The sequence below is a fragment of the Lissotriton vulgaris genome, chromosome 1_1 (genome assembly GCF_964263255.1).
Source record: "Lissotriton vulgaris chromosome 1_1, aLisVul1.2, whole genome shotgun sequence".
NCBI lineage: Eukaryota > Metazoa > Chordata > Amphibia > Caudata > Salamandridae > Lissotriton > Lissotriton vulgaris.
Window position 1 is genome coordinate 1,339,962,657 of NC_141685.1, and position 72,089 is coordinate 1,340,034,745.

Below are 72,089 nucleotides of genomic sequence, written 5' to 3' on the forward strand. Positions count from 1 at the left end.
GAGTGGCGTTGCGTCGTTGAGTGGCGTTGCGTCGTTGAGTGGCGTTGCGTCGTTGCGTAGTTGCGTGTAGTTGCGTGGCGTTGCGTAGTTGAGTGGCGTTGCGTAGTTGAGTGGCGTTGCGTAGTTGAGTGGCGTTGCATGTGTGAGTGGCGTTGCATGTGTGAGTGGCGTTGCATGTGTGAGTGGCGTTGCATGTGTGAGTGGCGTTGCGTAGATGAGTGGCGTTGCGTAGATGAGTAGCGTTGCGTAGATGAGTGGCGTTGCGTAGATGAGTAGCGTTGCGTGGTTGAGTGGCGTTGCGTGGATGAGTGGCGTTGCATGTGTGAGTGGCGTTGCATGTGTGAGTGGCGTTGCATGTGTGAGTGGCGTTGCATGTGTGAGTGGCGTTGCGTAGTTGCGTGGCGTTGCGTAGTTGCGTGGCGTTGCGTAGTTGCGTGGCGTTGCCTAGTTGCGTGGCGTTGCCTAGTTGCGTGGCGTTGCGTAGTTGCGTGGCGTTGAGTGGCGTTGCGTAGTTGAGTGGCGTTGCGTAGTTGAGTGGCGTTGCGTAGTTGCGTGGCGTTGCGTAGTTGCGTGGCGTTGCGTAGTTGCGTGGCGTTGCGTAGTTGAGTGGCGTTGCATGTGTGAGTGGCGTTGCATGTGTGAGTGGCGTTGCATGTGTGAGTGGCGTTGCATGTGTGAGTGGCGTTGCGTAGATGAGTGGCGTTGCGTAGATGAGTGGCGTTGCGTAGATGAGTGGCGTTGCGTGGTTGAGTGGCGTTGCGTAGATGAGTGGCGTTGCATGTGTGAGTGGCGTTGCATGTGTGAGTGGCGTTGCATGTGTGAGTGGCGTTGCGTAGATGAGTGGCGTTGCGTAGATGAGTGGCGTTGCGTAGATGAGTGGCGTTGCGTGGTTGAGTGGCGTTGCGTAGATGAGTGGCGTTGCATGTGTGAGTGGCGTTGCATGTGTGAGTGGCGTTGCGTAGTTGCGTGGCGTTGCGTAGTTGCGTGGCGTTGCGTAGTTGCGTGGCGTTGCGTAGTTGCGTGGCGTTGCGTGGCATTGCGTAGTTGAGTGGCGTTGCGTAGTTGCGTGGCGTTGCGTAGTTGCGTGGCGTTGCGTAGTTGCGTGGCGTTGCGTAGTTGCGTGGCGTTGCGTAGTTGCGTGGCGTTGCGGCGTTGCGTAGTTGAGTGGCGTTGCGTAGTTGAGTGGCGTTGCGTGGTTGAGTGGCGTTGCATGTGTGAGTGGCGTTGCATGTGTGAGTGGCGTTGCATGTGTGAGTGGCGTTGCATGTGTGAGTGGCGTTGCGTAGATGAGTGGCGTTGCGTAGATGAGTGGCGTTGCGTAGATGAGTGGCGTTGCGTAGATGAGTGGCGTTGCGTGGTTGAGTGGCGTTGCCTAGATGAGTGGCGTTGCATGTGTGAGTGGCGTTGCATGTGTGAGTGGCGTTGCGTAGTTGCGTGGCGTTCTGTAGTTGCGTGGCATTGCGTAGTTGCGTGGCATTGCGTAGTTGCGTGGCGTTGCGTAGTTGCGTGGCATTGCGTAGTTGCGTGGCGTTGCGTAGTTGCGTGGCGTTGCGTAGTTGCGTGGCGTTGTGGCGTTGCGTGGCGTTGTGGCGTTGCGTAGTTGAGTGGCGTTGCGTAGTTGAGTGGCGTTGCGTAGTTGAGTGGCGTTGCGTAGTTGAGTGGCGTTGCGTAGTTGCGTGGCGTTGCGTGGCGTTGCGTGGCGTTGCGTAGTTGAGTGGCGTTGCGTAGTTGAGTGGCGTTGCGTAGTTGAGTGGCGTTGCGTAGTTGCGTGTAGTTGCGTGGCGTTGCGTAGTTGAGTGGCGTTGCGTGGCGTTGCGTAGTTGCGTGTAGTTGCGTAGTTGCGTGTAGTTGCGTGGCGTTGCGTAGTTGAGTGTCGTTGCGTAGTTGAGTGGCGTTGCGTAGTTGAGTGGCGTTGCGTAGTTGCGTGGCGTTGCGTAGTTGCGTGGCGTTGCGTAGTTGCGTGGCGTTGCGTAGTTGCGTGGCGTTGCGTAGTTGCGTGGCGTTGCGTGGCGTTGCGTAGTTGAGTGGCATTGCGTAGTTGAGTGGCATTGCGTAGTTGAGTGGCGTTGCGTAGTTGAGTGGCGTTGCGTAGTTGAGTGGCGTTGCGTCGTTGCATAGTTGCGTGTAGTTGCGTGGCGTTGCATAGTTGAGTGGCGTTGCGTAGTTGAGTGGCGTTGCGTAGTTGCGTGGCGTTGCGTAGTTGCGTGGCGTTGCGGCGTTGCGTAGTTGAGTGGCGTTGCGTAGTTGAGTGGCGTTGCGTGGTTGAGTGGCGTTGCATGTGTGAGTGGCGTTGCATGTGTGAGTGGCGTTGCATGTGTGAGTGGCGTTGCGTAGATGAGTGGCGTTGCGTAGATGAGTGGCGTTGCGTAGATGAGTGGCGTTGCGTAGATGAGTGGCGTTGCGTAGATGAGTGGCGTTGCGTGGTTGAGTGGCGTTGCATGTGTGAGTGGCGTTGCATGTGTGAGTGGCGTTGCGTAGTTGCGTGGCGTTCTGTAGTTGCGTGGCATTGCGTAGTTGCGTGGCATTGCGTAGTTGCGTGGCGTTGCGTAGTTGCGTGGCGTTGCGTAGTTGCGTGGCGTTGCGTAGTTGCGTGGCGTTGCGTAGTTGCGTGGCGTTGTGGCGTTGCGTAGTTGAGTGGCGTTGCGTAGTTGAGTGGCGTTGCGTAGTTGAGTGGCGTTGCGTAGTTGAGTGGCGTTGCGTAGTTGAGTGGCGTTGCGTAGTTGCGTGGCGTTGCGTGGCGTTGCGTAGTTGAGTGGCGTTGCGTAGTTGAGTGGCGTTGCGTAGTTGAGTGGCGTTGCGTAGTTGAGTGGCGTTGCGTAGTTGCGTGTAGTTGCGTGGCGTTGCGTAGTTGAGTGGCGTTGCGTGGCGTTGCGTAGTTGCGTGTAGTTGCGTAGTTGCGTGTAGTTGCGTGGCGTTGCGTAGTTGAGTGTCGTTGCGTAGTTGAGTGGCGTTGCGTAGTTGCGTGGCGTTGCGTAGTTGCGTGGCGTTGCGTAGTTGCGTGGCGTTGCGTAGTTGCGTGGCGTTGCGTGGCGTTGCGTTGCGTAGTTGAGTGGCGTTGCGTAGTTGAGTGGCATTGCGTAGTTGAGTGGCATTGCGTAGTTGAGTGGCATTGCGTAGTTGAGTGGCGTTGCGTAGTTGAGTGGCGTTGCGTAGTTGAGTGGCGTTGCGTAGTTGAGTGGCGTTGCGTAGTTGAGTGGCGTTGCGTAGTTGAGTGTCGTTGCGTCGTTGCATAGTTGCGTGTAGTTGCGTGGCGTTGCATAGTTGAGTGGCGTTGTGTAGTTGAGTGGCGTTGCGTAGTTGCGTGGCGTTGCGTAGTTGCGTGTAGTTGCGTGGCGTTGCGTAGTTGCGTGGCGTTGCGTAGTTGAGTGGCGTTGCGTAGTTGAGTGGCGTTGCGTAGTTGCATGGCGTTGCGTAGTTGAGTGGCGTTGCGTAGTTGCGTGGCGTTGCGTAGTTGCGTGTAGTTGCGTAGTTGCGTGTAGTTGCGTGGCGTTGCGTAGTTGAGTGTCGTTGCGTAGTTGAGTGGCGTTGCGTAGTTGCGTGGCGTTGCGTAGTTGCGTGGCGTTGCGTAGTTGCGTGGCGTTGCGTAGTTGCGTGGCGTTGCGTGGCGTTGCGTTGCGTAGTTGAGTGGCGTTGCGTAGTTGAGTGGCATTGCGTAGTTGAGTGGCATTGCGTAGTTGAGTGGCGTTGCGTAGTTGAGTGGCGTTGCGTAGTTGAGTGGCGTTGCGTAGTTGAGTGGCGTTGCGTCGTTGCATAGTTGCGTGTAGTTGCGTGGCGTTGCATAGTTGAGTGGCGTTGCGTAGTTGAGTGGCGTTGCGTAGTTGCGTGGCGTTGCGTAGTTGCGTGGCGTTGCGTAGTTGCGTGGCGTTGCGTAGTTGCGTGGCGTTGCGTAGTTGCGTGGCGTTGCGTGGCGTTGCGTTGCGTAGTTGAGTGGCGTTGCGTAGTTGAGTGGCGTTGCGTAGTTGCGTGGCGTTGCGTGGCGTTGCGTAGTTGCGTGTAGTTGCGTGGCGTTGCGTAGTTGAGTGGTGTTGCGTAGTTGCGTGGCGTTGCGTAGTTGCGTGTAGTTGCGTGGCGTTGCGTAGTTGAGTGGCGTTGCGTAGTTGCGTGGCGTTGCGTAGTTGCGTGGCGTTGCGTAGTTGCGTGGCGTTGCGTAGTTGCGTGGCGTTGCGTGGCGTTGCGTAGTTGAGTGGCATTGCGTAGTTGAGTGGCGTTGCGTAGTTGAGTGGCGTTGCGTAGTTGAGTGGCGTTGCGTAGTTGAGTGGCGTTGCGTCGTTGCGTAGTTGCGTGTAGTTGCGTGGCGTTGCGTAGTTGAGTGGCGTTGCGTAGTTGAGTGGCGTTGCGTAGTTGAGTGGCGTTGCGTAGTTGAGTGGCGTTGCGTGTCGTTGCGTAGTTGCGTGTAGTTGCGTGGCGTTGCGTAGTGGCGTGGCGTAGTTGCGTGGCGTTGCGTAGTTGAGTGGCGTTGCGTAGTTGAGTGGCGTTGCGTGGTTGAGTGGCGTTGCGTGGTTGAGTGGCGTTGCGTAGTTGAGTGGCGTGCGTAGTTGAGTGGCGTTGCGTAGTTGAGTGGCGTTGCATAGTTGAGTGGCGTTGCGTAGTTGAGTGGCGTTGCGTAGTTGAGTGGCGTTGCGTAGTTGAGTGGCGTTGCGTAGTTGCGTGGCGTTGCGTAGTTGCGTGGTTGAGTGGCGTTGCGTGGTTGAGTGGCGTTGCGTGGTTGAGTGGCGTTGCGTGGTTGAGTGGCGTTGCGTGGTTGAGTGGCGTTGCGTGGTTGCGTGGCGTTGCGTGGTTGCGTGGCGTTGCATGTGTCAGAGGCTAAATGTAGCACAGGGAGACCTCCAGCGGTAAGACAATCAAAAACAACTTTGAAAACATTTCACAGTATGAAGAGATCAAACTCATGAACGAGCGTGATAGACCTCAGCTAAAAATCATGATAAATAACAACACACATTAGAAGTGAAACTGCAAGTACAGAAGGACCAGCTTTGCTTGTTTAAAACTCCCACTTCAGGCAGATGAGTGTAATGTGTAAAGCGTCTTGTGCACATGAGCAGATCGGAGTCTGGAAGCAAATACAAAGAAGAGGAATGACTGAGGCGCATTGGTGTGAAGCACATCAAAGGGCTTCTCCTCCCCTAATTAGGTGAGGAGAAGCCGTTCCGGGAAACTGAAAGTACGGCCGGCCGAATAATTAGGGGAGGAGAAGCCCTTTGATGTGCTGGGCTGGCTGGCCCTGAATGCGCGTGCATGTTATCACGTGGTTCACGTGAACAGCATGAAAACCGCGGGGCTGAAAGCCCTTTGGTTTGAAGCTGTTTTCGCCACATGAATTCTCGCTCCGCTCGATGCGCTTGCGCACATCGATAGGTCGCGAGACCTAAAAATAACAGATGATGATCTGAATGCTGAACAATGCAAACATTCACCGAACTGGGTTTAATCGATTGTTTGTTTGCTCACTGGAGGCCCACGCCAACCACAACAAGCGCGACTCACCTCAGCACACCAGCCAGAGCTGTCTAAACATAGGAAGCCAGCCATTTGTTTTACCTAAAGCTTCATATGGAACTACAATTGCTGACCAAGGTCTCGCATGGAGCATGCTCTCATCAGCATTATAGCTCCGGGATTGCTGCATTTCAGATGCTGCTCCCAGTGCTTAATTTGTAAAATAATATATGCCTGTGTCTAGCTTTTCACAGAAGCCAGCAGCTGGTGCTGAGGAATGCCCAGGTTGCCACAATAGGATGTGTAGCTTTGATTCTATATCTTTTCTCTTTCTACCAACACCATACACTCCCAGCAACTTTATTTTTCTCGTCTAGGTTCTTTTTCACACCTGCTTTCTCTCTTTGTCATTGCTTTTCCATCATTCTCTTCTTCCTTTTGTATTTTTCTCTCTCTTTTGTTCTGGGTCAAAATCCAATAAGGAAAAGTAAGTGCAACCACCCAGCTCAAATCATGCACTGGCTGCTCCAATACATATGCTCACTTGCACGCAGGGATACTACGCGTTCTAATTTTTGAGGAACAGGACTCACTTCTTAGAAAAACGGTCATTTTAAAATTCTTCATTTCGTCTCTTCAATTGAATTCAAACGTGCCATTAAAAATGGCTACTTTGATGGTTACAGTAACAGCCCTATTTCGATAGTAAATAATTTGTTGTCCTATTGAGTTACGCAAATTCTTCAGAGGTTCTTCCTAAAATAGCACTTGCTAGGGCGCGCAGTGCTGGTACTTCCTGGTGCCTTCACAGGTCCTGACACAGCTAGGCCCGCCACTCCTTTTAAGCCCATAGGGCTCGCACAATGCTGCGCAGAGCCTGGGACTTTAGATGTTACCTAAAAATCCATGTACAGGATGAACTTACGCAGTGGTGTCCATTGAAGGACCTGGGGGGTCTAACCCATGCCAGATTTTCAGAAACCTAAAAGGAAATTTTTTACGTAGCCAGAGGTTTTCTGGGAATTATAGCCTAAGTACGGACGTACTTTGGACCATCCTGGCCTTTGGGAGCTGCCTTCTCCGCATGGCAGGTTGGTGCCGAGTCACCAACAATTCACAAACTCCAACGTATCCTACATTGCCAGGCCGGCTGTCTCCTCACTTGCTACTGGCAGCTGCCCTGGCCACAGAAAGTACCTCTTTAATTTCCACAGCACACATTTAATGCAGAAGCCCTTCAGCGCCAAAGACTACATGGTCAGATCAGGAATTTATCATATTCCCCCCTCAGTTGGTTCCCATGAACTATCATTACTAATCAACCGGTAGTTTAGGCACCCCCAAGATATTTAAGAAGGTCCAGTGTCCTGCATCTCAAATTCAGAGGCTGGATGTGGTACTGGTTAACTAGTAAACTAATGAATCTTCGCCAGGCTGATTCCAAAATAGAAACATGAAATGGAGGGATTATCTGAAGATAGTAACGTACCCCAAACTGCATTATCACCAGGAACACTCCCTTTATAGTTCAAAGAAATCCATGAAACGGAGGTGCGATTATGCACGTTCTTGGCAGAAACAAGCTACCTCCAGTCTGATAATCTAGTGGTGGTTTTCTTTTGCTAAATTGTTGCCATCTTATTTCCTCGATTCTATAAATGGGTCTAAATAGGAGCCTGATGTAGCTGCTGGACCATATTTCTGGTACTGGACACTGCATAGTCCTCGCCATAAGATGCTGCACGCGGTGAGCTTGCAAACTAAAGAAGCGTGAAAATACGGTAGACTTAGGTTAAACATTATTAAGAGCATCTACTGCCATTGTTAGGACATCTGTCTGGTTACCGTAATGCTCATTACATATGTGGCAAATATAGGGCCACAGACTTGTTGATTCTATATGTTTGCCCATCTGACTGGGATGAAAGGCAAGAAAAATCTAGAAATACATTATTAAAGGTTCACTCGGTGTTTGCAAACCACGGTTGCGCAATGTTGCTGGTCATTCACCTAATCAATCATAAGCCAAGCAATATATTTTAGAAATATTAGCGACAGTGTAATACATTATATCACAAAAAGAACAATTGATGGACAGAATGCAGAACAATGTCAAACATTCACCCAGGTACAGAGACCTGGGCTTAAATCCATCGCATTGTTTGCTCACCATGCCTTTCCAGTTTAGATCCAGTCATATGCAAATCAGTCTTGACCCTGTTATAAATTATATTACACCCAGATCATTAAAATAAGGCGTTTTAGAAAAATAAATCCACGAAGATTGAAGTTTTCAGCTGTGAAACTGAGAGGAGAGTAATTACATCTAAAGGCAATTGGCCTTTTGTTGTTGACAGTTTTAATTTGGTTGTTTTTTCTGTGGTAAATCCATAAAATCTCACATATTCATTCATCTGTCTGGGCACTGATGGAACGGTTTTACCTGCTGAATGATGTAATTGTCACAACCCACCTTACAAACTTTGCATTCCTGTAGTAGGTCCATAGGGTCACTCGCCTTCCAAAGAGGATTATTACCTTTAAAACGTTAGCCTTTGTCCACGTCTCTAGACAGCGGTATTTCCTTGGCCTGTGGACACCAGAACAATTGATCGAATGCATTTAAAAGGAACCATTAATAAAATGAATGATAGGGCTGGAGAAACTTGTGAATTTTTTTAATCCAAGTTCTCATTTTTTTAATCAAACTTCATAATGTTTGTGAAATTTCCAAATTAAAAAGATGTCCAAAATTAGGTTTTTGCAAAGTATAAACAGAAAGAAATAGATTTGTATCGGAATGTATTTTGTTGGCAGAGGTTTCTCTTGTAAAAACCTGTCTTGCCGGAGAACTTTGCCACTAGTCAAATTTTGGTAAAGTTCACGCAGTATGCAATTTTGCTAAGAGCACAAATTGTGAACTTCGCCCAATTCCACGCGGGTAATTAAAATGTTTGACTCAATTCAGACTTAGAAACCTTCTTTACAAAGGACCAGGACATTTTACAAATCAGCACGAAAAGTATTTGAAAAAAGGAACTATGAAAACATCTGTCTTGCCTTCCCCTAATGCACATACTACGCTCTCTACAGTCATATTAAATTGCGATAATCTTTGAATTCTGAAAAGGGTCGTGTTTTTGCCAGTGATTAAACAAGCTATTCAGAATCTTTACTAACACTCTACAGCAGTTCTAATATTTGAATCAGCTAAAATCTTAGCTCAAGCTGTATGTTGAAAGTTGAACTGAAAGCCTACTGTTATTTCTTAAATGCTCTTTCCAAGTTGGCCTGACAGTGCGGAGTGGACTGTTTATGGTAGAGGGTGCCTGTCTGATTTGCATATGGCAGGTATCCGTCTAGGGTGCCGAAGAGGGTGAAATGACAATGGTCAGGAATCCGGCCCCAATATTTCCCAGAGGCTGAGTTCAATACAAGCATTCCACCCATCACTTTTCTTTGTTTTTCTCTCTGGGTTCTCCTCAGAGGAAAGTCATGTCCCTAAAGGTAACCAAATTAATAGAGACACTGAAGTTGAATACTGCCCGCTACTGCCCGTACTGCCCTACTGTAGAGCTGAACCTTCCACTTGAAGCAAACCGCTACATCATCATCGCTAATGGTGTACTGCGGAGATCCACATGGGTCGCCCCATTATGCATGCTTTTTGGTGTGTGCACATGCCCTCAAACTGTGCTCTTGATCCACTACACAAGGAACCAGCATGGGTGCGCCAACAACACCCAAATCTCTTACAGCTGGAAAACTGTCCAGCAAACTAGGCCATCATCTTCAGATTCCTGGACCACGTACAGCACCAAACTAAGGAATTTTTGTAAGCCATATTCGAAGCTTAACTATCTTTATTTCCCAAGTTAATGCAGTGGTTGAGGGAAACCACTGGCCGCTTTCCCTGCTCCTCTAAAGTCTTCAACTCCTTTGAAATGACAATTAGGCCGAAGTGACCAGAGCCAGATAAAAAATATGTCTGGACTTTTGTATGTGCTTTATACAAGGTTTCCGAATCTCAACAGCAGGCTGCAAAGCCTCCAAAAGCAGACACATTAATGTGTCTGACCATGCAGAGGGTAGACCGCATGGCATCGGCTTTGAAAGCTCTCCACCAAGAGACTAATTGAAGGCCATTTGCACCACACACGAGGCCCGTTATAAAAAAGGTCCTCAATATCCGGAGCCAAGTGGGGTCTTATCCTAAACCACTGCACATCTGATCACCCAAACAGTCATCAAACAAATACAAAATGGATACAGGATTCTGGAAGTCCGGGGACCCAGAGTTTGGAATGCCATGAAGCAAATCTGGTACCCTAAAAAAACCAGGGAAAATTCAGGAAAAGTCTGAAGCTGAACCGTTTCAACTTACTTAAAACTGATCTCCATCCATTCAACAATATTGATTGAAGGATATGACTGTGGACTCCGCTATACTGATCGGACTGTAAACATCTCCTTCTTAATCACGTATTCTCTTGCTCAACCGCAGCGCTCCGCAGCAACAGAAAGCTGGAGTGCTGCATCTCTCAAACCACCCAGGAAACGACAAAACTATAGAAGTCAGTAGCGAACCCAGAAAAAATTACTTTTCCACACATTCTGAGGAGAATTGAGGAATACCTACAACTAATTTTACCATGAGAGTAACTCCAGTTAAATTTAATTTGCTGGAGGCTCCAAAGACTGAACATGGAACTGGCACCTAGAATACAAGAGAAGTTCACATGAACATTGCAGGGCCTCCTTCACCTACTGGTAATGTTCTTCGATATGTAAGTGACATCCCTCTTGAGGGGCCCCCTTGCGTCTCTTATCTATGGCGTTAATGAAGAGCATCTTTTCCTGAGAAGTGGTCAGTCATCATACCCCTCACTTTGGGTACGATGGAAAGGATAATACTACAGACCACAACATGGATTCTCTAATCTTTGCCCTCAGTGAAGAAATGGCTGACAGGTTCCGTACACCTAAAGTACAGGAGAACAGTGCCAGATTAAATCCTGTGGAGGCCCCTAGGCACTCGCAAATTATCTCCTAATACCGAGTGTACCAGATTTTTTTACAAACTGACTGCTGCCAGAAGATGAGCCTTTAAGAGTCAAACTGTTACGTGAATCTGATGTCTCTGGTTTATGTAATTTAAGTTATTAATGGGTACATTACATTAATACAGTATTTTCTGTCGAGTCTTAATGTAATATTTTCATTTCTTTGAGTTGATTCATTTTTTCTGTCTTTTGGAAACAATATTAAGAAAGCTTGATTGTAATTTTCTTTCAAGATCAAATCAGTATTATTTAGATCCGTTGTCGCAGGGCACCTAAAAGGAGTTGGGCCCTTAGGCCGGAGCCTAATTTACCTATTTGGTACTCCTGAACTACAGGAGAAGAATTCATGCACTCCATTACCACTTTTGCCCTAGTCTATCAAGATCGGAGCACAAACCTCTAGAGGAGATTTTCTTGAATGATCTTCATTTCAAGCAAAACACATTCATGGCTTTATGGAGGACCCAGGACCTGCTAGGTCTCACCTGAAACTTATTAGGGGGGTTGATGCTAAATAGTACATTTTAATTCTGAGCTGACCAGAAACCACGATCACCAACTTGACAGTGAATAGTGATGAAAGGGCATCCGGCAGAAGTCCTTGCATCATAGAGATCTGTGTCAGCTATCTGGGAATCTCTGAAATTGGTGGGCAGTCCTCTTCTAAAGTGGGTGTGTTATGTCCGCTGGAGAACCACTGGGCTGCCGGTCCACATGTCAAACAATACAGTAAGCCCTTTGACCTCTCGGATCTCGATACTCATCTCTCAGGGCTTATCTTGCAGTGCTCTATGATTTCAACCAGCTGTACAAGTGGATATCCAAAGTGTTTGACAAACTCATCTCTCTGAAAACAACAAGCAAGAACTCTAGAAGCACGCTTGAAAAATCCACCTCAAGAGACTCAACAGGACCTATGAAGCCTTTGTCAAGAAAGGAATAACAGGACACTATTCAGTCAAGATCTCCCGTCCAAACAGGGAACTCCACAGGATCCTCACAGACCTCCGCACCCTATAGTGTAGATCCACAAAGACTCCTCAGTCTCAAGATTCTGTAACTCCGACACAGGTCCTTTTGTGGCCAAAGCTAACATTCAAGAACTTCTTCTCACCACAAAACGACACCTAACTTATGGTCATCACAGGCCAAACCAAAGAGGACTATGCCACACAGTTGACATCCAACACTTGCATACTTGAAGCAACTCTCAAGTTCCGAATTCAAGAACTTGTAAAGGCCAGTGTACTTGCGAGTTGCCATTCAGACCTCTGTCCCACTGAAAGTTTCACAGATATCCAACAATCAACAATGGTTACAACCCTAGTGATGAGGAACATCAGCAACTCCCTTTTTCTTGCACCTTCCTAAAACAACTCAAGGTCTCACATATACAACCACTGATCAAGAAGAGCAAGTTCGACCGATCGGTTCGGAACAATTTTGACCGGTCTGTGTCATGGAAAACAGCATTCACTCAGTTATTTGTTTTCCGGGGGAATACAATATCCTCTCAGGCCAACAAACCCAGTTCCTCCCTGTTGGAACCTAAATATGTCAGGTCACCTAGGGTAGCCTGGCCTAGGGTAAGACACTATCAATAGAGGCACTTGTGTAAAGGTTGCAAGCCACCCAGCAGTAAACCAACGCAATTTCACTCAAAAAGGACGCTACACCAAAGGTTGGAAAAATACGAGCTTGTTTATAAAAATAATCTTGGCTCTCTTGTCTTTAGAAATCACAGCTTAGTACATTACAGTTTGTCATCAAAAATAATAATAATACTTTTCCAGTTGCTAAATTATATCATTACCCAGCATCAACAGTACATTACATTAGACTTCAAAATTGGTTAGACTCGACTTCTGTGAAGTGCTCTATACTTCTCCCCCTCAGCACCTCTAACCACCAAAAAGGTACACAACCAGTGAGAGGTTTCAGATAAACAAGAATTTTACATATGCACCAGCAGCCTCTATGAGGAACTTATACTCCTACTTAGTCAGCAGGTACTTTCAGCACTACATTGGCAGTTGCTTCTACCCCCAGATTCTACTTCAGTGGCTGCTCTTTCCTGGATCTGAACTTGACGAGGTTTACTTCAATGGGTCAATAAACAGTTACTAGCTCCCAGTCAGGGGGGAAACGAACAGTAGTACTGAATCACGTGCTTATGCACAAAGATTAGCTTTTCCCCACACAGGAAGACTTCCTTTTAAGTACCACTACTCAGTCCCTTGGGGTGATTAGCCTTCCCCTCTTCCCACACACTCCTTACTTTCCGGTAGAGACTTTTAAGGCCGGAGTCTCAGTGGGCTGAGCTGACAGGAGGGCTCCACCGAAGTACTAATCGGCAGCAGTTGAATCCGCTACTTCCCGCCCAGCCAGCTGCTCAAACTCGGTGCTGGCGCGAGGAGGAGCGGTAATGACACTTCCCCTCTTCCAAGGAACGACTGTGGGCTTTCCGCCTACCCAGCCACTTGATCTCCGGGCTGATGCAGGCAGGGCGTGCCTCCGCTGACAGGAGCCGCTCTGTACCGCGTCCTTGATTCCGGCCGACTCCTCCTCTCAGAGCCCGTCGGCTCCACCGGACATTGCGCAGGGGTGCAGTGTCTCCTCACTGGAGATCGCGCTCTCCCGACGGCACCTCCCCTTCCGCTCCTCCCACTCCGGGACCGGGGAAATCACAACAGTGCTGCTCCTGCAATGAAGCAACTTCCTCGCTACACCTCTCCCCTCTTCTCAGTACCGGTGGCCACAGCTCCGATCCTGCGCTGCTCACCACGCGCTGGCTCGAGAGCAGACCGGTTCGACTTCACTCCGCTTCCGCTCCCTCAGTGCTTGCTACTCTCCTCAGCCAGTAATCGGCCACAGCAGGTAGAAGGTGGAACTCTGTGGGATTTTATCACCAGGGGAAACCACGGCAACCAGGGGCAGGATTCAGTTGAGGAGCTGAACAAGGGGGCCACAAAGGTTAACCCTTCTCCTACTGAGCAACACTCGGCAAAAGTCTCTCTCAAGTCTTTCCACTAGGCAGAGGACTGCGCTCCACAGCGCTGCAGTCTCCTTCTCCTTTTCACACCCCGTACTTCTAGACTAGGGGTTGGTCAGGCGCCCAGGGTCTCCAGTAATCCCAAGCAGCGGAGACAAGTCAAGTAACCCAAGGAAGGAAGGGTGGTGAATCAATAGGTCAACCCTTTGACTATCCTACCCCCACCTTCTGCTACAGCCTGTCCTCCAGCTGACTCTCTCTGGTAAGACAAAATGGCTGACCAGCATTCCGCCTTTTATAGGCTGACCCTCAGAGGTCCAGAAGGGACCAGAAGGTTCTGGAATGCCCTACTCTATCCTATGGGACAAGTTCCAGGTATGACAGTTGGGACAGTTGGTAGCCACCATTTTGTGACTCCAAGGGAATTCCTGTCAGGAAAGGCCTCTAGGCCTGAGGTGAAAAATTATGAGGGTGAAAAAGCACCTATCCCCTAGACCAACACCTTGAAAAAGCTAGTGGACACAAAAATAAATAAAGGCATGAGGGGCAAAAAGGGGACAAAATAAATAATAAATTGGAGGGACTACGCAAAAAGTCAGACAGGTCTAACACGCGTCCCCCCCAGCTGAAAGTGGGGAGGGCTACCCAACCCCTTGGGAGTCCTCATCACTAAGGCGGAAATACCTGGAGAGACCGTCTGCATTGGCGTGGTCCACTCCAGGCCGATGTTCCACCCGGAAGTCCATTCCCTGTAGGGAGATGGACCACCTCAACAGCTTGGGATTTTCCCCCTTTATCTGCATTAGCCAACGAAGGGGGCGGTGGTCAGTCTGAACCAGGAAGTGCGAGCCAAACAGGTATGGCCGCAGCTTCTTCAGAGCCCACACCACCGCAAAAGCTTCCCTCTCAATTGCACTCCACTTCTGTTCCCGGGGAAGCAGTCTCCTGGATAAGAAGACTACAGGCTGATCCAGGCCCTCTTCATTCAGTTGCAATAACACTGCCCCAATGCCATGTTCTGATGCATCTGTCTGGACAATGAACTCCTTGGAGAAGTCTGGGGCCCTCAGGACCGGTGCTGCACACAATGCCTGCTTCAGTTTCTCAAAAGCTTGCTGACAAGCTTCCGTCCAAACTACCCGTCGAGGTTGTTTCTTGGAGGTGAGCTCTGTGAGGGGCGCTACAATAGTGCCATACCCCTTCACAAAGCGACGGTAGTAGCCTGTGAGGCCCAGGAAAGCTCGGACCTCAGTCTGGGTCTTGGGGGGTTCCCAGGCCAAGATTGCCTCAATCTTTGCCTGCAGGGGCTGCACTGTCCCCCTACCCACCAAGTGTCCAAAGTACACAACCGACCCCTGCCCAATCTGGCATTTGCTGGCCTTGATTGTCAATCCAGCTTGTTTCAGGGCCTGGAGAACTGCTTGCAAATGTTGCAAATGGTCCTCCCAACTGCTACTGAAGACAGCAATGTCATCCAGGTAAGCAGCAGAGAACCCCTCCATTCCAGAGAGGACCTGATTCACCAGCCGCTGAAATGTGGCAGGGGCATTTTTGAGCCCAAAGGGCATCACACAAAATTGGAAGTGTCCCTCAGGCGTGGAGAAGGCTGACCTTTCCTTTGCTCCATCTGTCAAGGAGATCTGCCAGTACGCTGAAGTGAGGTCAAAGGTACTTAGGTATTGGGCAGCTCCTAGCCGGTCAATTAATTCATCCGCCCTAGTCTTTGTAACTGAATTCAGTCCCCGGTAATCCACACAGAACCTCAGTTCTGGTGTGGTGCCTGGTGGAGCGGCTTTTGGCACTAGCACCACCGGACTGGACCAAGGGCTGTTGGAAGGTTCTATAACTCCCAGCTCTAGCATCTTGGCAACCTCTCAATGGATGCTAGCCTTCACCTTGTCGGACAGCCGGTAGGTCTTTGACTTCACTGGTGGGCTGTCCCCTGTGTCCACATCATGGGTACACAGGTGAGTCCTTCCCGGGACAAGGGAGAACAACGTAGAGTACTGCTCCAGTATCTGGCGGCAGTCCTCCCGCTGTTCAGGAGTTAGAGTGGGAGAGAGAATCACTCCCTCCACTGACCCATCCTTCTCTCGAGACGAGAACAAGTCTGGGAGAGGTTCGCTTTCCGCTTCCTCTTCCCCATCAGTCACCATCATTAAAATGACCTCGGGCCTCTCATGGTGGGGTTTGAGTCGGTTGGCATGCAGCACCCGCAGGGGCTGTCGAGGGGTCTTAAGGTCCACCAGGTATGTGGCCTTACCCTTCTTTTCCAACACTTCAAATGGGCCTGTCCAGCGATCCTGGAGGGCACTAAGCTCTCCAGGTTCCATCACCCACACTTTCTGGCCAGGCTCCAATTCCACCTGGTGAGCATTGTGGTCATACCACTCTTTCATGACTGCCTGGCTGGCCTCCAAGTTGTCAGAAGCTTGCTTCCACAACTTCGCCATTTGGCTCCTGAAGGCCAGCATGTAGCTCACCACATCCTGGGGGGGTTTCCTGGGGGACTTTTCCCAACCATCCTTCACCAGGCTGAGAGGGCTGCGTACAGGGTGCCCATACAGAAGTTCAAAGGGGCTGAAGCCCACTCCCTTCTGTGGCACTTCCCTGTAAGAGAATAGCAAACAGGGTAGGAGGACGTCCCATTTCCTCCGCAGGCTTTCGGGCAGACATCTGATCATGCCCTTCAAGGTTTTGTTGAACCTCTCAACCAGTCAATTTGACTGGGGGTGATAAGGAGTAGTGAACCGGTAGGTCACTCCACACTCCTTCGACATTGCCCACATGTAAGCTGACATAAAGTTGGTCCCCCTGTCAGACACAACTTCTTTGGGGAAACCCACTCGGGTAAAGATCCCCATTAGGGCTCTAGCCACCACAGGTGCAGTGACTGTCCTCAGAGGAATTGCCTCTGGGTACCGTGTGGCATGATCCACCAGAACCAGGATGAACCTGTGACCAGCTGTTGTTGGTGGATCTAAAGGCCCTACAATGTCGATGCCCACCCTTTCAAAGGGGGTGCTAACGACTGGAAGTGGTTCCAGGGGAGCTTTTAGCTTCACCCCTGTTTTACCACTGGCCTGGCAGGATACACATGTCCGACAGTAAGTGTTGGACGCCACTTTCATCTGAGGCCAGTAAAAGTGGATGACAAGCCGAGCCAAGGGTATAGCATGAGCCAATTCCAGCAGAAAGGCTCGGTATTGTTGCGGGACTACCAAGGCCCTTGATGAACCAGGTAAGGGTACCTTGGGTTCACTGTAGAGGAGTCCATCCTCCCAGTAAATATGGTAGTGAGCCGTAACATCACCTGCTGCCTGGGCTTCAGCCTGTCGCCTCAGTCCCTCAAGGGTAGGGCACTCCCTCTGCCCCTTACAGAATTCCTCTCTAGTAGGTCCTCCCTCCACGTGCTACTCAGCAGGGATGGGTAAATCCTCCAGAGAGTCTACTTCCCCCTCCACGGACTCCTGGTCCACCACCGCAGGTGGCCGATCTGTCACATGGGGTGTGGAAGCCGAAGCAGGCTCTTCCTGTCTTCGGGTCTGTCCCTTTTTGGCAGCGGGTTGGGCCATTGTTCCAGGCTCCAACCCCGGCGAACTCCCTCTCCGGGCAGTCGCAGACCGTGTGCTCACACAGGCCCAGTCAGGTGTACCCAGCATCGCAGTGTGCGTCCGGTACTCCACCTCTCTCCAAGCGTTGTGCTCCATATCATTCCCCAGCAGACTATCAACTGGCACGGCAGGGCTTACGGCAACTCGAAGTGAACCTGCAACCCCTTCCCACTCAAAGGGAACCTCAGCCACTGGATAGTGGCCCATTCTGCCGTCAGCCATCGCGGCGGGGTGGAGTACATGGGGAACCACCTGCTCTGGAGACACCAGTTGACTTCTCACCATAGTCATACTGGCTCCTGTATCTCTCAGAGCCTCCCCTCTCTGGCCATTGATGGTGACCCATTGCCGATACTTAGCAGTATTTGGAGGCACCTGGATCTTAGGAGCCATCTCCCGTTCTCCCAGGGACACTAAGGTGACACCCGCCCACTCACCCCCCTTATCTAAGGGCAACCCCTCCCCGAGCGCTACACTAGCTACTCCCGGTGGTTTTCCTCCGGTGGGAGGGGGTGGTCTCATTGGGCATCTGACATCTCCCTTATAATGTCCAACACCACCACACTCAAAACAGTGGAGAACCCTTGGCTGCTGGCTTTGGCCAGGATTAGGGCTTCTGGGCGGGTTTGCCTTAGGGGTGAAACCTGTTCCCTTTCCTTGGAAATTGTTTTGGGGACCTTTAGAGAACTCCCTCTTTTTATCTCCCCCCTCCTTCTTCTGGGGGCGCCCTGTCCGACCTTTTGGGAATCCCCTCCAGTCCCCTTTGAGGACACCCGGGTACTTGCCCAGATGTCCGCCTCCTCTGCAAGCTTCCGGGGATTGGTCAGCTTGCTGTCCACCAGGTGTTGGCGCAGCTCGGGAAAGCATTTCTCGAGGAGGTGCTCTTTCAAAAATAGATCATACAACCCCTCATAATCCTTCACCTCACTGCCCTTGACCCAGCCCTCCAAGGCCTTTCTTGCGTAATCAAGGAAGTCCACCCAGTTCTGGGTGCTTAACTTGTGGCTCCCCCTGAACTTCTGGCGATATTTCTCAGGGGTAAGCCCAAACTTCCTTACCAATGCTAGCTTCATGGTGGGGTAGTTGGTTTGCTCCTCTGGTTCCAGGGCCAGCAAGGTGTCCCGACCAGCAGGAGGCATATACTTATACAAACCACCCCCCCAGTGCTTCTCCTGCACCCCATGGGCTCTTAAGGAGACCTCATAGGCAGCCAACCATTTGGCTATGTCATCCCCCTGACTATAGCTAGCAATAAGGTCTTTTGGCAAATAGGGTCTGGACTCCCTGTCTGTTTCTTTGGATTCGCTGCCACCATTCATTACAGGAGAGGACCCCCGTTGCAGGGTCTTGAGTTCTAACTCTTTCAACCTGAACTCATGAGCCATCCTCCGCTCCTCCTTCTCCTGCTCCAGCTTAGCCAACTCCCATTTTAATTGTCTCATCTCCCTCCTGTCAGTGAGCTCTGCTTCGGTTAAGCTTCCCCCGGAGACGCTACTGCCCCTCCTGGAGTAAGACACTGGTCCTGGGAGTAGGTTTTCCCCCTCTGAGTGGATATAATCCATCTATCTCCACAACCGTGTCCCGGTCTGCCCCTTCATCCTCCTCCTTCCCTTCTTTGTGTGCTTCCATCCAAGCCCTTAGACTGGTTTGGAGTTCCCCCTTCCTGGCACCATGCTTAAAAAATACCCCCATTTGTTGGAAGAAATCTTTCAGCTGAGCCACAGAATAGGTGTCTAGTTTCTCTAGTGCAAACTCCATTTTTCAACAGGCAATACAAAGTTACACACCCAAGGAAATTTGAGTTGCAAGGGCAACCTGAAGCTACCTCCACCCCACCACCAGGAACAAATTTGGAAAAACAAAAGTAAAAATTAGGAGGGCCGCTAGGAGAAAACTCCTGGTGTAGGCTTGTGAATTACGCTCAATTACTCCTGAGTAGCTGCAACCACAGTCAGGATCCCACCGCTAGACACCAACTTGTTGGAACCTAAATATGTCAGGTCACCTAGGGTAGCCTGGCCTAGGGTAAGACACTATCAATAGAGGCACTTGTGTAAAGGTTGCAAGCCACCCAGCAGTAAACCAACGCAATTTCACTAAAAAAGGACGCTACACCAAAGGTTGGAAAAATACGAGCTTGTTTATAAAAATAATCTTGGCTCTCTTGTCTTTAGAAATCACAGCTTAGTACATTACAGTTTGTCATCAAAAATAATAATAATACTTTTCCAGTTGCTAAATTATATCATTGCCCAGCATCAACAGTACATTACATTAGACTTCAAAATTGGTTAGACTCGACTTCTGTGAAGTGCTCTATACTTCTCCCCCTCAGCACCTCTAACCACCAAAATGGTACACAACCAATGAGAGGTTTCAGATAAACAAGAATTTTACATATGCACCAGCAGCCTCTATGAGGAACTTATACTCCTACTTAGTCGGCAGGTACTTTCAGCACTACATTGGCAGTTGCTTTTACCCCCAGATTCTACTTCAGTGGCTGCTCTTTCCTGGATCTGAACTTGACGAGGTTTACTTCAATGGGTCAATAAACAGTTATTAGTTCCCAGTCAGGGGGGAAACGAACAGTAGTACTGAATCACGTGCTTATGCACAAAGATTAGCTTTTCCCCACACAGGAAGACTTCCTTTTAAGTACCACTACTCAGTCCCTTGGGGTAATTAGCCTTCCCCTCTTCCCACATACTCCTTACTTTCCGGTAGAGACTTTTAAGGCCGGAGTCTCAGTGGGCTGAGCTGACAGGAGGGCTCCACCGAAGTACCAATCGGCAGCAGTTGAATCCGCTACTTCCCGCCCAGCCAGCTGCTCAAACTCGGTGCTGGCGCGGGGAGGAGCGGTAATGACACTTCCCCTCTTCCAAGGAACGACTGTGGGCTTTCCGCCTACCCAGCCACTCGATCTCCGGGCTGATGCAGGCAGGGCGCGCCTCCGCTGACAGGAGCCGCTCTGTACCGCGTCCTTGATTCTGGCCGACTCCTCCTCTCAGAGCCCGTCGGCTCCACCGGACATGCGCAGGGGTGCAGTGTCTCCTCACTGGAGATCGCGCTCTCCCGACGGCGCCTCCCCTTCCGCTCCTCCCACTCCGGGACCGGGGAAATCACAACAGGGCTGCTCCTGCAATGAAGCAACTTCCTCGCTACACCTCTCCCCTCTTCTCAGTACCGGTGGCCACAGCTCCGATCCTGCGCTGCTCACCACGCGCTGGCTCGAGAGCAGACCGGTTCGACTTCACTCAGCTTCCGCTCCCTCAGTGCTTGCTACTCTCCTCAGCCAGTAATCGGCCACAGCAGGTAGAAGGTGGAACTCTGTGGGATTTTATCACCAGGGGAAACCACGGCAACCAGGGGCAGGATTCAGTTGAGGAGCTGAACAAGGGGGCCACAAAGGTTAACCCTTCTCCTACTGAGCAACACTCGGCAAAAGTCTCTCTGAAGTCTTTCCACTAGGCAGAGGACTGCGCTCCACAGCGCTGCACTCTCCTTCTCCTTTTCACACCCCCGTACTTCTAGACTAGGGGTTGGTCAGGCGCCCAGGGTCTCCAATAATCCCAAGCAGCGGGGACAAGTCAAGTAACCCAAGGGAGGAAGGGTGGTGAATCAATAGGTCAACCCTTTGACTATCCTACCCCCACCTTCTGCTACAGCCTGTCCTCCAGCTGACTCTCTCTGGTAAGACAAAATGGCTGACCAGCATTCCGCCTTTTATAGGCTGACCCTCAGAGGTCCAGAAGGGACCAGAAGGTTCTGGAATGCCCTACTCTATCCTATGGGACAAGTTCCAGGTATGACAGTTGGGACAGTTGGTAGCCACCATTTTGTGACTCCAAGGGAATTCCTGTCAGGAAAGGCCTCTAGGCCTGAGGTGAAAAACTATGAGGGTGAAAAAGCACCTATCCCCTAGACCAACACCTTGAAAAAGCTAGTGGACACAAAAATAAATAAAGGCATGAGGGGCAAAAAGGGGACAAAATAAATAATAAATTGGAGGGACTACGCAAAAAGTCAGACAGGTCTAACACTCCCTGTAAAATGAATGAAATCACACTTTAATCTCCACAGGGGTTGACTGGAAGACAATGGTAGATAGAAATGGCATTGCTGCAGTTCTGCTACTGGACCCGTTGACTGCATTCGACAGACAGTTCACCACCGCAACACCCTTTGAGAAAGACTGAAAGAGCTTTGCAAAATAGGGATAACCCTGGAGTGAATCTCCTTCCATCCTTCCTGAAGATCAAGCATCATTGTCCTTCACCCACTAACATGGCAGCAGGTCAAGCACCAAGCAAGGTGTACCCCAAGGATTAGTCTCTGCCCCACTCCTCTTCGATGTCTACCTGAGCCCCCTTTCATCTGATTTGCTGCAGTTATACAGATGACACTCAAGTCATCCTAAAACCTGAAACCTACGGATCGAGAAGAACTAGACCATTGTCACATATATTTTATTATACAAGCATAGCAAGTGAGGAGAATCGCTTTCTAGGACATGCATACACATAAATCCATCTTCCTCATATATTAGATCACATCTTGCCTACCCAGATGTCATTTATTGAGAGTCTCACTCAAATAAGTGCATCAGCTACAATGAATCCAAAATTTTGAATAAAGACAAATACTCCTTATTCAGATGTCACTACATTTCACCTGCCCTAGAGGCACTTTATTGGCTACCCATTGCCAGATTTTCAACTTTCATAACTGTGCATTTCTTATAAGGCCATAAGCAGCAAGGATCAAATAAACTCCCTTGCATTTAAAGCTCAAGCGCTATTCATGGAAGCGAACACCCTGCTCCAGGCTAGCACCACATCAGAAAAATCTTGTATATCAAAAGGAATGCTGTGGTAGGACCTCTTTTTCTGTACAAGTGGCTAAACTCTAGAACTCACTTCCAACAAAGAACAGAACCACTGAAGCAACCAAGGTATCAGAAATGCTGTAAAGACCTGGCTCGTCCCAAGGTGGAGGGGTGTGGGGCAGCGTCCAGAGTGGCAGACTCCCGCGCTCGGGGTTCACAGTTCGATTGCCGGCGGCAGTTCAGCTCAGCATCATTTGACTCTGGGCAATAGCTCCCTTAATCTCTCCAATGGCCCCCAACGCCTTGAAACCCTTCTGGAATTATTATTTGTATTAAGATGATGCAAGGATGACTAATCCCTAACCATCACACATGAGGAGAAAAAAGAAATTAGGAAGGCTACGCTGTTTTGTGTATATTTCAGAGCGGGAATTATAGCTACACTATAACTCTTGAAGCCCAGAGCTCATTTTAGATGTTGTCCAGTCCCTGCCAGCATAGTCAAATGTCAAGTTTTTATCTCAATAAAATCTCAAAGAGGAGTGCGGATGGAAGCCTTTGACTCCATCATAGCCCGAGACAGGTATGTGCCTGTCTGAATTTAAAAAGCATTAGTTCAATCACCTGCCCTGTCCATGCAACTAAACCCTGGCTCAATCTTTCAACAAAGATAATAACTATTGAAAATCACATGGGAATGGGTAAGACTGTAAGGACCTGGCCCCAACTAGTCAGTACCACTGACACAAAATGTCCCTGCTTTGAATCTAACCTGTTTAAAGGCCAGAATAATACACATATTTTACAAGCATCTGTATATGTAAAATTGTGCCCTGGGAAGGAGCATAATTATCTGTGTATCTACGAGTGCCTCATTAACGAGCTAAGGGCCGTCTGAAATGAAATGTACTCTTGGACTACGTGTGGTTTACACTTTAGTACTGACTCCATGATATATTTTAATTTAAGAATAAGCGCTGGAATCTCTGAAAGCTGTGAAAATCATACCGATGGCATAAAATGTAAATGTGGTTCTCAGTTACCGACAAAACTCAAACCTGCTTGCGGCCCACCTGAATTGAAATAGTATTTCCTTCGCATGTTTGTATAAAGAGCACCCCTGCCCTAAAATGTAACTAGCTTTACTACCATTATTCCTTCAAATATTCGATCGAAGGTTAAACTTCGTCTGAATCAAATGTATTCTTGGGTTGTCTTCACTCTGGGTAAACATCACCACTGAGGTGTAACCAGAGATACCAGGGTCACACTGGGAGGGAAAATAGGCCAAGACACCAAAATAAAAAATGGCCCGCATTAGTCAATTAGCTTTGGTAATGCATTGGTTACGCCTATGCAATGAATAAAGAGCTGTTTTCATCATTCACCGTCCGACAGAAGGAATGAGCTCCCAAACAGATAACACGGAAGTGGAAAGGATGTTGCTCAGTGGCCAGAGCTGCTGACTTGAGAGCTGGGGATCCCGCTTCTAGTCTCTGCAGCGCCATGCAACACCCTGTCATTCTATACAAATCACATAATCTCTCCTGGTGATCAATTGTTATGTAAATATGCTGCAAGAGTAAACAGTATTTTGGCTGTGGAAACTGTTAAGAGAGGCAGGCGAGGAACAGGCATTGGTAAATGCAGGAAAATATGCTACAGCCAATAGACCTGGAGGAAAGGTAAGTGGCATGCATAGGAACCAATGAGAAGCCAGGAAAGTGAGGAGTCCCTTTTAATTTTGTATTAAAAACAATAGATTTCTCATGACCTAAAAACGGCCTATATTTGCAGACTGGGGTAGTTTTCAACTTGGAAAGACTCGGTATGTAAGTGTTTTGCAAAGTATGGAAGACTGCATGGATTTGAGCTTGCTACTGGCAATGTTGTTATATTCCATAAAGGTACCCCAATATAGGCTCAGGTAACATCCTAACATTTCACCTATATTCTTCCCTACATTACATACATAACGGTTCTTAGGGATTGACCTTTTACCTAGATACAACACTGTGCACAGAACACAGGATTTTCCCTAAAGTTCTTTTGCCTAAGGATTCTTGGAATCACAGCAGGACTACCATCTCCTCTATAATGTCTATGTATAAAGTTAATTCCCGATGTCATCCTAAGTCCGACAAGTGGCACAGCAAGGTAGAACCCCTGAGGAGACCATTGGGTATAAAAACATCACATCTTGCTGAGATAAAAAGAGGAGATCAGGACTTCCCGGCCGACACACTAACATGAGACGCAGAGGTTCCAGCATGCAGATACTCCAGCTTGCAGTAGTTTAAAACATCCCTTGCGGGTGTCCAATTCGAGACAAAGACAGGGTCCCACAGTCTCTTACTTCAGGCAATGGGGTTGACTTTATCCTAGAGGGATTCTTGGCTTACACCTACATACATGCTAGGTACACTTAGGTACATCTAGTTAGGGTAGTATTGTAGGAGTATGCATTTTATTGTCATGTATTTTATATACTTGCCTGTATTGATGGTTATAGCAAAATGGTAGAAATCTACCATCCTTTTACTTACTTAGTGCTAATTATTCATATATTTTACTGTCCAATGGCTGTTTCAGGGCACCTATTTTACACTAGAACAACGACTGTTCAATAAATACTTATTGAAAAATGTCCCTACCGTTTATTCTGTGTAGTGACTGAGCGAAAAGTAGTACACTGTTTCCACGGTCCTGTGGGATCAGGGTTGTCATGTTTGATAGTTGCCAAGAATTATTCTCTCCCTGATAAGAGGAGTTTCTAGTGGCACTGTGAGCTAGCTGGTACACAGGCCAACATACCTGATGGGGGTTTCTAGAATCAGTCTAAACACCAATCCGACAGTGCATGTTGTCTAAACGCGCAGATCCTATATAGGGTTTATAGGAACAACACAACAATGTTTGTTTTAATATCAGGGAAATGGAACAGTAAAAGCCAGCCCCTCAGATCATAAAACAGGCCTACAAATAGCCAAGAAAACAGCCCAAACACTTTCCTGGCAAAACAGCCCATTGGGCACTGCCTGATTACCCTACTGGCCAGTCCAACCTAGGTGCATTACAGCTATGGCTACCTGTTCTTTTGCTTCCTTCATCAGCGCCTGCAAGCCACACTTTATCAGCCATACAACTCCCAGCCTATCATCCAAGGAAACCTCATCTGACACTCCTGGACAGACAGGGGTCAAGAATTGTTATATGATGTAAATTACTCTGGGTCGATCTGTCCCCAATCCGGATGGACGTACAAGGCCAACCAAAAAGGAAATGGATTCCAGTTCAACCCACGTTTGAATGAACTCCACCTGTGCTGCTGCAAAGTAGACTTTTCTATGCATTAGTTGGTACATTTAATCTATCTAGACTTTGCTATGCATCAGTTGGAACATTTATTCTGTCTACTAATGGCCTAAACTGGGATGTTCTTGGATGGTTGAGGGGCATCATGAATCGCTCTGTGGACAGGCTGGATTCTCCGGGATCTCTCTTTGGCCATAGACACAGTTACCCATGATCTTCTTCGCCCTCCACTGGATTGATTTGAATGCCTCTCTCCACTCTCAAGCTGTTGATTGTCCCTCCCCACTTTCAATCTGAATTCTGCTTGTAGAGCAAGTGATTTGATCTGCTTGGTCAGGCCTGGATCTTTGTCAGTAAAGAGCGGTGCTTAATACATTTTTGAAAACCATGTGGCTTTCTTCAGAAAGAATAGTGAGGGAAAGAGGATTCCACAGAGAAGAGCCCTACACAAGAAAGACACATCAGATTTTTGCTTTCGCCTAAATCAGCTGTAGAGCGAAGCTTCTGAGATGCAGAGTGAAGGGAACCACTGGGAGAGCAGGGGTGTCCTGTGTTGTGAAGAGTAATGTGGACAAAGGGAAGATCTTGAATTCAATATCCTCCCACAACCGTCCCAAGTTAATTCCCGCATCACATTCAACTTTTTTCTGAAACATTTCCTTTTCAACACCGAGTTCTGGTTCACGTCTTAATTTTCCATTGTTATCCAATCATGTTTTCCTTCCACAACCAATTTTCGGACAAGTTTTATTTCTTTGTCATTTTCTGCTTTTGTGTAAGAAATCGTACTTTTCCTCTGCTGCGTTGCATTACATTTTTTTCTCTACCTTGCAGTTTCTATCTAGATCATTCTGTTCCTCTCCATATAACTCTAGCTGCCTCTGAAAAATTCTACCTATCCCTGAAACCTATTCTGAAAACCTTTCTGTGCCTCATTGAAAAGCAGGTGAGCAAAAATTACTGTCTGCGCCTGTACAATCATTCCTTGATTCACAGAGGGCACATCTCCTTATTTCTAAAAGCAGGAATGGAACTTGAGGAGATATGAAGGACAAGGGTTTGTTTGGATGTGGTAGGAAGAGGCGCCAACATAAAGTGTGAGTATGGTTTCCTCATGCCGCGTAAGACGGTGCAACAGGTGAGGGAGAACCCCTGAAGCCCCCTAGGAGATAGACTAGAGGTCATACAAATAATTACAGCATGCCTGTGCACACATATACAGTATCAGAAATTCCTTTCTATGTCGTATCTGGTTGCAAGAGTAATACAGAACCACCCATAAATTCAGTAACAATAAAACAGGTAATCGTGAAATGTCCTTTTTCTGACTTCCGGGTCATCTAGGAACCGCGGAATACGTGTGCAGCGTACTCGCTGGTACAGATGGTAAAACACCGTCACTCCGCATTTTTTTCTCCGCATACCTTTACTCCTCATACCATGATAACGCAGGTACCGTTACTCCGCATTATTTTACAACGCATGCCATTATATATTATATGCTTTTATCACGCATGCTTTTACAACCAAAATCGTTGTAAAAGCATGATTGGTAAAAGCATATGTTTTTTATATGTAAGTGTAAGGTAAGTTGCAAGGTAAGTATATGGTTTTAGTTTGGAGTTTTGGAGTATATGTTTTTGGGGTTCAGGGGTATTTTAAGGGTGGGTTTGGGTTATGGGGTGCAGGGGTATTTAAGGGTTAAGGGGTACAGGGGTATTTTTAGGGTTCAGGGGTAGGTTTAGGTTTTGGGGTACAGGGGTATTTTTAGGATTCAGGGGTTAATTTGGGATTTGGGGTACAGGGGTATTTTTAGGGTTCAGGGGTTGTTTTGGGGTACAGGGTTTTTTTAGGGTATAGGGGTTGTTTTGGGTATTGGGGTACATGGGTATTTTTAGGGTTCAGGGGTTGTTTTGGGTTTTGGGGTACAGGGGTATTTTTAGGGTTCAGGGTTTGTTTTGGGTTTTGGGGTACAGGGGTATTTTTAGGGTTCAGGGGTAGGTTTGGGTTTTGGGGTACAGGGGTATTTTTAGGGATCAGGGGTTGTTTTGGGTTTTGGGGTACAGGGGTATTTTTAGGTTTCAGGGGTAGGTTTGGGTTTTGGTGTACAGGGGTATTTTTAGGGGTCAGGGGTAGGTTTGGGTTTTTGGTAACAGGGGTATTTTTAGGGTTCAGGGGTTGTTTTGGGTTTTGGTGTACAGGGGTATTTTTAGGGTTCAGGGGTAGGTTTGGGTTTTGGGTAACAGGGGTATTTTTAGGGTTCAGGGGTTGTTTTGGGTTTTGGGGTACAGGGGTATTTTTAGGGTTCAGGGGTAGGTTTGGGGTTTGGGGTACAGGGGTATTTTAGGGTTCAGGGGTAGGTTTGGGTTTTGGGGTGCAGGGGTATTTTTAGGGTTCAGGGGTAGGTTTGGGTTTTGGGGTACAGGGGTATTTTTAGGGTTCAGGGGTGGGTTTGGGTTTTGGGTTACAGGGGTATTTTTAGGGTCAGGATGGGTTAGTGTTTAAGGGTGCTGGGGTACTTAAAGGGACTAGGGTGGGATTAGTTTTTAGGGTGTATAGGGTAATTATTAATTTTAAAAATTAAATATATATATATATGTGTGCAATATTAATATAGTTCTAAATATAATGTAATTTAGGTTTAAAGTATTTTATTGAAGCAGGGTAAAGAAGGAAACAACAGGGCAAGAAAAGAAAAAAAAACACAGGTGCCCCACAATAAATGCATACAGTATATTAGATACATCAAAGCAGTTCAGTTCCTGCCATAGGCTCCTTCCGGCATGGATACACAGCTCGTGCGCCTGTGGTTAAGGACAAATAAAAAAAAAAGAAAAAGAAGGGGGGGGAGAGGGGGGAGGGAAGAGGAGGGAAGGGGAGGAGGGAAGGGGGGGAATGGAGGGGGAAATGAGGGGGGGAGGGAAAAAGGTGGGATGGGGAAACAACCTTGCTCCACAACCTACCCAACCTACAAAGCCCCCCAACTACCACACCCCAACCCACCCCCTGTACTGTGCCAATGACCTCCAGTTCTCCCCTCATAGCGACCCTCCGGTCGACTCCGCTACTCAACGCCAACTCCGACCAATCAAACAGGCGGATCCGGTGGCGGTGTCAGTCGTAGCAACCTAAGATACCTGGGGCAGGTGATCTCCCTGAACTCAGAACACAACAAGCTATGGAAAGGCGCCCACAGCTCCTCAAAAGCATCTGTATCCCCCAGTGCTACCAAAGACATCTTTTCCATGCCGAGGACATGCCACAATTTATGCAGCCAGCCGACAACAGTGGGAAGTGTGGTGGAGCGCCAGTGTATGAGAATGTTTTGCACCGCTGACCCTAAGGCTATCGCAATCTGTCTGCCCCTTCTAGACCTGAGAGGATACATCAACCCATTCGGCAACCCCAGCAGGACATAGGCAGGGAACCGTGGCAGCTCTATCTCAAAACATTTGTCCACCTCACCAAGAACCTCCTCCCAATAAGAAGCCAAAAGGGGACAATCCCACAGTATGTGTGTAAGCGTGCCAGTTTGGCCACAGTTACGCCAGCACGTCCCCGGGATTGACCTATCCATCTCATGTAATTTCTCAGGAGTGCGGTACCAGTAGGTCGAAATTTTAGTGAAGGTCTCCGTGAGCCCCATGTGATAGGCCGAGTGGCGTGAGCGGTAGGAGATGTGGTCCCATTCTGTGTGGCTCAACACTCGCCCGAGCTCCCGTTCCCAGCGCTCCCTACTGGGGTTGTGGATGTAAAAGGGGGGGGCTGCAGCATCTTGTACAAATCAGAGATAAGTTTAGCGTCTGACGTGCGAGTGATTAGCCGGCACTCGTACACCGTGATCTCCCGATCCGCCGATTCGCGCACTTGGGGTTGTAGTGCCCAGTGGCGCGCCTGCATATACCTCATGCGCTCCGTCTCAGGGAAGCCGTATTCCCGCCGTAAGTCCGGAATGGGGATGACACCCTCGGGGCCATATAGGTGATGAAAAGTGCAACAGCGGGCCGCCCGCCAGCGGTCGTAAGCACCAGGCTCCAGTCCCGGACCGAAGTCCGGATTGCCAGTTAACGGCGTGAAGGGGGAGGGGAAGGTAGTAAATTCATGCTTAATGGCCACCGAGTCCCACACACGAAGTGGGACACGTGTCACAAAAGATGCGTAGCAGTTGGAGGGCCGGTGTGACCTCCTCAAGAACGGCACCTCCTGTAGCGTTCTGCCTGCTACCGCCTGGTCCTGGAACAGCCAGTGCTTGTCCGACTCCCACCGGCTCCATTCCACGAGGTAGCGAAGTTGGGTGGCCTGGAAGTATTTCCGTAAATCTGGTATCCCCAGCCCCCCAGATTCGGGCGCCAGCGTAGCAATGTTCCTCTTAATCCGCGGTCTACGGCCCTGCCACACAAACCGCGCAATGGCCGATTGAGTCTCTGCAAGCCACCCTGTTGGAGGCTGGAGCGGCAACGCCCTAAACAGGTATAGCACCTGAGGCAGGAGGGTCATCTTTACTGTGGCCACCCTACCGAGCAGCGACAACGTGCCTTTGTCCCACCGGCCCAATTCCTCTCTGATTTTGGAGCTCAAAGCCGCATAATTGGCCGTGACCATCGCCGGGAGGGAGGGCGCCAACAGGATCCCTAAATACGGAATTTGGTCCCTGGACCAGCTCAGAGGATAAAGTCTCTGCAGTTCCGCCCTGGTGGCGCCGGTGAGCGAAATGTCGAGGGCAGCTGATTTCCCAAGGTTCACCTTGAAGCCCGCCACCGCGGCGAAGAGGTCCAATTCAGCAATGCAGGCCGGCAGCGACCTCCGTGGGTCATCGAGCGTCAAAATTACATCATCTGCATATAGGCTGATCGCGTGGGGAAACGCGCCCATCTTGACCCCGACAATGTCGGGGTTCTGCCGAACCCTTTGAGCGAACGGCTCCATATAAAGAGCAAAGAGCAATGGGGACAGAGGGCATCCCTGTTGCGTGCCCCTCTCTATGGGGAAGGGCCGGGAACTGCCCCCATTCACTCGGACCACCGCAGACGGGAACCGGTAACAGTTGAAGATTAAGTGCCGAAACTTCTCGCCCATCCCGAACTTGCCCAAGACCTTCTCCAGGTAGGGCCAGTGCACCCGGTCGAATGCCTTCTCCGCATCTATGGAAAGGAGCATTCTTTCCCCGGGGATCCTGGAGGCCTTCTCAAGAATATGAGTCACCCTCTTTGTGTTGTCCACTGTCTGCCTACCAGGTACAAAGCCCGCCTGATCCGGGTCGACCATGCCCGGGAGATGAAGTGCCAAGCGTGCTGCCAATATGCTGGTGTACACTTTCAAGTCCGTGTTCAGCAACGAGATAGGGCGATAAGACCCACAGGCAGTCCTGTCCTTGCCCGGTTTTGGGATCACGGAGACCGTGGCTTGCAGGAATTCAGGGGGAATGGCACCCGGTTCCGCGAACGTGTTGAAAAGGCGGGTCAACAGAGGCGCCAGCTCCTGACAAAAGGTTTTATAAAACAGAGTGATGAAGCCATCCGGGCCCGGGGCCTTGCCCGGCTTGAGCCGGGAGATCGCCGTGACCACCTCCTCGATACGGATCTCCCGTTCCAGGTACTGGGCCTGTTCCGGCGTCAACGAAGGGAGCTGCACCGACTCCAGGTAGTCCGTCTCTGTCTGAGCAGAAGGGACCTCACCGGTGTAGAGATCTGCGTAAAAATTACGGAAAACATCCGCTATTTGCTCATCCTCCGTGACCGGGTGCCCGGCCGGGGTAACCAATTCCTTCACTCGGTGCTGTTGGTGTTGCACTCTGAGCTTATTGGCTAGGAGCCGTCCGCAGCGGTCGCCACCGGTATAATACTTGTGCTTCAGACGAAGCATCGCGTATTCCGCCCGGTCCGTGTCCAGGGCAGACAAGAGTTTTCTGGCGGCTTTCAGCTGCCTCCAGATCCTGGGGGCTCCCGTTCTGTGATGAACCTGCTCCAGCTCCCGCACCTGCCGGGTAAGCTCGTCCCTTTTGAGCTGTCGGTCCTTGTTCTCCGCCGAGGAGAGAGCGATAAACTCGCCCCGAAGCACAGCCTTCAGAGCTGCCCATTGCGTCGCGCGGGAGGTTTCGTCATTGTCATTTACGCGCTGAAATTCCGCGATGGCCGCGCGAATCTGTTCCACCGTCGACCGCTTGTGCAATAATGTGTCCCGAAGTCGCCAAACCCCCCTCGGCCGGGCCACCGGGGGCAGATTGAAGGTGCCCTCTACCAACGCATGATCGGAAAGAGAGAGGACCCCCATGTCAGCGTTCGAGGCGGAAACGAGCATCGGTCCCGACACAAGTAAATGGTCCAGCCGCGCATAAGACTTGTGTGCGCGGGAGAAGTAAGAGTACGCGCGGGTAGTGGGGTGGAGGTGGCGCCACATGTCATGCAAGTCCAGCTCCTCAAGTCGGGTGCGAACCGAGCCCGAAAGCTCCCCCAACTGGTGGCGCCGTTGCACAGACCTGTCTAGCGCCGCGTCAAAAACCAGATTCAGATCCCCCCCCAACACTATGTGCCTATCAGAGGTGGACGCCACATCATCCAGTGCCCTATGCAAGAATTGCTCCTGGCGGTCATTGGGGCCGTAGATAGAGCCTACAGTCAGCACCAAACCTCCCACCCTAATCCTGTACGCCAAGAGGCTCCCTTTCTGCTCCGCCACTTTGTGTAAGATCTCCCCCCGGAACCCCCTGGAGAACAGAATTGCAACCCCTGCCGTTTTGGAAGCGCTGGAGGAGAAAAGCTGCGTGGGGAACTTAGGGGTACGCATTCTGGGACAGTCTTTTGCCAGCAAATGGGTCTCTTGTAACAGGCAGACATCCGCCTGGGAATTCTCTAGCAGAGACAGTACCGCTCACCTTTTAACCGGATTGTTCAGCCCTTTCACATTCAGAGTGACAACTTTAAGAGCCATCAAGGAGGGGAACCAACTAAACGCACATAAGCGGGCGAGGCCCAGCAAGCGAACATAGAAGCCACTTCACGAAACCCCAGCGCGCAGCAACATAGGCATCTCTGCGGCACAGTACAGACCCCGAACCCCACAACCCCACAACAGGAGGAACCCCCCCTTCCCCTGGAACATCACAAACCCAACCCCACACCACTCCCAACTCCCAGTCCCCTCACTGACCCCCAAACTCAAAACACCCCCCTGCAATTCCCATTCCCGTTCCCCGCTTCTCAAACCATCGAAAGAAGTCATTGTCCCAGTCCGGTCCTTTACGGACAAGGCCGTGGAAAGTCAGTTTAGTGGACGTCCAGCCACCAACACCTGCACTCGCCGTCCCGCCCCACCCGCCCCCAGAACCCCCGCACCTGCGATAAGAAAAGGCTAATGCAGACTCCCCCCGGAGTGAGTTCAGGCCGTCAGGGCCACTTCACCGGTCGGCGTCGCTCTGGAGGCCTCCTGGATGGCGCCCGACATATCCGCCCGAATCGTGGGCGAGTCCGGCTGCTCCGGCGGCGGGGAGCGCCTCTCCCCAGCCTGCTGCCAACCGTCCCGGGTGCTGCGTCTGCGGCGCGGCGTCGGGGTGTCTGTATCCGATGCTGTGATGCCCAATACTGTGCAGACATCCTGAAGGGACCGGAGCTGGTGCAATATTCCGTTCCACCGAAAAATGAGGCGGAAAGGGTGCCCCCAAGAGTACTGTGTCCCCTGTTCCCGGAGGAAGTCCGTGGCGATTTTAAAGGATTTTCTTTTCTGCAGTGTAACCGTAGATAAATCCTGGTAGAGGGCCACCGGGCGATCACGGAATCGGAAAGGCTGCTGCCGCCGCGCCTCGCGAAGGATCCGTTCCTTTAGGGGGAAGTCCGGCAGGAAGGCCAAGATGTCCGGGGGGGGCGACGTGGCCCTGCGGGGGCGGCCCACTCTGTGCGCTCTGTCTATGCGAACCTGGAAGTCTTCTGACTCCCCCAGAATTGAACGGAAGAGGGCCTCCAGGTATGCGGTCACGTCCTCTCCCTCCTCGCCGGACGGGACGCCCCGGACCCTGATGTTGTTCCGCCTGGACCGATTTTCGAGGTCCTTGGCGTGGGCCTGCAGCTCGATCTGTTGCTCCCGCAGCCGCAGGACCTCCTGCTGCAGGTGAGTGATCTCCTCGTCCCTGGAGTGACCTGCTTCTTCCACGGTGTTGACTCGTTCTCCCAGGGAGTCCACCTCTCGCCGAATCTCTCGGACCTCCCCGGCCACCTCCTGCTTCAAAGTCTGAAAATCCTCCCGCAAGGAGCTAAACAGCAACTCGAGGAACGATCGCGTCACCGGGGGTTCACCGCCCTCAGCGCCTCTGGAAGGGGCCGGGGAGGTCGTGGCTGTTTGGCTCCCTCCGCTGCGTAGGGCCCCGCGCCCCAACATGTCCGGCAAAGTCCGATCACCCCTCCTCTGGCCCCTAGCGTTCGACATCCTGGCGGTACGGGAATCAACGATGGCCGTCGCTCGGCAAAGAGGTGACCAGTGCCAAGGTAGCTATACTCCGGCCAGAAAGCTCCGTCACATATGGGCCCCGAGCAAGGCCGGGCAGCCGGTCCGGGGTTCACAAAATGGCCGCCCGTTACAGTCAATGGGCCAACGCCCAGGGAGTGAGGCCTACCTCCGTCACGGGTCCAGTAGCGAAAAACACCACCGGAGGGCAGGCGTAGGCAGTCGGGGCCGGCACTCCTAGTTGAATAACAGCTCCGGGGGCGTAACACTGCTCCTCCACAACCAGGGCTTGGCCGGAACGGCCGTACGAGGCTAGGACTCTCCAGGCCCCGGTCTTGCGTAGTGGCCGGAGGCCGACTTCGCCTCCCTCGATCTCCTCCGCTCGGCTCCGCTCTCTCCGATTTCCTCCGTTCGGCTCCGCTCCGCCGGCGAAGCCTCCGCCGGCACCTACTCGGCCACTTCGGCTCAGACACTCCAACGGGACACCACAGGTAGCTGAGCACGCCGTCGAGACCCCAAGCCTGGAAGCCTCGCGGCCTCGGAATCGCACACCGGCCGCCCAGCGGGCTCCGCCCCGGGCTATCTCGGTCAGATTCGCACCTCCGGCGAGGCAATCAAAGCTCAACGGCCACTCCACACCACCACCGGGGTCACCAGGCGCAGTCACTGCTCGATCCGGGGGGGAATCAGCGGTTGCAAGCGGTGCAGGGTTTCAGGGGCACGGGAGCTCTCGGCAAGTGCGACCTCTCAGCCCGCCATCTTGGCCACGCCCCAATATAATGTAATTTAAAAGAAATTATGTTTCATTTTAATTAAAAATATATATGTGTATTTATTTATATATATATAAATATAAATTTGCTGCAATTTCAAGAGTCGATGGATCGACTACTCCGGAGTCCACCACAACGCTATGGAGGGACCGACTAGGTCCGAGGTATCCACCCCGGGAGGCTTTCGTGCATTGCACAAATGGCCCCTGTCAATTTTCCTCCAGAGCCTAATGGTTGCGACAGTACGAGGGGACCCGAGGGAACGCTTTGGGACATTGGCACAGCTCGAGTGAACCCTTTTGAAGTTCGATTATCGCCCCATCAATTGACATTGTTAGACCTCCGTCAGCACCAACTAGAATGTGTATTCTACAGCATTCAGGGAGTTGTAGGCAACATTGGACTACAGAAAATTCACAGGCGTTGGACATTCTGCCGGGGGAGGAGCGACACACCTCTTTTTAATCTGTGAAGGGAAGCGGGGTTTACACACACTCTTTCTGTGAAGGGCGCTGATGAGGGCACATCCATTCACCCGAAATGCATACGCCGCCACTGTTTCCTGCTGTGCCTGTGAAATAAAGATTACCTTGGACTCCCCTCTGGGCCCCAGCCTGCTTCCTTTGGAGTGGGGTGTTTGGTGATAAATTGTGCGCTGGCCAGTAGCGCATTGCTGGGTGTCCCTGCCGCACAAGAGGCCCGGAAGCTGCTGGCTTTGCTTCGCGGCAATTTCAAGAGTCGATGGATCGACTACTCCGGAGTCCACCACAACGCTATGGAGGGACCGACTAGGTCCGAGGTATCCACCCCGGGAGGCTTGCGTGCATTGCACAAATGGCCCCTGTCAATTTTCCTCCAGAGCCTAATGGTTGCGACAGTACGAGGGGACCCGAGGGAACGCTTTGTGACATTGGCACAGCTCGAGTGAGCCCTTTTGAAGTTCGATTATCGCCCCATCAATTGACATTGTTAGACCTCCGTCAGCACCAACTAGAATGTGTATTCTACAGCATTCAGGGAGTTGTAGGCAACATTGGACTACAGAAAATTCACAGGCGTTGGACATTCTGCCGGGGGAGGAGCGACACACCTCTTTTTAATCTGTGAAGGGAAGCGGGGTTTACACACACTCTTTCTGTGAAGGGCGCTGATGAGGGCACATCCATTCACCCGAAATGCATACGCCGCCACTGTTTCCTGCTGTGCCTGTGAAATAAAGATTACCCTGGACTCCCCTCTGGGCCCCAGCCTGCTTCCTTTGGAGTGGGGTGTTTGGTGATAAATTGTGCGCTGGCCAGTAGCGCATTGCTGGGTGTCCCTGCCGCACAAGAGGCCCGGAAGCTGCTGGCTTTGCTTCGCGGCAATTTCAAGAGTCGATGGATCGACTACTCCGGAGTCCACCACAACGCTATGGAGGGACCGACTAGGTCCGAGGTATCCACCCCGGGAGGCTCGCGTGCATTGCACAAATGGCCCCTGTCAATTTTCCTCCAGAGCCTAATGGTTGCGACAGTACGAGGGGACCCGAGGGAACGCTTTGTGACATTGGCACAGCTCGAGTGAACCCGTTTGAAGTTCGATTATCACCCCATCAATTGACATTGTTTGACCTCCGTCATCACCAACCAGAATGTGTATTCCACAGCATTCTGGGAGTTGTAGGCAACATTGGACTACAGTAAATTCACAGGTGCTGGACATTCTGGCGGGGAGGAGCGACACACCTCTTTTTAATCTGTGAAGGGAAGCAGGGTTTACACACACTCTTTCTGTGAAGGGCGCATATGAGGGCACATCCATTCGCCCGAAATGCATACGCCGCCACTGTTTCCTGCTGTGCCTGTGAAATAAAGATTACCTTGGACTCCCCTCTGGGCCCCAGACTGCTTCCTTTGGAGTGGGGTGTTTGGTGATGTATATATATATACATATATATACATATATATATATATATATAAATATTTATATATATATATATATATATTTAAAAATAAAGTACTTTTACAAAGTATATGACTTCACCACACAAGCATTTGCGTTGTAATTGCATGCGTAGTAAAGTCATATGTGTTGTAAAAATTTGAGGAATTATGGCTTGCGGAGTAATGGTATTTGCATACTAAAAAATGCGGAGTGATGGTATGCGGGATTTTTGTATGCGGAATGGGATCATATGTTCGGTACAGATATCTGTACTTCGTATCTGATTTCCTGGGCCATCCATTTGCGCTAGAATCTTAACAGCATGTTAACAGTTCAGGACCTAAAACGTTTCGTCAGAAGCTACGACTCCTAGCTCCAGAAGATGTACCTTACCAGGACTGCAAATTAGTAATATCTACTGTTGTCACGCCAGTCGGAACAGATGAACAACCGGCAGAGAGTTTCACAATCTGACCTTGTTTTGCCAGAAGCCTCTGAAGAAGTCGTGGGGTACCTCCCCAGACAAAACACGTGTTGGCAGGGCAACCATTCTGGAATAAAGAAAGAAAAAAATGACAATTCACGATTACCTGTTTTATTGTCACTGAATTTATGCGTTGTTCTGTATTCCTCTTGCAACCAGATACGACATAGAAAGGAGTTTTTGATACTGTGTATGTGTGCACAGGCATGCAGTAATAACATGAAGTCAGACAGATTAGTAAGGCTACAGGAAAACAAATTAGAACTCAACTACACAGATATTTCCTTTTGGAACACCTTAAGGCGGGTACAATCCATTGGGGGCTTCAAGTGAAGAATGTCCCTGTGACCTCTACTGAAGACCCTGAATACAAGAAGGGCTTCAGTTTCATCAGCACTAAGTGTAGTAGAGATTTGATGGTGCATTCTATTGAAACAGCTCAAAGACTCTGTTGCACACAAGCTGATGAAATAGTGCAATTTATCCACGCTCATCGGAGTTTCACTCCACCACACATGAGGCAAGTCATTTTATGCAACGTTACCTGTTAAGGTATTTGAATCACGAACGCTTGCTATTGCGCCGTGTGTACAGTTCTTTTGAAGTCACTTGCTGCTGTATAATAGAGCGCACCACTAAATAAGCTAAATGACTCACGGCTTATCAATGCTCTTAATTTTTCTCTAACCTCTGTAGAAAACTTCATTACTCACGCGGTCTTAAGTTCCATTAATTGGTAACCGCCACTGTGTTCTTTCTACATTCATGAATGGTAAGAGCATACCCACTTGCAAAAATAAGGTAGGGGTGTTACATTTTTGGAACACAAATCTGATTCAATTTTTTCCGTATTTTAATATATGTTATAGTGCCTAATGAAGTCCCAGTCCTGAGGAGAACCCCAAAGAAAATAAGGGTTCCGAAACGGGTCGACCTGATCCAGCTAGTGGCAAACTCACATTGAACCACAGAGTAGCTCAGTGCGCAAACAGGGCAATTAGCCTGTTGTGATTGTATTGTTTTGACTAGCTTGTTGTGGCAGGCTGTAGCTTTGAACACTGTAAATATTCTGTCCTGCCACTGTTTCTTTCATAATTTAAGGACTGATCATTTTTGTATTGGCATGTGTTGTCATTTTATTGGTGTTGTAACTGTCAATTGGTAAATGTTTTTTTGCTATTGATGTTCTGACGAATTACCAAATTGATTGTTCTTCTTTGTTTGACATGATTTAAATGTTTACCGTGTATTTTCAAAATGAATTGAACAATGATGGTGTAATAAAGACACCAAAACCACTCTAGTTGCAAAGTGGTTTTTACCCAAATGTTATTCATCTGACTTTCATACCCAAACATTTTTTTGTTTAAAACTATTGTTGAGGTCTAGTTTGGGTGGTGTTACAGGCCCATCCCCTTCTTGTGAAAAAGTAATTACATGAATGGAACTTGATTTAGGCAGCCGCTGGAATACATTGATGCCTTTACATGCAAGCAACAGAACCAGTGCTTTAAATGGGCCGGTACTCACCGGTACTGAGTACCGGAACTTCTTCTTTTCATCCCTTCAAGTACCGGCACTTCTCCCCCCACCAAGGAGAGTACCGGTACTATTGTCTGATATGTTGTTCATTGCTAACTCACTGTGGGTAGCAAGGACCCCCTGATAAGGATAAATATCCTGGGACAGGGTAAACAATATTTGAACAAACACTCCCAGGCATAAACTAAGGAAAGCAAACAATAGATAAAACAAACAGACTAGTTCAGTAAGAAAGAATATTTGTAGTTTAATTTGATATAAAAAGGGATAAAAATTAGACACATTAATCACAATTGATAAAAGGACTGATACATATGTATTCACAATTTAGATAAAAAGAAGGTTAAGTGGTCTTCAGTCAGATAAAAAGAAGGTTAAGTGGTCTTCAGACTGAAGACCACTTAACCTTCTTTTTATCTGACTGAAGACCACTTAACCTTCTTTTTATCTAAATTGTGAATACATATGTATCAGTCCTTTTATCAATTGTGATTAATGTGTCTAATTTTTATCCCTTTTTATATCAAATTAAACTACAAATATTCTTTCTTACTGAACTAGTCTGTTTGTTTTATCTATTGTTTGTTCATTGCTAACTCTGCAGGGGCAGGGTGGGGCCTGCCTCTATGATGCTCTGACAGCCAAACTGCCCGTGTAGCCCTGTGCTGAGCCCTTGCGGTACTGGAACCGTTCAACAGCAGCTCAGTTTCACTATGTCTTTATGTGCAGGTGTCGAGAATTTCACGTTCACGCTGAGCTTGACAGAGCAGTGTCCATACCATTCAGACACTGCTCTGTCAATCACAGTTACACTAGGATGTGCATTGTGCACACCCTGGAATCCAAGTGATCCACTGAGAGCGGCAATTAAGGAAGCCACGGGAGGTAAGGAGGTAAAAGTGTCCTTTATCCTGTGAGCCTTTTGTGTTAGTGTTTGACTGATTGTGAGTGTTTAACGGCTTGTATGTACCTTTAGGTGTAAGGGAAAGAGGAAGATATTGAATTTGGATAGTCTAAGGCAGAGTTATTCAAACTATGGGGTGCGAACCCCAGGGGGCCGTGGAGTCTTGGTAAGGGGGTCGAGCATTTCCAGGCCTCGTTTCTGCCTGGAATCCAGAACATGTGCTCACCGTCTGGGACGCTTCTTTCGGATCTTTAAAATGCTTCAGCTTAAGTTAATTGAGGCTGCTGCGCTGTAAAATGAACAGGCCTGGCAGACAGGTAAAACAGCCCTGCGTGCCAGGGTACCTGCTTTCCTGAATAAAATGCAAACCTTCGCAATGAGTTAGTCTGCAAATGTAAAAGGTGCTTGGGGGCAGTTCTGGCTTTAATTGCTCAATTCACTCCAAGCATTGTGATGGCAAAGATTTTCTTTTTGGAGTGGCAGTACTAAGAGTTATACAATTGGGTTATGAAGTGCATGCATTTTAATCATATTTGTATTTACACAGCGCTTAGTACCCCTGAGGCGGTGTTGAAGCGACAGTTATGCAAAATAAAATGTCATTACTTACGGTCATGTGTTACTAAGATCTACATTTTGGCTGCGCCAGTTTGTCCTAAAACAATCTGCACAGTTTGTAGCAGTCTATCTTATAATGTGTGTAATGCAAGCATAAATAATGACTTATACATTCAAAGTGCTTTCTGTCACATGATGTGGCCTGGTAGCACTACAAATACACAAGTCACTATTCTCTGCACCAACCAAATTAAATTATGTGGCTCTCTGGTTGTACACAGACCTCTGCAGTGCATTACCTAATATAGGTTTCATAATGTACCAGAGTGCATTTCCCACTGAGTAACAACTTTAAAATGTATTTTTCATTTAAGCTACCCATTATTTTATATGCAGCTACTTGATGATGAAAGACCTAAAGAACTAACAAAATAATTTGTGGGTGATTTATGAGAGGCTTGCACAACTGTAGTCGCTTTTTTTGAAGCTCCGGTGGCACAAGCGCCTCAATCATATCAATGAGGCGGTGCAAAGTCACCCTGCGTGGCTTTGCATGGCCTCATAGATATGGAGTAAGACAAAGCAGTGCAACTCGCTGCGTTGCCTTGCTCTATGTCAAGTAGGTGCTCCATGGACATTGCAGTGGGTGTTCCTACGCAACACCTATGGATTTTGACGCTGCCCCAGATTTACGAAACCATGTAAACATGGGGCAGTGGCAAAACCTTACTCCTCCCCATAGCAGGCGAAAGGAGGAAAAATGTTTCATTTCTCCACGTTTTTTCCTCTTTCCATGTGTGCTGCATTCTGCACACACATAGAAAGAGGAAGACCCCTCTCTGGATTGTTTCTGTGCAGGAAGTTATAGGAAAGCACCATAATTCATAAATAAGGTGCATTACTGCCCTTTCACATTGGCGTAGGGCAGCGCAGCAAGAAGATTTGCGGCTCTGCCCTACGCAAATTCCTCATAAGTGAGGCCCTTTGTTTTAGCCACACCTTTGACTCTGCCTCCACGCTCACTGACCTTTGGTGTGCCACTGTTTTATATTATTTCCCCACTGTAAAAATGATTTGTTGTGGGAATTGGGGGTGTTTATGGTTGTTGATAGTTGTCAATGGAGAGGAGTACCAAGTTCTACAATTTTTTTTGTCAGAAGGGGGTTCTTAAGCCCAAACATTTTTGACAGGGTGTCTTGGCATCAAAAAATGTGAAGACCTCTGGTCTAAGGTGTTTTAAAGAAAGTGTGCTGACTGCTTTTTATGTGCATGTATGCTCGGGTCTGTGTGAGTGTGTCTGCACACGGGAATTTGAGTACTAAGCACAAATAAATAATAATAATCAGAGCCACTGTAATTATGTGTCAGGGTTGGTTAAATTATGCAGAAAGAAAGGCAACTTATGCTGCGTGAGGCAGACTAGTTCCTGACTGTATTACTTAATTATTTTGTAATTTGTATACTTGTCAACACTGTCTGGGCATAGTTTGCACTTCAGTTTAAACAATGCAATAAGCAACAGGAAGGTGAGAAGTCAACTTTTGGAAAGGGCCTTCCACTGTGCAGCAGCATGTGTTGGTACGATTTTACTAACCTTTGAACTGTTTGAGGTAGAAACAATTTTTTTGTTAAACGCTGAAGATTATGCTGCAGTGGTTGTGGCAAATGTGGCAGATCCATAATTTATGTGAACATGAAGCGCATACTTCCACTTTCCTGACAATAACAATGTGGCATCAAGAAGCTGCACTAGATAAACAAGTATTGGCAAAGCCATTAGGCGTGGCCTTGGTAAGGCTGGTGCAATTGCTAATTCAAAAAAAGATTCTTGCACTAATATGCCACAAAAAATGAAAACATGCCTCCTATATGTGGTGAGCTTAAGCATCCAAAAATTATTTTAAATTAAAAAGAATTTACTATTGAATATAATTTAACAGTATAAGTGCGCCCTATCGGCATGTGACTTAGAATTGTGTTTTGGTTGGAGGGGAGTTTTATACAGCACAAACTAGACTCCGGGGTATTAGAGCACTTTACATGAGCATCAGTTGCGTTACAGATGAACACATACATTTTTTGCGAGGCACAGAGAGATTAATTGATTTGCCCAGAATCACAGGATATTGAGCATCCCTGTCGAGACTCGAACCTGGTTCTCCAGTTCATGGGCAATTTCTTTAGTTGCCCGGCAACATTCTCGCCTCAACTGACTTAAAACCCCTTTTTAGTTTTAATACACATCACATGGAAGTATGGTTCTTATTGGTGTAAGTCAAAGCTACGTTGGCCCTTAATTCCTGTAACCTGGAGACCTACTTTACACAAACACAATAACTAAAAAATGGATAAAAACTGCCAAAATAAAGTACTGGCCCACCAGCCTGGCAGTGAATTGCACTTTTTAAGGCAAATTTACAGGCAAATTTACCCATGTGATTAGGAAAAATGTCATCACTCACAGTGCAAGGTGGTTAGTTGCCTTCATGGGCTGCATCTTTTACCCCATGCTATTTGTTGTGATGAGTGGAATCAGAATGTGTATGATAGCTGAACAGACCCAGGGATGAAGACGTTTGAGTAGAATTCCCCTCTACATGTGGATTTTTTATTTATGGAAATTAATTTCATAAGGCTGATAAGACAGCTAAAGCTGTTTCTGAGGGTGTGGCCAAGATGGCGGCGGAGTAGGGCGCTTTTCTCGGTCCCTCCGGCTCCGCAAGAAAATAGCTTTGAATATCACCCTGTCCGGTGCCCATCGGTGTTGACAAAGCCGTTTGGGCGTCCCGGAGAGTTGCCTGGCACAGTTCGGTGCCCTCCTTCGGCAGTTTAGATCGCCTGTGACGGGGCAGCGTGGTGCAGCCTTCCCGAGACGCGCACCAGAGTGGCGCTGGTCTCCTACAGCAGGTGGCGCCGACGAAGTGAGGGCGGGCTGCCTGCGGCTTTGACACTGGCCCCGTGGCGGTGAGGGAGCTTCGAGAGCCGACGAGTCCCGACCGGATGACTGTGGGCACTGCTGCCGGCCCTGCCGAGGGAGATCGGCGGGCCCCGTGAGTACGGAGCAGGCCTCGCGAGGTAGCACCAGTCGGCGCCCCTACGGAACGGAAGAGACAGCCCAGCCTCGGTGCCGTTGGTGCCTGGGGACGCGGTGGTGAGATCCCCGCTTTGCGGGTGAGTGCTCCCTCGAGGCGCCGCGGAGCTGAGCACACCAGGACAGGTGAGAGCGGCGGGGGTAGCCACAGGGTACTCTGAGACTCGGTCCGCACATCGGCGGACGGTGCTGACCTAGGGGGGTTGAAGGAGCCCGGGGACATGAGGCACAGGTGCTGCTCCGTTCCGCCCTGGAAGGGGGCTTCCACGGCCTGCTACACCCCACACGCCCGCATTCCAGCAGGAGATTCGCCACCGACTATCGAGGGGTCCTTTGCTGGCCCCATTTTCTCCACACACCTGGGTGGCCCTCCTGTGGTACAGAACTTTCCTCAGCACTTTGTCCCGGTTGGGGCTGGGCCGGCCTATCTAGCCTTCCTGCCCAAGCATTGGTCCCCAGCTTCAGCGTGACTAAGCCGCAGGGGCCCTCGAGTGGAAGAGGCCCCGCCTGCAGAACGTGTAGCGGCGGACAACGAGGGCGCGAGGAAGCAGCACTTGGCACGGCAGGTTGGCCCCGGGGGGCAGAGCGGGCCGATACAGGAGCCCGGGGCCACAAGGGTGGGATAGCCCTGCTGCTGTCGCCGGAGTGAGGCACCAGAAGAGACAAAATGGCGTCGACCAGGCTCAAGAAGGACAAGCCGGCTAAGGATACTACTCAGAAAGGCCCCATGCACCCGGCCTCCCCGGGAGCTGACAAATCCCTGCGCCGAGAGGATGGCGAGGCCCCAGCGACAAAGGCGTTCATGCTGGAACTGTTCACAGCTATTAAAGAGGACATCACGGAACTTCGTTCCCAACTCGCGTCGGACATGAGAGACCTGCAGAGAGATGTGGATGGAGTGGGAGAGCGGGTCGCCACTCTGGAGGAGCACGACTTGGGGACCGCGGAGAACATCCATAGGTTGCAACAGGATGTGATCTGTCAGGGTTTAGACACGGTGTGCGCCTACCTGAACTACAATTCTCATGTTTTATGGGTCTCGAACTACATTTCCCATGATCCCTTGCGGTACCACCGGATATAGCGAGGCGGGACTGGGAGATAGGGGCTCGTGATTTTGGAGTGTTTGCGGGAGCGTCTTGTTTCCCGATTTCCTTGGATCCTGTCTGTGTGTTGGATATTAAGAACACAGAGTCTGTTCAGCCCAAGGAAGGACTCGCTTGGGGTAACGTTTGTTCGCGCTTGCTATGCGCGTTGCATCAGCCCAAGGAAGGACTCGCTTGGGGTAACGCTTGTTCGCACTTGCTATGCGCGTTGCTTTTCTTATTAGTAACGGCTCGGTGCAAGTCTGCACAAGCCCGCCAGTACCTCGTGGTTGTGAGGACTGGAAAGGAGTTGAACAGAACACTCGTCGAGAGTGATCTAGTTGTTTGGTCATTCGGGGGTGTTACTTTCTAATATTCAAGTGGCGGAATGCAGGGGGGGATCTCCGCATTGCCGTCATGAAGACATGACGATGTATTGTTTTATTTACTTTGTGTATTACAAATGCCAAAGCGGATGGCAGTAGTGTAGGAACTACACCATACCGTGTTTGGTTTGACATTGATACCGGTTGTGCGGAATTGGGCACTTTTGTACATATCATAGCAGAGGAAGAATCTGCTTACAGTGACTGAGGATATTCGTTTCTAAAGCTCTGGTTGTATTACGCTTCATTAATTTTCAATTTGGATTAAGCACTGGTTTTCATTGCCAGCTGGATTTGTCTTCAGAGGTTTCGCTTTATACCTTCGGGGGCAGGAGGGAGCCAGAATAAACAGCTGTATAAAGGTTAAGACATAGACTTACTACAGCTTCCTTTTCCCTGCTGTCCCTTCCCTTTCCCTTTTCCCGGGTTTTTTCCCCTTTTGGGGTTTTTTCCCTCACCGTATTGCTTGAACACCCTGTGATACTCATTCAGGGTGTTCGGGAGGTCCGGAGGTGGAGCATTACTGCTGCACGCGGATCCTGCGGAGTGTAATCCTGACAGAATCATGAGCACACAAATTTCACTCTGCCCGGTCCGTGTGTAGGAGTAATGGCGACCATGGAGGATGTGTTGCATGCTTTGGTATTGGTACAGCAGGAGTTGGCCTCTTCTAAGGCCGAGACTGCTGCTTTAGGGGAAAAGGTGGACCGCTTGAGTGGTAATCCTTTTAACGCTTCCGCCCCAGCCTCTTCCATACAGGTTACAGTGCCTCCACCCATTCCTTTGGCAAATCCTGAAAGGTTCTCAGGTGACCCACGTAAGGTACAGGTTTTTTTAACTCAAGTTCTCATGCACTTCTCCTGTAAGCCATATTCATTCCCTATGAATCATTCAAGGGTAGCTTTTGCTTTCTCTTATTTAGTAGGGAATGCGGCCAATTGGGCTGTGCCTTTAGTAAAACGCAATGATGCTATCTTGTCAGACTGGTCTGCTTTTAGAGTAGAATTCGAGAGGGTATTCGACAGAAGGGCTACGTCATTTAGTGCTGACAGAGAACTCCTGGAATTGAGGCAGGGTAAAGGAGAACTAGTTACTTACTTGACTGCGTTTAACAGACTGGTGGCCGAGGCGGAATGGCCAGAGGAGAAAAGGATATCCCTTTTTACCAGGGGTTGAAAGAAGATTTAAAGGATGTGGTGGCACAGGTAGATCCTCAGCCTACTACTTGTGTGGATATGGTGAATCTGGCATTAAGATTGGATAGTCGGATGTCAGAGAGAGGGAGTAATAGAAGAAAATGGGAAAGAGGAACATATAGTTTTGAACGAATCCCACATAAGACAACGGGGGGATCGGAGACCAATCCTGAACCTATGGAGATAGGAGCACTCAGGGCCCCTTTGTCAAGAGAAGAGAGGGAAGTAAGGAGAGTACAGGCCTTATGCATGTACTGTGAGAAGAAAGGGCATTACGTTAGGGAATGCCCCTCCACCCAAGACTTCGAGTAGTGTCAACAGATTTAAGAAAGTAGCTGTATCAAAGACTGTACCTGACATAGAACAGATGGAGGACAACAAACCCAGGGCCAAAGGAGGACATGAATGGAAACTCACCTCACTGTCCTCTATAGGAAAAGAAGAAACAGAATTGCATCTTGTGATTGTTATGACGCTTGAATGCGAACAGGAGCAACATCAGGTTATGGTGATGTTGGACTCTGGAGCAACAGGCAATTTTATAGACAATGGCCTAGTATCACATGTAGCATTGCCTCGTGTTCCTAGGGAGAACCCCGAAGAAGTCTTAGCAGTTGATGGGCAGCCTTTAACATCAGGTCACATAACAGAAAGAACCAGTGAGGTGGGTTTGTCTCTGGTATTACAAGGATATGTGCATTCTGAGAACTTGACACTGAACATTATCGCTGCACCTCAGTATGAGGTAATTTTAGGCATGCCATGGTTATGTAAACACAATCCTGTGGTGGACTGGAAGACGAAAACATTCCATTTTGTACCAGAGGTTTGCCAGGATCATTTAGTGCCATGTGTTCCGGCTCATGCTGCGGTATTAACTACCCCTTTTTTGGCAGCTACCGCTGTAGAAACGGATGTTCAACTACCTGTTGAATATAGGTCTTATAGTGATGTGTTTAGTGAGACTAAAGCGGAAACCTTACCTCCCCACAGGGAGTATGACTGCTGCATATACTTGGTGGAAGGGGCCACGATACCAACATGCAGAGTATACGCCTTGTCTGTGCCTGAAACCAACCATTTGAAAGAATACATAGACCATTATTTAAGCTTGGGGTTTATCAGGCCTTCCCGCTCTCCAGCAGCCTCCCCTCTGTTTTTTATTGCAAAAGCCAACAGGGACCTGAGAGCGTGTGTGGACTATCGCGTACTAAATAAAAATACCATACGCAATCGTTACCCTCTTCCCCTCATCTCAGTCTTACTCGACCAGGTGAGAGAAGCTAAGATCTCCACTCATTTGGATTTACGCTGGGCTTATCACCTGGTCAGGGTAAGAGAGGGGGACGAGTGGAAAACGGCGTTCAAGACGCGATATGGTCTTTACGAATATATGGTAATGCCCTTTGGGCTTTGTAACGCTCCTGCAGCGTTTCAATTCTTTATTAATGATGTTTTGAAGGAGTATGTGGATCGTTTTGTTGTAATGTACATAGACGACATTTTGATATATTCTCAGGACGTTTCATGTCATACCGCTCAGGTGCGTAAGGTTCTGGACAAACTAAGAGAGCATTGTTTATACGTAAAACTGAGCAAATGTGAGTTTGGGGTACAGGAGGTGGGGTTTTTGGGTGTGAATCTCAGCCCACATGGATTGCAGATGTCTGGGAGAAAGGTACAGGCGGTCCAGGATTGGCCAGCCCCGAGAAACGTGAGGGAGGTGCAGAGTTTTTTGGGGTTCGCCAATTACTATCGTCGGTTCATTCTGCATTTCTCTCAAACAGCTGTCCCCATCACCAGGTTGTTAAGAAAGGGAGCATCTTTTGTATGGACAAGTGAGGCTGATGAGGCATTCCAGACCCTGAAAAGAGCTTTCACCACTGCACCAGTGTTGGCACACCCTGTACTAGAAAGTACCTTCATAGTAGAAGCAGACGCTTCGGACGAAGCAATAGGGGCAAACCTTTCCCAGAGAGATTCACACAACGGTCAGCTCCATACTGTTGCTTACTTGTCAAAGAAATTGAGCCCTGCTGAGCTCAATTACACTGTAGGAGAGAAGGAACTTTTGGCTATAAAGAGGGCATTTCAAGAATGGAGGCATTACCTATGGGGGGCTTGTCATGCTGTGACGGTATACACCGATCACAGGAATCTCCAGTATATGACCTCAGCGAGGCATCTGACGCAAAGACAAATGCGTTGGAGGCTTTTCTTTTCTGAGTACAATTTTGTGGTGACCTTTAGACCTGACGTAGAAAACAGGAAAGCAGACGCATTGTCTAGGCAAGTGCTACCTACAGAGCAGCATGAGGAAGAACCGCAATCCATTATCCCTTCTGCTAAGGTGGTGTGTGTGGTTCGTGCTGAGAGATTTTTGGAGGAGGTCAAGGGCTCCAATCAAGGAGTCCAGGCTGCTACTAAGCCTGGTAGGGAGGTGAGACAGGGTTTGCCCTTTCAAGGGGAGTGTTCTTTTTTGCATACCATTGAGATACGGGAGAAGGCCTTTCTTTGGTGTCATGTAGCTCCGTCGGCGGGACACCCGGGGGTTACCAAAACTGTGAGCCTGCTTATGAGACACTTATGGTGGGAGTCTTTGGTCAGGGATGCTACCCAATGAGCAGGGAGCTGTGAGGTATGTGCCTGAGCAAAGGGGGAATCTACCAAAAAGAAAGGTCTATTGATGCCTATGCCCACACCTGATCGCCCATGGCAGAACATAAGTCTAGATTTTATAACGGGCTTACCTTTGGATAAGGGGAATTCAACTGTAATGGTGGTGGTGGACAATTTAACGAAAATGGGACATTTTATACCATGTATAAACCTCCCCACGGCAGGCCAAACCGCCCAGTTCCTGGCTTCTCAGTTCATACGATTACATGGCATTCCTAGAGTAATCGTGTCTGATAGGGGACCTCAGTTTATAGCTCGTTTTTGGCGAATGTGGTGCAAGGCGTTGGGTATTGAGTCAGCGCTCTCTACCAGCTTCCATCCCCAGACAGATGGGCAAACCGAACGACTAAACCAGACCTTAAAGAAGTATTTGCGCTGCTATTCTAAGGAAGCTCATGAATCCTGGGTGGAATTGTTATGGATGGCTGAGTTGGCGTATAACAATTCATGGCACAGTTCAACGGGTATGTCTCCCTTCAAGGCTAACTTCGGCTATGATGCTAACACATTGCCTATCAATATCCCTGCTCATTTGAGTAATCAGCCCACTGTGAGGGAACGTATTCAGGCTTTGAGGAAGGTGCATAAGGGTGTACAAAAACACCTGTTAAAGGCAAAAGAGGTGTACAAACGATGGGAGGATAAACACCGAGATCCGGGTCCTCCGTTCAAGGTAGGGGACAATGTGTGGCTCTCAACAAAGTACATTCGTTTCAAGCTGAGGAGTGTTTTCCACCCACGCTTCATCGGACCCCAGCCCATAGTGAGACAAATCAACCCTGTGGTGTACAAATTGAAGTTGCCCAACACTTTGAGGATTCATCCAGTGTTCCATGTGCAGTTGTTGAAACGAGCCCTCACGTCTCGTAGAAAGGCGCCGCCCCCTGTGGACTGTGATGGGGATCTGGAGTATGAGGTGAGGTCTATCCGTGACTCCAAACTACGTAGGGGGGTGCTTTGGTATCTGGTCTCGTGGAAGGGGTATTCGACCGAGGATGACTCTTGGGAGCCGTGACATAACGTACATGCTCCTAGAGCGGCCGTTCCTTCCACTCGAGGTTTCCTGCCAAACCAGGTCCTAGGAGGCGCTTGGTAGGAGGGCATACTGTCAGGGTTTAGACACGGTGTGCGCCTACCTGAACTACAATTCCCATGTTTTATGCATCTCGAACTACATTTCCCATGATCCTTTGCGGTACCACCGGATATAGCGAGGCGGGACTGGGAGATCGGGGCTCGTGATTTTGGAGTGTTTGCGGGAGCGTCTTGTTTCCCGATTTCCTCGGATCCTGTCTGTGTGTTGGATATTAAGAACACAGAGTCTGTCCAGCCCAAGGAAGGACTCGCTTGGGGTAACGTTTGTTCGCGCTTGCTATGCGAGTTGCATCAGCCCAAGGAAGGACTCGCTTGGGGTAACGCTTGTTTGCGCTTGCTATGCGCGTTGCTTTTCTTATTAGTAACGGCTCGGTGCAAGTCTGCACGAGCCCGCCAGTACCTCGCGGCTGTGAGGACTGGAAAGGAGTTGAACAGAACACTTGTGGAGATTGATCTAGTTGTTTGGTCATTCGGGGGTGTTACTTTCTAATATTCAAGTGGCGGAATGCAGGGGGGGGACCTCCGCATTGCCCTCATGAAGACATGACGATGTATTGTTTTATTTACTTTGTGGATTACAAATGCCAAAGCGGATGGCAGTAGTGTAGGAACTACACCATACCGTGTTTAGTTTGACATTGATACCGGTTGTGCGGAATTGGGCACTTTTGTACATATCATAGCAGAGGAAGAATCTGCTGACAGCGACTGAGGATATTCGTTTCTAAAGCTCTGGTTGTATTACGCTTCATTAATTTTCAATTTGGATTAAGCACTGGTTTTCATTGCCAGCTGGATTTGTCTTCAGAGGTTTCGCTTTATACCTTCGGGGGCAGGAGGGAGCCAGAAGAAACAGCTGTATGAAGGTTAAGACACAGACTTACTACAGCTTCCTTTTCCCTGCTGTCCCTTCCCTTTCCCTTTTCCCGGGTTTTTTCCCCTTTTGGTTTTTTTTTCCCGCACCGTATCGCTTGAATACCCTGTGATACTCATTCAGGGTGTTCGAGAGGTCCGGAGGGGGAGCATTACTGCTGCATGCGGATCCTGCGGAGTGCAATCCTGACATGATCCGCCTTACTGAACAGAATCTTGACCTCCAAGCCCACGCCGAGGAAAGGGGAAGGTACAGATCTGCGTGAGTATATGGAGGCTCTCTTTAAGCATATCCTGCAGTTGGAGGAACCGCTGGAGATCAAAATGGATCGGGTACACAGAGTGGGCCTACCTCGGGCCCCAAGGCCCCCCCCTCGGGACATTCTTGTGTGCGTTCATGATTTCCAACTAAAAGAGAGAATACTACGGCAAGCGAGAGACGTCTCCCCCCTCCAGTTTAGGAATCATAGTCCGGTGTTATTCCAAGACCTTGCGGCATCCACCTTGACTAAACGGAGGAGCTTCAAGCCCGTTACGACGCATCTGAAGGAGCAAGGGATCCCTTGTTCTTGGGGACATCCGTTCCGACTCATCTTTAAGTGAAACTCGAAGCTGGTCCAGGTCCGGTCTCTTAAAGAGGCTCTCTCCATTGTGGGTCTGGACAGTTTAGTTACCTCATCGGAGGCCGGGGGCCCATCTCCGAGACGCCGCAGGCGCTCCGAAGAATGGCAACTAGTGGGGAAACAAGCAACAGCGTCAAGGCCTGACCGACGCTTAAGCCTGAAAGAGCGGGGAGATGCCGTGGCCTCAGTGACACTAGTGACGGAGGCTCCTGGGGACGCTTGACTTCTCACAGCACTACTTGGGCCCGTAATGAGGGTTTTGGTTTGCTAGGAGCCGGAGGGGATCGGGTGAAGTTCACCAGTACCACCTATAAACGTTCCCCCTTCTTTTCTTCACCAATCACCTTTGGATGATGGACAATAAGTATGTTTTGAACTGTTTGTTTACCTGTGTTTTCTTATTTTTGGGTTCTGTTGGGATGGGGGGATTGGGGGGGTTTGGGGGGCGGGTTGGTTGGGTTCCAGGTCCGGGGGCTTCCGTGGTGTGGCACTGGGGGCCTTTCCTTGCTATAGGCAGGGGTGATTGGCTTCGGGGGAGCGGTCTTTGGCTAGCATTTAACACGGCCCACGGGGGTCGCAAAGCCCCGTATAATGTCCCATGCCCCCGACTGAGTTACGGGTCCTCACACTTAATGTGAGAGGGCTTAACAACCTGGTGAAACGTAAGGCGGTGCATTCCTTGCTGGAGGCTTCTAAAGCGGACATCTGTCTGCTGCAGGAAACCCACCTTCTACTGAAAGACTGCTCTAGGATGCGGTCTCGCTGCTTCCCACACTAATTCTATTCCTCTTCTCCCACTAAAATGGGGGGAGTGGCGATACTGGTGGCCCAGCGCTTCAGAGGGAAGGTCCTACAGAAAGGAGTGGAGCTGAAGGGGAGTCTGTTATCTTATAGATTCTCTTTGGGAGGGGCGACCTTCACGGCTTGTTCTGTCTATGCCCCAAACGAACAACAGGAAAGATTCCTTCATACAGCCCTCACTGAGGTCACCACGTCCCCTGATCGACATATTCTGGTTGGTGGGGATTTGAACCTAGTGATGGACACCCTACAAGACAGGTCAGGACAGCGCCACTCACAGGCGGGTGCCCTCTCCGACGAAGGACTGACAAGACTGAAAGAGTTGGGTATGGTGGACCTGTGGCGTAGCTTTCATCCAGACGAGAAGGAATACACATACTACTCTCACACACACAAAACTTATGCCCGCCTCAACTATTTCTTAACTTCCTCTTCCATGCACGTGCTTGCTTCAGAGGTCGCAATAAATGCTGCGGCCTTATCTGATCACTCGCCCATAGTGGCGGTCTTCTCCTTCCCGCCTTTGACTCGCACACCACGCTCTTGGAAACTGGGCAACACACTACTGCAGGGGTATTCAAACTGTGGGGCGCGACCCCCAGGGGGGCCGTGGAGCGATGCAAAGGGGGTCGCGCCTTCACAGTGTCACTTCTGCCCTGGCCTCCAGGGCTTCAGCCCCCCTCGTCCCCCATCCTGTGTCTCAGCCCGGGCTGCAGCAGTGCAGCTCGCACTCCTGGGGCCTCGGCTGGGAGGTGTCTGGAGTCTTATCTCCGGCTGAGTTTTTCACAGGTCTTTAAAGACCATTAGCATATTTACATGCCTTTGTTAACTGATTACCAAGGCTTCGTTTTTTTATGGTCCCAGTACCCCCTGGGACCCCACTCTGCCTATTCCTTACATTTGTATTTTTACACTTACTGCTGTAGTGTGAGAATGCATTTAATGAAAAGAAATATAAAGTTGGGTTGCCAAATGAAACATGCCTGCTATGTGTTGTTTAAAGATCCTGCAGAGACCTGCTCTTGACACTAAATTGAGTTATAAATAAAAAAGTATGTATTAATTAGTTATGTGACTTTTCTGTCTTTATTCTCTTTAATAATAAGTCATGGATCATTGAGGCAGCCCTAGAACACAATTAAAAGTGCTTTCTATTTATATATGCTGTTCTAAATATTCACAGGTAAGTGCTAAAAATACAGCTTTAGGTGACTGCTTATTTCTGGGCTATCAAAATAATGAACTGGTAACTCTAATCATAAGAATGGAAGTTGGTTGCAGGATCAGCACATTATTTATTTCCTCCACCCTCGAATCCTGATTAATGCCATTATAGCATAGTTTAACTTGTATCTGAAACCCTACGCTTCAAGTTTCTGGGAATGCACCCTGCTTTCAGACTACTCACTTCTCATTCTCGCCTTCACTATCACGTTCACTCTGCACTCCCAGTGATCGCAAGGCACTCAAACTGATCACCATGTACTCATAGCGATCACCATGTACTCATAGCGATCACAATGCACTCACACTGATCACAATGCACTCACACTGATCACAATGCACTCACACTGATCACCACACACTCACAACATTCACCCACTCACCCTGCACTCACAGTGATCATAATGTACTCACAGTGATCACAATGCACTCACAACATTCACCCGCTCACCGTGCTCTCACAGTGATCACTCTGCACTAAAACTTTGCTTGCATTGTTCACTCTGCACCCCACCCTGCATTCACACAAGCACACTTCTCACCTTGCACTCATGTGACACTTCACTCACCTGTCCCCCCTTAATGTTCAATCTGTAGCTCACTCAAACAAGGCCATCACTAACCATGCACTAATTCGTCCCACTCTGCACTTACAGCCGAACCCAAATTCATATGGTCACCTCACTCACCCTGCAGTCACTCCTTTTACCCTACTCTCACACTGTTGCATTGCTCACCGTGCTGTCACATGGGCACTCTTGTCACCCACACAGTGCAGAAGGTTAAAGTGCCTGATACAAAGAAGATGTACCATGCACATCACAGAACTGAGTGTGAGTAAACTATGAGTAGGGCTATAAAAAAATGATATGTTTGTCAGACAGGTGCTATAGAAAGATGAGGTGTATTGTTGGTGAGTGGTAGTGAGGGAATTCATGGAGAAGGTGGAAAGACTGCTGCACCGTGTGCGACCAGTGCTTGGACAAGCCCTGGCTGGGAGTGTTAACCCCCCCCCAGGAAGTTCGGGTCTAGTGGATCCCCTGCTTCTGCCTATTATTTACATTTGTAGTGCTCTACTGTTACCAAAAGGTGTCCTGGGGCTAATAACCATCTGCCTGCAATGTGAGAGAGGGATCCGGGGATGGGAGAGGAGAGAAGAGAGGGATGGAAGGAAGGGGGTGAGAGGAAAGGGGCAGGGGTAAACTGCTTAACTCTGCACAAGACCGCCACAGTTTCAATGCAACCTTGCTGCTCCCGGCCATGGCCAGGTGAGCTACTAATTTGGCAGCGCGTATTCCTGTGGATTGGGAGGCCCTTCACAGAGGTTGACTAGACACCTTTCTGATGTTAATTGCTGCATTTTGGTTATAAACTGGTACTGATGGAGTGAAATCTTTCCTCAGTATTACTGTGTTTAAAAAAATTCTAAATAATAAAGTAATGCTACCCCAAAATACGCAGCATCACAGAACATTATTTACATTTTCTACTCACACAATTTAGTCAAGCCTGTCGCATAATTTGGTCCTCACCTTCCTCCTAACCTAGAGGTTTAGAAATTTTTGTCAGGAGGGGGTCCTTACACTTGAAAATGTTGAAAGGGGGGTCTCGGCATCCAAAAGTTTGAGGACCTCTGCACTACTGCATCGCAAAGAGGTCGTGAACAAAATCAATGGGGTTATCGAAGATTTCCTCATACACAACAACACCGAGGACACCTCGCTGGCTACGTGCTGGGCGGCGCTTAAGGCAGTTGTTCAGGGTGAGCTGATTGTGGTCTCGGCAGCCGAGCACGCGGAACGCGCGCGCAAATGAGAGGAAACGTTACGGAGGACGCGGGAACTTGAACACATGCACCAACGCACGGGGGCCCCGAGAATATAAAGACAGCTGCGACAGGTTAGGCAACAACTGGCAGCGCTAGATCAGGATCGGGCGGAGTATGCAGCGCTACGGTGAGACATTTATATTACACTGGGGGGACCGATGTGGTAGACTGCTGGGATGGGCACTGCAGGAAGTGCAACAATGACAAACGGTTCAGGGAATCACAACACAAGAAGGGAGGGTAGTCACCAAGGACTCGGATATCGCGGCGGCCTTCAGTGCCTTTTACGCCTCCCTGTATGCGGGGTCGTCGATGGATCCTGCGGAGGGAGAGAGCTTTTTGGCATCCATTCCCCTCCCGTCGCTGTCCTTAGAACAGGCGGAGACGCTGGACAGCCCTATTAGGCCCGAGGAGGTGATAGCAGCTATTTTGCGTCTCAAACTTGCCAAGGCTCCGGGGCCGGACGGCTTTTCTGCCATCTTTTATAAGACATTCTGCCCACAGGTGGCCCCATTGTTGACCGCCCTCTTTAATTCCTTTGTAGACCAAGGTGCAATCCCGGGGGACCTCCTCGAGGCCACCATCTCGGTCATTCCCAAACCGGGGAAAGATCGCTCACGCTGCGAGGCCTACCGACCCACTTCCTTGCTTAACGTGGACCTTAAGCTCTACACTAGCATTATGGCGACTCGACTCGCGCCGCTGATGCTGGGTCTGATAGACCCGGATCAGGCGGGATTTCCTCCTGAGCGCCTGACAGTGGACAACACCAGGAGAGCGCTCCATCTCATTGAAAAGGCCACAAGGACAACGGGCGAGTACATGTTTCTTGCCATAGATGCCGAGAAGGCTTTTGACTGGCTCCATTGGCCCTATCTGGAACAGGTGCTAGTGAAGGCGAGCCTGAGCATCAAATTCCGCACCTGGATCCTTAATTGCTACTCTTTCCCCACAGCCACGGTTAAGGTTAATGGATGCCCATCTCCCCGTTTCCCCATAGAGCGTGGCACGAGACAGGGGTGCCCGCTGTCGCCCCTGCTCTTTGCCCTATACATGGAGCCGTTGGCACAACTGATGTGACTCAACCCGGAGGTGCACAGTATTAAATTTAGGGCGTATACACATACTATCAGCCTCTATGCTGATGACGTCCTTCTGTCTCTTTCTTCCCCGAACACCTCTCTGCCTGCCTGCTTTGAAAATCTTGATGCCTTCGCTAGAGTGTTGGGGTTTAAGGTAAACATGGCTAAATCGGAGGCGTTGGACCTCTCCTTGGACCCGCACACCCGGTCCCACCTACAAAGGTGCTTTCCATTCCGCTGGTCCCAGACGTCCGTCCCTTATCTTGGCGTCCACCTAGCACCTACATTGCCCGATACGGTTCGGATCAATTATGAGCGCTTACGTCTCCTTATTCGCAAAGAGCTGAGCCGGTGGAAACACCTACCTTTGTCATGGCTGGGTAAAGTGGCGGCCATCAAAATGACGGTTCTGCCGCAGATTCTTTATGTATTTCGGGCCATCCCCCTGCGCCCTCCGGAAGGCTGGCTCCGTCAGATGCAAGCCGAATTAGCACAATTCATATGGAACGGCAGGAAGCCCAGAATGAAACTCAGAGTGGCTACCCTGCCTCCCGAAAAAGGGGGCTTGGGGCTACCAGACCTCCTGTTGTACTACCAGGCGACCCAACTGCGAACGCTTGTGGAGTGGAGTAAATGGGAGTCAGAGAAGCACTGGCTTTTCCAGCACCAGGCCGTAGCGGGCCGCCCGCTGCAGGAGGTCCCCTTCCTCCGCAGGCAACATAGGCCCCATAACCTTTACGCCTCTTATATAATGAGGGTACCGCTGGAGGTGTGGGATAGCACAAATCTGAAACATGAGTTGACCACCTTCCCATCCCCGCTTACTCCCTTGCTGGAGAACCCGGACTTTAATCCGGGACAGGATGTCACGGCTTCCGGGAAATGGCATCCGGCGGGATGTAGAACCTTGTTCCACATGTACGACAGGGATGGGATCATCCCCTTTGAAACCTTCAAGCAAGAATATGGCTTGCCCGAAACGGAACGCCTCCGGTATTTGCAGGTTCGGCACTGGGCGCTTAATAGTCAGGTGCGAGCGGGGGCGGATAGGCGTCTGGGCCCTTATGAGTATTGGCTGCTCACGAGGACGGCGAGTAAGCACCTCATCTCTGACCTCTACCGCATGCTATTAGACCGGTACTCCTGGGTGTACAATTTTGGAAGGGCACGTTGGGAGAGAGAATTGGGATGTACACTCAGCGCCAAAGACTGGGAGGGCATCTACTACCGCGCACGCCACTCCACCTATCACATGGGCTTGACTGACATTCTCACTAAAATTGTATCCTATTAGTATTATACCCCAGAAAGACTACACGAAATGATCACAGCCGAGAGGCGACTTGCTTGCGTGGCTGCTGGGAAAGGGGGTCCCTAGTCCATCTCCTCTGGGACTGTGCCCACCTCCAGGGTAATTGGAAATCTGTCCTGGATGAAGTAGATTCCCATTTTGATACTGAAATCCCACGATTCCCCTCTTATGTCCTGTTGGGTTTGCCAAATCCCATAACATATCCTCTAAGGTCCCGTAGGGACAGACTGATTACCATCGCTATTGGATCCGCACTACAGAACATCATGTCACTATGGCACACCACACATACTCCTACGTTCCAGGGATGGCTTTATCGCTTATGGGCGGTCCTGGGTATGGAAAAACTATTGTTGATCAAAGTGGTTGAGGGGGCCATATATGCAGAACTGTGGCAGCCATTCCTTTCCCTATTAGCCACGGAATTTAGAGAAATCACGTGTCCTAGGTACCTGCGCCTACTGCGTCTGTCCCAGATGGATGGCTGAGAGGGCGGAAGGATGACTCCCTGGACTGGGGAGGATCGGACCTGGAACTAGGGTGGGGGGGAGAGTTGGGTGGAGGGGGGAGAGGGAGGGGCTGGGTTGTTTTTTCTTCTTCTTTTTTATGCTTGTTTGTACCCTGTTTGCCTAACACTAAGGTCTATATGTCGGCATTGATTATTCCATCACATCCACATTAGAGGGTCACCTATGAGACTCATGAACCGGAGGCCTTGGGGGGGGGGGTGGTGTGCAAAGCGGTCTGGGGGCGATTGGGCTGGCGGCCTCCGCTGGGCCCATTCTTCGACACACGGTTCAGGGCGCGGGGGTTGGGGGCGGTGGGTGGCGGGGGTGGCGGGATCAGGGGTGCCCATGTAACTACTAGAGTCTATGGCGACGGAGGCACGATGCCCCGGGCGCGAGCCTTTACCCTCCCCTTACCCTTCTCCCCTCCTTCCCCTGTTTTTTTTTTACGCGGCCGGCCCGATTGGGTTGTAGGCGGCTTGCTGTGTTAATTAGCTGGTGACCCACCGTGATTCATTGACACGACTGCATGGAATTGCATTACTGAGCTGGCCGGTTGGGTTGTAGGCGCCTTTTTGTCTATGTCTTTTGTTTTGAGTATACCTAATAAAACAGATCTAATACTAAAGCTGTTTCTGACCAAACCTTTAAATGAAAAAGGGGTTAGCTAGGCTTTATTTTTCTGCACCATCTGTTGAAGGACAGAACTTTGATGTTCTTTTGCTGCATTTATTGTTTTCTGCCTCTACTGCGCTCCGCACACCTGCTGCAGACCTAGTATTACAGTGCCCAAGTTAACATACTAAACTACCAACACCCAGTACCCCAGTACCCCACAGTGCTGAGATCTCATTGCATAGAGGAGGAAATAAGGATGAGCCCTTTAAGTAAGGATCTCTTGAAACTATGGTGCTAAAGGAGGGACGATGCCCAGGACTTTACAAATACGGTTTGGTGTTACCTGGTTTAATCCCTTCGACGCGGATGACAAAGCCAGCTCGTCATGGGCGTTACCTGCGCTACGCGGATGACGAGCTGGCTTTGTCACGAAAGCCGCGATTTTCAAAATTCAGCGCATAGCGGGAAAACCCGCTAGCGCGCATGCAGTTAAAAGAAAAAAATGGTAAAGCAGTAGTCTAGGAGTGTGCATGATGAAGCTGCTGTGCCAGAGTTTTCCCCTGCAATCTCCCTTCATGTAGTAAAGATAGGTGGAAGGACCATGGCCACTTACATTACAGACCCTCAATGTATACATGTCAACATATTGGGAATACCTAAGAGTTATTAGAGAGATACATTTCAATGTTATTGTTTGTTAGCTTTCTTAGGAATGAAATAAAAAGGACGAGAAAGTTAAAATATAATTTAAAGCCAAAAGTCTACCCTCTGTTTCACAAGTTTTGAATGCATGCCATTATGAACTAAGTGCTATTGTTCGTGAGCTCATCCTGATCATGTTGTGGTCTGTGTCCTCTGTGACAAACAAGGTACAGAGCAAAGATCTGAAATTCCAGAGGCAAGGTCTGATAGGGCTGAACCAGGACCCCACATCACTTGCACAAGATAGTAGATTGGCGGCCCAACATCCCTCAGTGCTCGCCTAAATCACAGCAATGGCTCATGATCAGACAAGAATGGTTTAAAAATCACACAGTGTTTAGCAGTGTGAAAACATTTCTGGCCAAAGACAACACAGAATATGTCAACATCACTTTGAGTGTAATGGGCTGCATACATATTTTAGACGGGTCAAAACCGCAAAATGGCTATTAATTAATAAGCATGTGTCATGTTACATGTGCAGAGGGAAAATGTTACATGTGCAGAGGGAATCTGCACATATAGAGAATTTGAGATTACTAACAAGGATAATGCAAGTACAAAATGAGTACACATCAGATGGAAGAAGTGCCATTGTATCATATCCCACCCTAGCCCCGCCCCTGGCCCCGCCCACTAGCCATACCTCTAACTCAGTCTGATGCGTAGCTGCACTTATTTTTTTCCATTTAAAGCACTGAACAGAACAAACGATGGGAACTATTTCTTACGCCGAGAAAAAAACTAGAGCGAACACTTGCATTTGCGTGTCCACCCTTATGCCATAGGAACTGCAGTTCGCTGCAAAAGGCACCTGTGCTTACAGGGCTCTGAAGTAACCGGAAGAGAACTCGTAGATGTTTGCAGTACTTTGATATAAATAAATTAAATGAGATGATATTTACTTTCTACATTTCGCCACCGCAGACTACTTTCCTCCATCACGTTCTGCCTTCGTCTCAACTCTCTTCTTCCCTTCGTAGTATCCTGTCTTCCTCTTCGCATCTCAGATCCTATTTTTCGGCCAAGTGCTCGTGGTCCCAGTCACATTGCGCGTCCCCGCCTTCCGCTGGCCTGGCGCAGACGGTGCCGGAATTCCCAGGACGGCCGCTAGGTGGGGCTGTGGCCTTGAGATCGGTACCCTAGCAGCAGTGTTCGACAGGCTGCGATGGCCTCAGCATCCCGCATCACCCCGTGCCGAGAGAGCAGCAGACTAGAGGGGTGACACCGACGGGGGCCGGACACACACCCACCGGGCATCAAGTGCAGCGGCCCTGACGCTATCTGCCTCTGTCCTAGCAGAGGAGGGCTGCCCCTAGCTGGCATCTGAGGGCTCCCCCCCCTCCGAGCATCTGAGGGTCTGCACCTGGCGGGCCCGAGAGGACCCTCCACCCCGACTGGCTAGCGCCTGGATGCTTCTCCGACGCTCTGCGAGGTAAGCCATGCCCCCTCACACCCCCCCTCGGACCCCAATTTTTGGGTGTTAATTAGGGTCTTTCCAATAACTCTATTGGGTGCAAGATTTGACATCGTTCCATTGCTGTGTAAATGTGTCCTGGTCTGTGTTCGCTGCGTAGAAAGGGCGGCGGTGTGTCTGTGTGAGGGGAGGGGGCGGTATTGTCCCTTATTTAGAAGGGACAAGGGAGGAAGAGACCTTTGAGCTGAAAGAGGAGGGGGTGAACCGGCGGGCACTCCCCGGGCACCGCACGCCGGGTTTAAAGCTCGTTGTCCCATATTTGAGCCCGCTCGGCCCTAGCGCCCCCTGTAGGAGTTTCAATGGCCCAGTGACGCTTGCGGCGTCCCGTGCCTTGATTTGTAAAATCCGGGCCCCGGCCCTCTGCAGGAAGGGGCTAGAAGGGAAACCCCCTCCCTCCGCGGCGACAGGAAGATGGCAGATGGCTGCGGGGTCCGCTGCAGGGTGCGAGCGCAGGCTATGTGCATACCACGGCCTTTGTGTGAAAACTGGGGCAGGGTCCTGACTGCATAGCTATTATTTCGGAGAAAATAATTAGGCAGCCGCAGCCGTTGTCAATTTTTGTGTTTTTTTGATCCGTGCCCTGCGCATCTTCTGTTCTCACAAACCATCGGCTGCTCCCTGAGCGTTAACAATGCGCACCCCTCTCTCAGACGTGCATTGCGGTGCCTGGTTGTGTGAAGGGCTCCCTAGCAGGCCGGTGCGCCACCACCCGACGATTCACAACGGTGTGGGTGTGGGGGGGGGGGGGGCGCACAGCTCTCCCACTGCCCCTCAGTGCTGGCAGGGCACCCCTGCTATTCTAATCTCCCTCGGCCCCCCCTCCCCAGCTCCAACCCTGATCCGCTGCACCCCTGCACCTCCAGAAATGGGACTCGCCCTCAGCTCTGCCAATGCACCTCAGTCCTGGCAGGGCACCCCTGCTATTCTAATCTCCCTCTGCCCCCCTTCCGCAGCTCCAACCTTGATCCGCTGCGCCTCCAGTATTGGGAGGGGACTCGCCCTCAGCTCTGCCAATGCACCCCGATCCTGAAATGCTGCGGTCTCTGACCCCGGCCTCGGCCCTGACCTGCGGCACCCACTGCTTCTAATGCACAGGAGCCAGGCACACAGCTCTGGCGATGCACCTCAGCCCTGACCATTGGAGATGCTGCTATTCCGAGCTCGCTGTCGGCACCGCACTCATTACAGGGCCCCCCCCCTGCAGTCCATGCCCCCTTTGGACACTCTCCCATTGAACCCAATAGCTGTACCGTATGGTAGTGTCAAGCGCCCCACACAACAACCGGGGCGGGTCATCATTTTGAGTTACACCGCTGGAACATGTGTATGCGCAGCTCATCATGACATACGCGCTTACTCTTTTTCTGTACGGCAATTGGCCTTTCCCCAGGAAGCCTCTTCCTGCCATTCATTCGTTTGTGTTTGGTGAAAGATAGAAATTCTTAAAATACCCTTTTCGACTGTATTACCAGCTTCACTGTAAAGCACTGACACATTTCCGCGTGTTGTCGGCTCTTTTGCCATCAAAGGGGTCTGTGTGTCATTCACCACCGACAAACCGCGCACAGGATCCGGCCTTGCGGCCAGAGCTGCTGGCTTTTGTACTGAGGAACGAGGTCTTGGCTCGCTATCGACTCAATATCACCATGCATAATAAACAACGAGCACTGGCAATGTCAATAGGTCTGGCTTTAAAAGAATAGTGTTTGCTAATGTGAAGTATTAAATATAAATAAGATGGGAATTATATGAGTGTAGGATGAAAGGTCAAGTGGCAGGTGCACTGTCAGGTCAGACCTAAAAATCCATGTAGGTGAAGGGCTGCCCTCCTCCCGTCTGTGCTGCTGCCAGCTAAAAAAAAGAATTTAGTTATCTAAGACACTTTCATAACATTATAGTGTCATGTATACCGCTCTCAATATATCCTGAAGCTCAACTCTCTGGCTCATCTCAAACCTCTTTCTACTACTTTTTCCAATGCACTAGCCTATTTCTCACCCTGTACCGCTATCAATATATCCATTCCCTCCACTCTCCCATTCAACCCAAACCCCATACCACTACTATGACCCCAAATAACCCTTTCAAGACTCTTCCCTACTCCACCCCTCCTTGCATCATCTCATACTTCTTCTTTACTATCCTGATCCCCCAAATCCAGCCAATTACAACTTTAGCAGTTGGACCGACATTGCACCAACAAAGCCACCAGGTAACAGTCGTTCCTTGGCAGTGGCGTGGCAGTCAGGGCCGCAGTAATATGCTGGTGGTGCCACTGCAGCACAACCATGCATATTACGAGATTCATGGTGGTTTTGAAACAAAGGCTAGCAATCCTGAAACATTAGGACCCCCTGTTACCCATTTGCATGGGAATGCATGCAGGGGCACACAACATGTGCACACCTGTGTTCAGGGCCGGACTGGGAACCAAAACCGGCCCGACAAAGTGCTCGGCCGGCCCATGGGGGAGGTCTGAGCTCTTTGCCATGGACGGTTTTCGGCCGATTTTGTTGCAGAGCCGATTTTGCAGCTATGCTGCATAAATGGCCCTGTAACAAAACGGCCCCCAGGGGCCCAAAACCGGCCCCCACTCTTGCTGCGCACCAGGGGAGTGCCCGGTGCCCGCAACAGCCAGTCCCGGCCTGCCTGTGTGCATGCACCCCAGTACCTCCACGGCGTAGACTTTACAGTACATGCTGCGCAGAACTTTTTTTGACGTTACCATTGCGGTGTCCATTTTCAGAGACACCGCAATGGGACCACCAAAAAAAGCCTGCCCGACACAAGGAAACTCGTAATCTGGAGGACGGTGTGGGCACACAGGTTTGGTGGTGTGGGAGCGGCCGCTGGCATGGTGGTCAGCTCCTGCACCACCAAACTCGTAGTTAAGCCCCTAGCGTCTATAGTAGTCTGGAAATCAGCCACTAGAGCTCTGCCAATGCACATCTACATAATCTGGTGTGCTCACCCAAAGAACATCAATCTTGGCCTGCTGTACCTCGCTGCAGCGCTGGAAAGAAAGTCATGCAGTCTGGCGATGGCCTGCATTTCTTCATTATTCAAAGGCTTGCACCATTATTAAATATTTACAGATTCTTTCTATAATCAATGCTGACCTGCATCATAGCTGTGCCAACACTCCCCCCCCCCCCCATCTCCACCATCCTTACTTGAAAGAACTTCTTCTGCTATTCCAGGAATGGGACTCTGGTGGCGCTCTGCCAAACATCTCAATCAGCACAGAGAGCACTTAGTGCTATTCCTGCACTGGGCCCCATAATCCAATGTCACTAATGCACCTCAGCCCTGACCTGCAGCCCGCTGCTATTCAAGTACCAAAGGCGTCCACTGATCTGCAGCTGAACCTTCATAGTGACCTCCTCACGCCACTGCAATGCAAGGACTGAGGCGCATAGAGCTCCCGAAGTGCACCTTGACCTGGAACTGCACTCCTATTGTTCCAGAATTGGAATATATACATATCCCCAACAGTGACCCTAATCTTGATTTACAGCACCCCCTGCTATTCCAGTAAAGGGTCCCACACACAGTGCTGCCGAAGTACCTAAACCCTTACCTGCACACACCTGCACTATTCCAGTACTGGGACAAACACAGCTCTGCCTTTGCACCCAGCCAAACCTCTTGCTGTTCCCCTGGCCTACACACAGCACTGCCGAAGCACCTATAGCCTGATCTGAAGTGTGAACTGATGCTCCAGATGTGTGGGCCAGACAAGGCTCTGCTAATGCACCTCAAGCCTGACCTGCACTAACCCCTGATGCTCTTGTCTTGGGGTCCACACAGAGCTCTGCCAATGCACTTCAAGCCTGACATCCAGCATGCCCTGATGCTCTTGCCTTTGAGTCCACACACATCTCTGTCAATGCCTGACCTGCATTATCTCCATCTCCTGATGCTCTTGCCTTTAAGTCTACACACATCTTTGTCAATGCCTGACCTGCATCATCTCCTGATGCTCTTGCCTTTGAGTCCACACACATCTCTGTCAATGCCTGACCTGCATCATCTCCTGATGCTCTTAGCTTTGAGTCCACACACATCTCTGTCAATGCCTGACCTGCATCATCTCGTCATGCTCTTGCCTTTGAGTCCACACACATCTCTGTCAATGCCTGACCTGCATCATCTCCTGATGCTCTTAGCTTTGAGTCCACACACATCTCTGTCAATGCCTGACCTGTATCATCTCCTCATGCTCTTGGCTTTGAGTCCACACACATCTCTGTCAATGCCTGGCCTGCATCATCTCCTGATGCTCTTGCCTTTGAGTCCACACACATCTCTGTCAATGCCTGACCTGCATCATCTCCTGATGCTCTTGCCTTTGAGTCCACACACATCTCTGTCAATGCCTGGCCTGCATCATCTCCTGATGCTCTTGCCTTTGAGTCCACACACATCTCTGTCAATGCCTGACCTGTATCATCTCCTCATGCTCTTGCCTTTGAGTCCACACACATCTCTGTCAATGCCTGACCTGCATCATCTCCTGATGCTCTTGCCTTTGAGTCCACACACATCTCTGTCAATGCCTGACCTGCATCATCTCCTGATGCTCTTGCCTTTGAGTCCACACACATCTCTGTCAATGCCTGACCTGCATCATCTCCTGATGCTCTTGTCGTGGGGCCCGCACGTTCAAGTGTTTCAATGGTTTTTACATTGAAAAATGTAGTAAACCCTTCCAGTATCCGAACAAAGGAGGTGACTCCATTCCAAGGAGCATGCCTTTCGTTTCAGGCCACAGCTTTGAAACACAAAAGTCACAGTATCGGCAACGATAGAGGGCGACACAGTATACATGACAGCTGTAGCAGTATGTTTAAATACAACATGATCCGCAAGGTGCTTCGTAGGCAATAGCTCATCGTATCGTATTGTATTGTAATTGCATTTATATAGCGCTTACTACCCGGACGAGGAGTCAAAGCGCTGTTTTGGCAAGTAGCTCGCTACTCCGGAACACATAAAGGATTATTGATGAATTAGTATACTGAACTATGAAAGTAATTTGAGAGGTGGGCATGCTTGTCTGTTATTTGGATTGAGAACGAGAGTGGAGAGATAGAAGAGGGAAAAAGGTTTGCATTTATATAGCTCTTGCTACCCCTGATGAGGTGTTGAAGTGCCTTTTTGGCGAGAAGCACACTACTCCGGAACCCATAAAGGATTAGTGGTGAATTAGTATACTGAAATTTGAAATTAGTTTGAGTGGTGGACATGCTAGTCTGTTATTTGGATTGAAAAGGACAGTGGAGAGATTGAACAGGAAAGGATTTAGAAAACAATTGTGTTTGTTTTGGAGCTCATAGCAGTAGGAGGAGGCTTGGGCTGAGTAAAAGGGAGGTGGAGGGTGTGAGAAGCTGGCTTGGTATATGGTGCACACTAATGTAAGTGGGCACCCTGCATCAACCCTTTTGGTGATTTTAGTGGTCTTAGACAACCTTAGAAAGCTCTCTAAGTGGTAGCTGTGGAAAGTAGCCTTCAGGCTCAGTTCAGAAGGAGAATAAAGCAGCTTGTTTTACCAAATTATAATCTTATTGGTATATATTAAGTACATTTATAAAAATATGTGTTTATTATAAGACACTCACTGACAGATAGAGATATCTCCTAGCCGAAGATATACACATTGCACACAATACTTTGCAATAGAAACAAGTAGGTAGCACAAATACACAGTGGTCGCCAGGGGGAGACCAAACCATATACTAAAATAGTGGTATGCGCACCACGACTTAAGTAAAGACTATACCCAGGAGATGTATAAGTGCCAGGGACTCAAGGAACCACCCGAGGTAAGTAACCAGGAGGACCCACATGCTGGAGGCACTAGAGTCGCAAGAGGACCTCAAGCAGCTCACCAAAGATGCAGGTCCTCTGTGCAAGTGATGCAGTGAGGATGATGATCTTGGTCACAGGAGATGCTTGACGTTGGGGCTACTTGGAGCCCAAAGATCTTGGAGGAAGGAAGCAAACAAGCCTTTGCAACAGCAAGCCAACACAATGCACAGGGGTTCAGTTCCTGCAGCTCCGACGCTGGATACTGGCCTCAAACCTGGTGAGAGGACAAGGCAGGCATCGAAAGATGTGAAGCACCACCACCTGTGCAGCTGAGTCTTTCAGAGTCTGTGGTAGCTCAGGATCAGCAGACCAGTCAGCTTAGTTGCGGTGCCTGCAGATTCAGTAAACTGACTCCTTTACTTCAAGGGAGATTCTTTCAGGTGTCTTAGATGCCCACAGGCCTTGGAAGGTTCCTGTTTTGAGCACAGGCATGGACGTTGCAGCAGACCAGCAGGGCAACGAAATCAGGAGCAGCAGGAGTCTTCCCAGTTGCAGCCTTGATGCCCAGAGCGAAGTCCAGAGCACCCAGACGGGCAAAGAAGAAGTGGGGTCTTGAAAGGAATCTTGTCCCACGACGAATCTAGGGACGTATCCTTAGGTAAGCCCTTAAGTACCCTAAGGAAAAGGTTGGGATGATTCAGGGTTCCCTCCCAGGGGAGGGGTCAAGCGCTGAGGAGGATACTCCCATGATGTTTGTCCAATATCGCGCCAGGGCAGGAGCCAACGACTCCCTGAGCTGGTTTGAACTGGACCATGCAAGGAGGGCACCAAATGTGCCCTTCAAGAAGACTGAGTGGCACTGGCAAGCACTCCTACCTGGCCCCAATACACTAAATTCTGTCTGGGAGGTGGTCACACCTCCGTGTAACAGGATACTTATTGTTCTGCCTTCCCCTGCTCGAGCTTGGCTCAGCAGCAGCAGCAGGGCAGAATCGTGTCTCTGGTCGGCAGCACCCATGTTGTGCTGTCCGGGTCTAGAAGACTTGTACCGGGAGCCCTGAGGGCCTCACGGAGGAGCTTTACTGTACATGGAATCATACCTGCCACACCGTTTGATATCAAACATCACATGGTTCGTTACAGCCAGTTTAGAGATAGTCATCTCTTAATTACGCATGGCCAATCTATGTATTGTAATGGCTGATTCACTTACAGCCCAGGAGAATGCACTCCGAAGGTTGTAGGGGTGTCTTGTTCATGCAGGGGCACCCTCACAAATAGAACCAAGCTCCATGCCTTCAGGATTGAAAGACCTGCTTTAAGGATGACTTATAGGTTTTAAGTGCAGTGACCTTAGATATAGGGAAACATATCTTTCGTAAGTGGTGCTAGCACCAGCTTACACAGGCTGCAATGTCAGGCCTGTAGTTACAGTTTGAGTTGTCCCCATGGGTGGCATTATGCATGCTTCAGCCTATTGGGGTGCCCTGGTGCACCCCAGTACCACATACTAGGGATTGATAAGGGTACACAAGTGTCCATTCTGGGATGTACCTACATACTTACCATACCAATTTAGGGGAGACAGCACAGAGACTGGAGTCCTGGTTGGCAGAATCCCAGTCAGACTAGTCAGAAACAGTATAGCACCAGGCAAAAAGTGGGGGTAACCATAAAAGCAAATCCTACTTTCCTACAAAAGGGGAAGAGTCAGAGGGAAGGGTTTAGAAAGGCTTGTTTTGGGGGTTGGAAATAGTAAAAGAGGTATTAGATGAGGCAAGGAGGAGTAGAGTAGGGAAGAGTCTAGAAATAGTTATTTTGGGGATCATAGTAGTGGTATGGGTTTTGGGATGAATGAGAGAGGGGTAGAGGGTATACTGATAGAGGTATGGGGTGGTATTGGGTCTGGGGTGAATGAGAGAGTGGAGGTAGAGGATATAGGGTAAGAAATAGGGTAGTGCATTGTAAAGAGTAGTAGAAAGAGATTTGAGATGAGTCATAGAGTTGAGGTAGAGGATATATTGAGAGAGGTATAGGGTGAGAAATAGGGTAGTGCATTGGATATGCTGAATTGAAAGTAATACAAATATAGATCCATATGTACATGGAAGGTATATAGATGCATAAAGGAAGGTATTATAAATAGATTAAAGATGCATTAAATTAACTCCGTCTTTCAAATGCTGTTGTACTTTAAATCAATATTATATATATATATATATATATATATATATATATATATATATATATATATATATATATATATATATATATATACATATATAATTCAATAGTGAAGCAATTGTAGACACAGTTATGATAAAAGATTTACTTATTTTTGCAGTCACTAATATACATGTTAAAAATCTAGAATAATGTAACTATCAGCAATTTGTATATTTGTTAAGCAGAAGTAACAAATTCTATATCTTTTAAAAACATAGTTATTATTCTAAATAATTATACAAATCAATACACATGTATAGGTACATATCTATAGTACAAATACCTGTTTATCTACAGAAGGATATGCTGTATATTTCTGTTTGTGTATGGTGGTTATGTGGGGAAGAGCCTATGTTGAGTAGTTTTCAGAGGATAAGGTGGTTATCCGTGGATCTTATGTTGGGGGGTAAAGAGTTCTATAGTTTGGCTGCTTGAACAGAGAAGGATGTGCCACCCATATTTTTTTCTTGTACCGTCGGATTTTGATGCGATGTCCCACTCTAAAACGGAAGCTCCTTTGTTGAATGTGCTTGTTGATTTTATTCCTGATGAAGGGTGGTCCTGTTCCATGTATCGATCTGTGGGTGATACAAAGCAGATTGAACGTGGATATGCTAACAACCAGTAATCAATGCAGGGCTTTCTAGGCAAAGGAGATGTGGTCTTGCAGCTTAATATGTAATAGTAGTCTGGCAGCCGAGTTCTGAATCAGTTGTAGTCTTTTCATGGTTGTTAAAGGTGATCCGTTGTAGAGGCTGTTGGCGTAATAGAGTTTGGATAGAACAAGGGAGATGGTAGCCTGGACCTTGTGTGGAAATCCCAAATGAGGGAAGATTAATTGCAGAGTTTTTATAGTAATAAAGCTTGATCTTGCTAGTTTGTCCACTTGGGCATTCATTGTTAGCTTGCAGTCCATGGTCATTCCGAGGTTTCTTACTTCCTTCGATACTTTAGGCGGTGTTCCCAGATCATCAGGCCAGACGACGAGCAGGTCATAGTGTTTCCAGTTGCCACACATGAGTATTTACATTTTGGAAGCATTCAATTTGAGATGGCTCCATGTCACCCATTGATCCGCTGCTCAGAGACAACTGAAAATTTGCGAGTTTCCAATGTCTTTGGGGCATTCCAGTTTAAGGAGTATTTTCGTGTCATCTGCATAGTTAAAGTGCGTGAGGTGAAATTTATTGATCAGCGCCAGTAATGAGTTCACGTAGATGTTGAAAAGCAAGGGTGAGATGATAGAGCCTTGAGGGACCCCTGCTTTTGTGAAAATACGGTTTGACCGAGTGTTGGACCCGGCCCTTTTGGCAGGTTCACCCCGAGACCTTTTGCTTTTTCCTAGCCTGTTTCTGGAACCTGGTGGTGGTGATTTTAGGCCTCTGCGCACTTTTTCACTGTGTTACAGTGTAAAGTGCTTGAGCTCTCTGTGTATGTGTGGTGAGTGACCTGCCCTCCCATAGGAATGAATGGGGAATATGTATGCCCATGGTAGTTCCTGATGTGTGGGGAGTGCAGGGTCGAGTTGGATATGTACGAACTCGTGAGATTGAATGCTGCAAAATGATATATGCGGCATGACTGTGTCTAGTGTAGAAGTGCCACTTTTAGAAGTTGGCATATCTGTGTAATTTGTGTCTGGCGTGTGATTGGCTGGTGAGCCTGGTCCAGGAGTGCCTGGGCCTGCTTGTGGATTGACTGTCTGGTTTGAGGGTGACAGGGGCTGGGGAGCCCCAGGAGGTTGTCTGAGTCAGCCCGTGGATGAAAGGCTGCATCTGCTGCCAGGGAAGTGGGAGGAGATGGCACCTGGGAGTGACTAGGGCTGTGCCTACCTGATCACAATGCTGACTCCAACTCCCGCTGGGCGACTGTCACCTCTGTCCCTGACACTGAAGAGAGTTCCCTAAAACCAGTTCTAGTTGGTTCTCACACTGCCTGCACAAAGACTTCAAAGACTTTTCTCTGTATAAGAAGGGGCTGTGTCCCCTTCCAATTTATTCTTGTTTTCAACTTGAATCTGCCAGGGGCGTGCTGCTGCTTGGGCCCAGGGGAATCCCTGGGCCCTGCCCAGCCCCTGGATACCTGATGGATGCCTGGAGGACTTCTGGGGGACCCTCTGCCTTGCCTGGGCTGATGGGGGGGGACTTTGCTTTGCCCCTTGGAATCTCTGGGACCTTTAGCAGCATGGAGAAGCTGCATTTTCCTGCAGAGAGAGCTTGATTTACCTTCTAGCGCTTGGGAGTGCTGTTTTTCCTGTCCTAAGCACCTGGGAGTGCTTTCTGCTGTTATAGCGCTTGGGGAGCGCTTTATTTGTTGAAGCCGGTGCCCACCCGGCATTTGCCCGAGATCGCGGAGCATAGCGAGTGCCTACCTTGCTTTCTATTTAATTTACTGAGGGAGCCCACCCCTCGTGTGTCCCACCGCATCACCGCCGCAGCCCGGGACAGCTGAAAATCGCCGCCCGGCCCGCGACCAGGAAGTCAGGCAGGCCGGGGGCGGAACTGCAGGACAGTCCCATGATGTCATTCCCTGGCCACGCTGTGATTGGCTGCCGGCCCGGGAATGGAAAGAGGAAGCGTGGCCTGCTGCGGGGCTCCCGTGTGTTGAGGGAGCCCCAGGAAGGAGGGGAAGAGTCAAGATGGCGGCGGCAGCAGGGCTCCCATGTGAGGGAAGAGCCCTGCCGGTGCGGTGAAGCCCCGGGTGTCAGGAGGGGGCCCAGGGGAAGAGGCAGTGCGGCGTCGTCCTTGCGAGGCTCCTGTGAGGAGAGGGGAGCCCCGCGCTGGTGAAAGGACGTTCTAGCCGCCCGTGTGAATGAGGAGAACCGCCGGCAGTCTCTAGGAGAAGAGTGGAGGGGGCGCGAGGCGCATGGCCGGTGCCTGCCCCCACCGCGAACGCAGATGGTGTCCTGCTGCCCACCCGGAGGAGCCCCGCCAATGGAGAAGCAGCCCGGTGAGTAAGGGGCTGCTGGGGGAAGCTCCGGGCGGGTGTTAAGTGCAGCGCGAGGTCCCTGATGCTGTTGGTGCAAGCAGGGCGGCCCCGATTGGCAGTGGGTAGCCCCACCGTTGTAGAGCCCTGAGATAGGCTCAGAGGGGGCATTTCTTTGTGTAGAGCCTCGGAGGCTCAGAGGGGGCATTTCTTTGTGTAGAGCCCCGAGGCTCCCTGCTCATATTATTGTTTCACGAGCCCAGCGAGGCTCAGGGTGCCATTGTTTTTAGAGCCCTGAGAGGCTCCCTGCCCCATGATGTTTAGAGCCCAGTGAGGCTTGGGGGACACCGGTGTTTTTAGAGCCGGTGTGGCTCCAACGGTTGTGTTAGGTCAGAGCCTGTGTGGCTCCAACAGTTGGCGCAGTTTGCACCTAAGGGTCAGTGAGGACCCTGTCGCAGTTTGGATTCCCAGCTGCCCAGCAATTAGTGGGCAGCTGCACCGTTTAGGCATTTTTGTGATTGCTTACAGCTGCCCAGCACTTTGTGGGCAGCTGCCATGTTTAGGCTTTTACTTTTGACTGGCGCTGCCTGGCAGCGCGCCCTGACATTCTGGACACAGGGCGTCTTAGCCCCAACAAGGCCAGTTGGCCTAGGGACTGCCACAGGTGGGGGCTTATGTAAG